Genomic DNA, 72,089 nt, shown 5'->3' with positions numbered 1-72,089 from the left:
TACCAGTACAGAGTCAATGTGGAGGCTATATACAGGGGTACCGGTACAGAGTCAATATGGAGGCTATATACAGGGGTACCGGTACAGAGTCAATGTGGAGGCTATATACAGGGGGTACCGGTACAGAGTCAATGTGGAGGCTATATACAGGGGTACCGGTACAGAGTCAATGTGGAGGCTATATACAGGGGTACCGGTACAGAGTCAATGTGGAGGCTATATACAGGGGGTACCGGTACAGAGTCAATGTGGAGGCTATATACAGGGGGTACCGGTACAGAGTCAATGTGGAAGCTATATACAGGGGTACCGGTACAGAGTCAATGTGGAGGCTATATACAGGCGGTACTGGTACAGAGTCAATGTGGAGGCTATATACAGGGGTACCCCCTTTTACTTTTCTCTTTGTTTGCTTCCTTCCATTCACTTAGTCTCCAGTGTGATATTCTACCAACTAAAGTGTTCCAAGTTTTAGTGGGAATATCATGATCTGATTTAACGTCTCATTCAACAAGCCAAGGAGTCCCTCATGCGTCTATAGACTTTCTTTCCATAACTTATGCTTTATGCCTTCGCAGGCCAATTAGATCATTTATTTTAGATTGGAAATGTTAATTTTAATTTTGCATAATTGAATGTGTACACCATTTTATAGACTCATACAGTACTACAGTAGCTCTATCAGTATGTCTGGCATAGTGTGATTTGAGGAGTCATGAGTCAGACTTTGCAGTCATGGAATGACTGAGCTCTGTGACTCTGTGCTGTTCCTCTCGATGTCTCTGATTAAATCTATGCCTGTGGTTTGGACTGTCTATATTGGGGGAACTGAAATATGCTGCTAAGGGACTCGACATGAAGGGCTTGTCGAAATTACATGTTCAAAGGCAACAAATAAGACACAACCTCAAGATCAGGGGCCATGTTTCCACTCTAAAGAACATTATGTTGTAAATGAAAATGAAATCACTTAAATAAGAAAATAAATAATCTTTCAAGTTAGTCAGCTAAAGGGGGAGTAGGGGAAAAGCATGGGGAATCAACAGCTCTCTTCCCCCCCCAGGCAGCCGGTGGCATCTTAATTGAGGAGGAAGGGCTCATAATTATGGCTAGAATGGAATAAATGGTATTGAACACATCAAACACATGGCTTTCATGTGTTTGATACCATTCCATTCACTCAATTCCAGGCATTATTATGAGCCATCCTCCCCTCAGCAGCCTCTTGTGTCTCTCTCTTTCCATGCCCCCCCCCGCTCACAGTTAGTGAACAACCTAAAATAAACTGACACGTTTGACCTACATTATGAGCAAAGCAGGCAGTCTGCTACATACAATCAATCTTTAATACAGTGTCTTATAGACTGGGAAGTAAATATGTTGCTGCAAATGATTTTAATGCAATCAGAAGTCTCTTTTCCAAATTTCCGTGACTCACTCGCCTCCCTCCTGATGACGCCCCTCCTGCCATTACATCGTCTGTCACTCACTGGCAGCCAAATGGCCTCCAGTCCTTCCCCCCTCTACAATTAAACAATTATCACAGATTAACCTTCTCTCACTTAAAAAGACAGATTTGATGAAGAGGGCTTCTCTTCTTTTTTGTTTTCCCCTTTCTCTTTTTTTCAACTGCCTCAAGGTCTTATTTTGCTACGTGAGCCGCAGCAGCCAAAGCGTGGCCGAAACTAAACGTTACAATTTAACCGTTTCACTCCATTTCAATTGAAATGAATGGGAGACTTTGTGCCAAAGTTAGTGTCAGCACAGCAGGCAGCAGCACTGACTGTAGTACAGTGGCAGGGAGCTCCGAGCTCGACTCGTGATTGGAATATATTGCTCAGCCTGTGTGCCGGATGCTAGAGGTCTCATCAAGCCTGTGTCAATGTTTATCCAGCACACAGTTTCCATTTCAGCGGGCCACCCCTGCATCACCTTACCACTTAGTGGTTCACAGGTCCCCACTCTGTCAACGCAGTCATCCAACAGCTGGGTCGAACTGGACGTACTGCAGTGAGGGCCTATTTGTTGCCGGTGTGTTGGACGTTTAGGCTTGCGTAAGCCTGTCTCCACCAACTATTACCGTCTCCCAGCACATTACCTCATGAGGAATTAATGGCTGGGCTGCACCCCAAATGGTACCCTATTCCTTATGCAGTGCACTACTTTTGACCAGGGCTCATAGTAATGTACTATACGGGGAATAAGGTGCAATTTGGGACACAGCCTGGGTGTGCATGTATCAGACCCTCTGAAGATCATTAGCAAGGAAAAGATACTTGTACCTCTCACTGTTTATACAGAGATAATGTTAGCATCTAAATGGCTGTTGGTACAGAGCCATTGGTGAGGAGTAGAGGCCTTGTCACAGTAAGGGATTTGTAGTGTTGTGTTTACGGCTAGATGGATGCTGGCTTACCTAGTTACACATCCAATAAGTATTTACTTAACTCTGGGTTCAATACGTGATCATTTATTAAACCTGAATCTCCATTACTCTGTCAGTCAGAGACATGGGTAACTAAACTTGTCACTGCATGTACTTGATTAACATGACTTGCGTTTACAGTACAGGTGGTTATTTTGAGAACCAAACATGTGGAATCAGAGCTACACTATCTCTGGTAGCATCGGTCAGCCAATCATTTATAGATAAAGGCCAGTCTGGTATATCTGCTCTGTCTAGAGTCTTAGAAGAGTAAAGATGTGTGATCTCCGATCTCTTGGCCACAACAGATGAGTTTGGCCTAAATGACTCATCACTCGATGATTAGTGGTGACTGACTGGGCTGGTATTCATTCACTCCTTCCCCGTAAACCCCATTCAGCCATGCTGGATGGAGGCTATTTGGAGCTGAGTGGGCTAGCGCCTCTAACCATGCTAACCATGACCTTTAGATGTGGAGCAGAGATGCATGTTGTGTCTCTTAACAGTTTGAAAACGCTGCAAACCATATGGAGAAGAGAAGAGAGCATGAGACAAAAACCGAGAGAGAGAGAGAGTCTGTGAGTCATACTGTGAATTTATCGTGGCATGTAAAATCCACTAATCCACACTTGAGCACAGGTTATATTCCACCACTCTAGCCTTGGCTGGAGTTTTGCATGGTGTGCAACAGAGCAACCAGCACTGCCCACTAAGGAATGCCCATAAACCCTCCCACCCTGTGATGCCCTTCACTGCCCTTGGGGCTGTGGGGGGAAACCCTGCAGCAGCCTGTGTGGGCCCCACAATCAGTCAGGACCTCACTGGAAGCCCTCTGTCTCATACTAGACCTGGCTTCAAGTTGTATTCATTTTCTTTCAAATGCCTTAGCTGAGCTCGATAGAACCAATTCAATAGTGACAAAAATGTAAACCCTGCCCATCTGATACTGGAGGCCAAGCTGATCAAACGGTCAGTGTTTGAAAGATAACAAATGCTGTTTGAACCCAAGTCGGGTCTCATAATCCTTCTCCACAGGTGTCCATGTTTTAACTACCTCTTCCCTTAAAAATTTTAACTTAGGGATAGGCGTCCCGTTAACGGCACAGTTGTAAATCATGCAGCGCGTTATGTCAAGTTCGCAGATTTTAGAGAAACCAGAAATGTCGGTATATAAAAGTGTCTTGTATTGGTTGAAAGCTTAAATTCTTGTTAATATAACTGCACTGTCCAATTTACAGTAGCTATTACTGCGAAAAAAATGCCATGCTATTGTTTGAGGAGAGCTCCCAACAACAAAACACTTTTTTCAACGCGATAGGTTTGATAAATTCACCTCTGAAGGTGAAATGTGCACTTACATTCTGAAATCTTGCTCTGATTTATCATCCAAAGGGTCCCAGAGATAACATGAAGTGTTGTTTTGTTAGATAAAATAATTTTTCATATCCTAAAAAGGTCCATATATCACACACAATCGATTTTGCATATCCACTTGTTCAATTTGCAAACAACGGAATCTGTGAAAATCTCACCCAAAACATTGTTTGAACGAGTCAAATCACGTTCGTCTCTATTCCTCAGAGATCTTAGAAGGTAACAAGACTTCACTATTTCATTTGGGTTGTAGTATATCCTATAGAACACCATATTTGGTCAGAGTGCGGCGCCTTCATGGCACGCAGATGACGCGTGAGGCCATCACTTGAAGGACTGTATCTTTGTCAAATAAGCACCAATCGGTGTAAACAAAGCTAGCTAGATAGCCAATGAGCTGGGCTTTAGGGGAGTATCTGGAAACCCTGTCTCGGTCGCAAAATGTAGGCGCTAACCTTTTGCGACAGCATGCCTTTCCTTTTGGACACAACGTATAAGAATATTCTGAGTTATGAAGTTATGAAAACTGGTTGTTTTGCAAATATTGAACTTATAATATGGCTACTAATATTTGGAAAGCTAAATCAAAGTCCAAGTATACAGATTTGACGATATTCTTGCAGAAAAATGGAATATGAACGCGAATGTCCCCATCACGTTTTGCCCAAATGTACTTGGGGACTTCTCACTAAAAGTATTCTTGTTCACTCATTTTTCAAGTTATCCATCTGAAACTTTGCACATACACTGATGCCATCTTGTGTACACTATCGGAATTACAACCAGAGGGATGGCTTTAACAGTGACCTTTCTCTTGCATTTCAAAGATGGTGGTAAAAAAAAACACTGTTTGTTTTTCTTTTTGTATTTTCTTCGACCAGATCTATTGAGTTATATTCTCCTACATTCAATTCACATTTCCACAAACTTCAGTGTTTCGTTTCAAATAGTATCAAGAATATGCATATCCTTGCTTCATGGCCTGAGCTACAGGCAGTTGGATTTGGGTATGTCATTTAGGCGAAAATTGAGAAAAAGTGGGCTATCCCTAATTAAACCATTACCACACAGTGGTGGAGATGGGCTGCTGAGAAGCCAGTCTCATTGCTTGTGTTTAATTAATGGTATTTTCTAGACTTATTTATGCTTCATAAATGGCTAGGGGGTCCAATATTAGATCCATGTTGTTTATTAAATGTCTGGGTTTTATTGCATACTGTTAGATGGGAAGTCTTTTGCTACTGTGAAGATGGAAAAATGTGTCTGGGAAAAGGGTTAGGGGTGTAAGGGTTAGGCATGGCGCTGGGACAGTGATAAAAGGTCTACATACCTGTGGTTCTGCTAGACTGGTGTTAAGGGGAAAGCTGACACACACACACACACACACACACACACACACACACACACACACACACACACACACACACACACACACACACACACACACACACACACACACTTACTGTAAGATAGGACCACCAAAGCTAGTGCTCTACGAAAGAAGGAATGGCAAGAAATGTCCCATCCACAGACATGGTGAAATACAAAACACAAAAAGTCACAATTGCACAACCAATATCATAACACCATATTGTTATCCTTGAAACCATACAATAAAAACAGATGTGATAGAAAGCAGGAAAGATACAGAGAGAGAGTAGAGACACAGACACACAGAGATACAGAGAGAAAAAGAAAGAGAAAAGAGAGGGAAAAGGATGATCATTAGTTCAGTGACCATGTAATGGTACAATCAAATGCATGGTGCCACAGTAACTGGAGCCTATATGAGTCCTATAATGAGTGTAGTCCATGAGTTACTGTACCTACCTCTCTCTCTCTCCCATCGTCTGGAAGATTTTTCTCCATCCTTCCTCCCTTCTTCCCCCCCTTCCATCCTGGTATTATGTATTTAAACTGTCAGATCAAACACAATCCCTTGTAAAAACCAGGATAGGTCTCCTAATCAACCAAATTGCGGAACGACATGCCTGAGGGGAAGACTTCCCTTTTTCCTCCTCCTCTTCTCTTCTCTTTGCTGGAAGACATTACCTAATGGCGTCAAACCAACCGTTACGCTCTTCAGCATCGGTGTCTCATTGATGCAAACGGATGTCTCTGTTTCTTTTTTATTGGGGAAAAAATGGACAGTTCATTATTTTCCACTTTATGGTACGGCGCGATTTTGTGTGGTTCTATATTTCCAGTCTGTAGGCTAAGTATTCGTGTGTGTGGAGAATGCTGCTGCTACAAGGCACTAAAGTGCCTGTGCTCTTGAAAAGAAGCGAGATATGGATTAAGTCTTTTTAATATCTATTGATACTTGAGCCTGTTGAATCTTGATGATAATGTGCTGTTGTTGACCTCCAACAGTGACCAGTTGACCTCCAACCAGAATCCCACCGTGGTTCCTCATATAACTCAGGGGCAGTCTCATCACATGGTTTTGTTTTGTATTTGTCCGAATTGCAACTAGCTCTCACAGTCTCAAGTCAGAATTAGACGTTCATCCATGTTTCTGAAATGAACAATTTCGAAGTATTGAAGATACATTTTTAAGGTAAGGGTTAAGTTTAGGCAATACATCCGAAATCTTAAAGTTAGCCATTAACTCCGAATGGTTAAGGGTTAAGGTTTGGGATAGGCTTAAAACAAAAATCTCAAAACAACATTCCATCTCTGGATTCGAACTTGAAATCCCTGCCCACAACGCCCTAGCGGCAAATCTGACCATGACTCCATTTTGTTGCTCCCAGCCTATAGACAGAAGCTAAAACAGGAAACGCCCGTGCTCAGGTCTATCCAACGCTGGTCTGACCAATCGGATTCCACGCTTCAAGATTGCTTCAATATGATGGCATGGGATATGTTCCGGATAGCCTCAGACAATAACATTGATGTATACGCTGACTCGGTGAGCAAGTTTATTAGTGCATCGGAGATGTCGTACCCACTGTGACTATTAAAACCTTTCCTAACCAGAAACTGTGGATTGATGGGAGCATTCGCGCAAAACTGAAAGCATGAACCACCGCTTTTAATCATGGCAAGTGTCACGCCCTGACCTGAGAGAGCCTTTCTTATGTCTCTATTTAGGTTTGGTCAGGGTGTGATTTGGGTGGGCATTCTATGTCCTTTTTTCTATGCTTTGTATTTCTTTGTTTTGGCCTGGTATGCCTCTCAATCAGGGACAGCTGTACATCGTTGTCGCTGATTGGGAGTCATACTTAGGCAGCCTGTTTTCCTTTGGGGTTTGTGGGTAGTTAATTTCTGTTTAGTTATACCTGACAGAACTGTTTGGCTGTCATTTTCTTGTTTTGTTCAAAGTGTCTCGATTAAAATTAAATATGAGCACTCAACACGCTGCACCTTGGTCTACTTCTTCAGACAGCCGTTACAGCAAGGCGACTGGAAACATGACCGAATACAAACAGTGCAGCTATTCCCTCCGCAAGGCAATCAAACAAGCAAAGCGTCAGTATAGAGACAAAGTAGAGTCGTAATTCAACGGCTCAAACACGAGACGTATGTGGCAGGGTCTACAGTCAATCACAGATTACAAAAAGAAAACCAGCCCTATCGCGAACATCGACGTCTTGCTCCCAGACAAATTAAACAACTTCTTTGCTCGCTTTGAGGACAATACAGTGCCACTGACACGGCCCGCTACCAAAGCCTGTGGGCTCTCCTTCTCCGTGGACAATGTGAGTAAAACATTTAAACGTGTTAACCCTTGTAAGGCTGCCGGCCCAGATGGCATCCCTAGCCGCATCCTCAGAGCATGCGCAGACCAGCTGGCTGGTGTGTTTACGGACATATTCAATCAATCCCTATCCCAGTCTGCTGTCCCCACATGCTTCAAGACGGCCACCATTGTTCCTGTTCCCAAAAACGGTAAGGTAACTGAACAAAATGACTATCTCCCCATTGCACTCACTTCTGTCATCATGAAGTGCTTTGAGAGACTAGTCAAGGATCATATCACCTCCACCCTACCTGATACCCTAGACCCACTCCAATTTGCTTATCGCCCCAATAGGTCCACTGACGATGCAATCGCCATCACACTGCCCTATCCCATCTGGACAAGAGGAATACCTATGTAAGAATGCTGTTCATTGACTACAGCTCAGCATTTAATGCCATAGTACCCTCCAAACTCGTCATTAAGCTCGAGACCCTGGGTCTCGACCCCGCCCTGTGCAACTGGGTCCTGGACTTTCTGACGGGCCGCCCCCAGGTGGTGAAGGTAGGAAACAACATTTCCACCCCGCTGATCCTCAACACTGGTGCCCCACAAGGGTGCATTCTCAGCCCTCTCCTGTACTTCCTGTTCACCCATGACTGCATGGCCATGCACGCTTCCAACTCAATCATCAAGTTTGCAGACGACACTACAGTGGTAGACTTGCTTACCAACGAGGACAAGACGGCCTTCAGGGAAGAGGTAAGGGCCCTCGGAGTGTGGTGTCAGGAAAATAACCTCTCACTCAACGTCAACAAAACAAAGGAGATGAGCGTGGACCTCAGGAAACAGCAGAGGGGGCACCCCCATCTACATCAACAGGAGAGTAGTGGAAAATGTGGAACGTTTTTTAAGTTCCTCAGCATACACATCACAGACAAACTGAAATGGTCCACCCACACAGTGGTGAAGGCACATCAGCACCTCTTCAACCTCAGGAGGCTGAAGAAATGTGGCTTGTCACCTAAGACACTCGATTGTGCATTTTACAGATGCACAATCGATAGCATCCTGCCGGGCTGTATCACCGCCTGGTACGACAACTGCACCGCCCTCAACCACAAGGCTCTCCAAAGGGTACTGCGGTCTGCTCAACGCATCACCGGGGGCAAACTACCTGGCCTCCAGGACACCTACAGCACCCGATGTTACAGGAAGGCCAAAAAGATGGACAACATCCATCTGAGCCACTGCCTGTTCAGCCTGCTATCATCCAGAAGGCGAGGTCAGTACAGGTGCATCAAAGCTGGGACCGAGAGACTGAAAACAGCTTCTATCTCAAGGCCATCAGACTGTTAAACAGCCATCACTAACATAGAGAGGCCGCTGCCAACATACACTTAAATCTCTGGCCACTTTAATAAATGGACTTACAGTGCCTTGCGAAAGTATTCACCCCCCCCTGGTATTTTTCCTATTTTGTTCCGGAATTAAAATTGATTTTTGGGGGTGTTGTATCATTTGATTTACACAACATGCCTACCACTTTGAAGATGTTTATTGTGAAACAAACAAGAAATAAGACAAAAAAACAGAAAACTTTAGCGTGCATAACTATTCACCACCCCCATCTAGCCACTGGGATTTTTGCCCATTCTTCAAGGCAAAACTGCTTCAGCTCCTTCAAGTGGGATGGGTTCCGCTGGTGTACAGCAGCCTTTAAGTCATACCACAGATTCTCAATTGGATTGATGTCTGGGCTTTGACTAGGCCATTCCAAGACATTTAAATGTTTCCCCTTAAACCACTCGAGTGTTGCTTTAGCAGTATGCTTAGGGTCATTGTCCTGCTTGAAGGTGAACCTCCGTCCCATTCTCAAATCTCTGGAAGACTGAAACAGGTTTCCCTCAAGAATTTCCCTGTATTTAGCGCCATCCATCAATCCTTCAATTCTGACAAGTTTCTCAGTCCCTGCCAATGAAATACATCTCCACAGCATGATGCTGCCACCACCATGCTTCACTGTGGGGTTAGTGTTCTTGGGGTGATGAGAGGTGTTGGGTTTGCTCCAGACATAGCGTTTTCCTTGATGTCCAAAAAGCTCTATTTTAGTCTCATCTGACCAGAGTACCTCCTTCCATATGTTTGGGGAGTCTCCCACATGCCTTTTGGCAAACACCAAATGTGTTTGCTTATTTTCTTTTCTGGCTACTCTTCTGTAAAGCCCAGCTCTGTGGAGTGCACGGCTTAAAGTGGTCCTATGGACAGATACTCCAATCTCCGCTGTGGAGCTTTGCAGCTCCTTCAGGGTTATCTTTGGTCTCTTTGTTGCCTCTCTGATTAATGCCCTCCTTGCCTGGTCCGTGAGTTTTGGTGGGCGGCCCTCTCTTGGCAGGTTTGTTGTGGTGCCATTTTCTTTCAATTTTTTTTATAATGGAATTAATGGTTCTCTGTGGGATGTTCAAAGTTTCAGATATTTTTTTATAACCCAACCCTGATCTGTACTTTTCCACAACTTTATCCCTGACCTGTTTGGAGAGCTCCTTGGTCTTCATCGTGCCGCTTTCTTGGTGGTTCCCCTCGCTTAGTGGTGTTGCAGACTCTGGGGCCTTTCAGAACAGGTGTGTATATATATATACTGAGATGATGTGACAGATAATGTGACACTTAGATTGCACACAGGGGGACTTTATTTAACTAATTATGTGACTTCTGAAGGTAATTGGTTGCACCAGAACTAATTTAAGGGCTTCATAGCAAAGGCGTTGAATACATATGCACGCACCACTTTTTTAAATTTTTTAAACAAGTTATTTTATTCATTTCACCAATTTGGACTCTTTTGTGTATGTCAATTTCATGAAATCCAAAGAAAAAATCATATAAATTACAGTTTGTAATGCGACAAAATAGGAAAAACGCCAAGGGGGGTGAAAACTTATGCAAGGCACTGTAATAACGGTATCACTAGTCACTTTAAATAACGGCACTTTAATAATGTTTACATATTATATTACTCATCTCATATGTATATAATGTATTCTATACCATCTACTGCATCTCGCCTATGCCGCATGGACATCGCTCATCCATATATTTATGTACATATTCTTATTCATCCCTTTACGTGTGTATATAAGGTAGTTGTTGTGAATTTGTTAGATGACTTGTTATATATTATTTTATATATTATTGTATTGTCGGAACTAAAACCTAAACCTACTTGAAGGTAGCAGCGCTCAATGTTGCCCCTAGTGGCCGGTTTCCACATCATATCCTGAAGTCCTCAGACATGGATGGACGTTGAATACTGACTTGTATCACGGGTGACCTGGCTGCCCTAATTGGACCCTATTCCCCATAAAGTGCACTATGTTTGACCAGAGTCCTATGGGCCCTGGTCAAATGTAATGCAATGCATAGGCAATAGGGTTCCATTTGTGACAGATACTACATCCCTGGACCACAACTGCTCTTGCCTCTAAACCCATGGTCCACCACACACTAGACCAATACAACCTATCTTGACAGAGGTGAGATGAATTCCACCAGAGGTGAGCTTAAGACATTAATCAACCCACTGCTTAGTTTCCTTGGAAGTAACCACATCCTTCTCCTCCTCTTCCTCCTCCCACTCCCCCTGTCCTTATTTCAGAGTTGAAATGAAATCTCAGAGAACAATAGGGAATGAAAAAGGGTAAAAATAGAATCTATTCTAAGAGGCGACTGACCAGTAATGTCTTCAATATTTGTACGTAAAGACTCTTTGTGAAAAAAAGAAGTCTATTTTACTCAAAGAGCAAAATTGTCTCAGCTTTTTATTTGATTGCTTTCATTCTTGTTCAATCCATTCCTCTCTCTGGGGCTGGTTAGGAGGACTTTGGTTACAAAAGCTCTTCTTTTGGGTCATTGTATGGACAGAGTGTTCCAGACCTTAACAACATGGTCTACAAAAGTAGTGCACTATATACGTAGGGAATAAGGTGCAATTTGGGACACAGTAAAGGTCATTGTACTAGCGTAGCTAGCTCAGGAAGCTGGTTAGTAGTGTAGAGGCAGTTAGCAGTGCTGGGTCAAGGACCCATTAGTCTGTTATTTTCAGGGAGGGTAGCGTCCTCAGGTTTATCACCTCAGCTACTCACATCCTCATATCCATTTACTCAATGCTTATTCACTACTTCCCAGCTCACTGTTTTGGCTCAGGATGGCTTTTGGACACAAGGGGAAAATTAATCTTGACCAGTTCTGTCCAGATTCGGACATCTTTCAGCCAACATCACTATTCTGTTTGTTATCAGTTCCTCAATGATCGCAGAGCTTCTTCTGTGTTTTTCAATGTTGCATTTCAAAAGCATTGTTGTTGGTGGTGTTCTTAGAATTGTTTCTGGATACAATTTGGAAAGGTAAACCAAAAAGCCCCCTTTAAGAGTGTAAAGCCAGAGAACACTGCCATGCGTTTATACCGACTGCAGATCATTTGGTTTTACACCAAGCAGAAAGATATGCTTGACATATGTTTATTTTATCTCATAGTAAAATAAACAACAGATAACTTCCCTGTTTACACTAGTTTATCTGGTCCTGTGAAGATAATCATAATTCAGTGGAAAATTGTCTAATTAGTTACTGCCGTCTCTTCCAAGTCCAACGTTCAGAGCAAAGCCCTTCTCTTTCCCTAATAAACCGACTGGGGCAGGGTGAAGAGTTTGTGTTATTATTAGCCTACACTAGCTGGCAGTCAGTCTGTGTAACTTGGGTTAGCCAAAGAAAGAAAGAAGAAGAGGAGCAGAACTGGTCAAGGTCTTGGACGTAGAAGCAATTAGAGGAGGGAAAACCATGGGAGAAAGAGCAGAGAAAAGCTATTGTAAATCTTGACCAGCGCCAAGTTTATGACAGTGGAGGATAACACGTGTCTAGAAAGAGGGTGAGAGGATTAAACGTAGTTCCAGGCAGCTCCTCCAAACAGCACTGTCTTGGGTTTCTCTCTGCTCCTGATTGCAGCTGGATGCGAAGGAAGTAACCTCTGGATGGGTGACTCATCGCTTGGAGTCAGGACTCACTGATCGCTTTTTGAGCCTCAAAGAGAATGGACCATCTTCATAGTACTCGACAGGTTCTTTATGTGTTTCTTCCAAGAGCCATACTCATCACTAGCCTATGTGTCAAGCTTTTGACAGTTATTTTAATGTTTTCAATAAATAATGATGACTTATCATGTTGATTACTGATGCGTACTAAAAAGGCCTTATAGTTCTTGTCTATGTCCCAAATGGCACCATATTCCCTGTAAAGTGCACTACTTTTAACCATATCAGCCTCAGTCAAAGTAGTGCACTGCATATTTGTTATTTAACCAGGCAACTCAGTTAAGAACAAATTCTTATTTACAACGACAGCCTAGGAACAGTGGGTTAACATGCATGTTCAGGGGCAGAACTACAGATCTTTTACCTTGTCAGCTCAGGGATTCGATGTAGCAACTTTTCGGTTACTGGCCCAATGCTCTAACCACTAGGCTACCTGCCGCCCCTATATGGAATGGGGTACAATTGTCTTTCTAAAGTCTACCTTCTTATGCCTCAGTGCACTGGCTTCAGTGTTTGTAGTATACGCCTCCAAGCCATTCACCGTTATTTTGAGCCAAGATGCAGGTGGTGATGACTTTTTTCCTTCACTTCCCTGCACCTACCCCCACCATCTCCACTGGTCTCAATCCTCACGTGTGACCTGTCCAGGGTCACCTCTAAATATGAGCCTCACCCCCCCCGTCCTCACTCCCTACTTCGCCCCAGGGGTTAACGACACCCCCTTAAAGTGCTCCCCCCACTTCTCCGTTGGATTCCAATCTAACCGCTTGCATCCTCTCCCATCCCCCTGGGCCTGGGCTCCCCATCTTGATCGGACTGGAAGGGGGACTGTTTCCATAGCAACACACGGTGTGTTTGTGTACACACAGTGGGTTCGGGAGCCGGGGGGGAGGTTCACAGGAAGAGGAAATTACTCACCATGGAGAAATACAGGTCACTGTGACTGGGGGCTCAGGGGAGTAGCAGCCACCCATACTGGGGGAACCACAGAATCCCCCCCAACAAGACCCCCCCTGTTCCCCCACTCTCCACTCAGACTTTCACCGCCACCTATCCACCTCGGTTCCCCTCTAGTTATGATTAGAAACCATAACATCATGCTTCACTGTCAAAATGTGTCCACATTCATTCAGCCTCTACAGCTTAACAACCTGTTTGTGTGACTAGACTAGGGGCCCCTGTTACCCCTCCAAAGGACTAGGGGTTTTAGAGGTGTAATCATCCACATGGACTGATCACTAAGGCCCCTATCTTCCTCTGACATCAGGAAGGTAAGGGGTGTGTGTGTGTGTGTGTGTGTGTGTGTGTGTGTGTGTGTGTGTGTGTGTGTGTGTGTGTGTGTGTGGGGTTCTGGGACTTTGATGATTCGCCTCATGTTGCCTCAGGCCTGTTCAGTGCCCCCAAGATAGCTGCTTTGATCCAACAAGAAACGGCTACTATACCAATTACTACTCACGATTATCGTGTCAAAGTCATTACTGGTATTACAGGACGTTAATTAATTAATACACTTAGGAAATAAGGGCTACCTAGAAACCAAAAGAGTTCAGCTACAGAGACAGCTAAAGAACCCTATATGATTATAGGTAGCCTCTTTTCTTCTAAAAATGTACATACCGTCTTAGGTAGATAAAACCAGCCCAAACTCTAGTGGATTATGTGCTGTCAAGCCATATTAAAATGTTGAAATTATTTACTTTTTTTTTTCATGGCAATTTCCAACCCGCCGCTAGGGGCAAGGCGAATGCCTGTTACAATCTCGTAGATTTGTGACGAACTAGGCACTAGTTTTGTATTATTGTTATGTTTCTGTTTTACCCTATCCCAAACCTAAACTTAACCACTCAGAATTAATGACCAAACTTAATTTCAACCCTATCCCAACCTTATCCCAAACCTTAACCAGTCTGAAATATTGACAGCAAAGATATGGCAAAATAAGCCATAATTAAAAGGGCAAGAACTTGCCATATATCTGTTGCCTGCAGTTATGTCAAATGTGTCAATTTTCTTTGGAGGTTGCGTTGAATATCTAATTTCTTGAGGTTTCGCTTTTTTGTTGTTGATGTTTTCTCAGTGCAGAGTCATTTCGTACTAAGGAAAGTTGGTCTCAGACTAAGACTCATTCTTCTGAAGTTTGTCTGGGTATTTTTACTCCCCTGAGGGGCATTGCCATAACTTTCTAGACAAATTGTGCTTTATCTTGCAGTTTGGCATTTCCTTAACTCGGTCATTGATTTCGGTGGTACCGTTGTTACTGTTTGAAAAATGAGGGCAGGATCTGAAGATTTTTTGATTAATTCCCAACCCCACTCTATGCCTAAATGTTTGACTCTGAGGCTGCAGTGCTTTAGATCAGTGCTCTGTTCCAATGGGACTCTCATATATAAGGCCATTATAGCCAATCAAAGGGAAATATAAAAAGGTGGATTTTGGTTGGGTAAAATAATGGGCAGGAAAGCTTTCATTAACGACTTGAATGAATCTTCAGTATAGGCGACTTTCTTGCAGGCCAAGCATTCCCTGGACGGCGTTAAATCAATCTGAATATCCATGGGTGTCATCACACAGCCAGCCTAATGGTTATGAAAGAGCCCTGTGAGAGAGAAAAGGGGGAACTTTTTTTTCTCTCTCTCTCTCTCTCTCTCTCTCTCTCTCTCTCTCTCTCTCGCTCTCTCTGCTCTCTGTGCTCTCTATAGGTATGAGGGCTTTGATAGTAAACAATAGACAGACATGGTATTGAAAAGCCGTAACATTTGCCATCTGTAGTTTGTCACTGTCAAATGTTTGAACTATGTTAGTTTTTCAGTGTCTCTTTATTCTGGAGCCGCTTTCTAAAGGACCAGAGGGTCAAATGTGAGCTTTTACCTACACTCTGCGTACTCTCCATGGTGATATTCAGTAGGCAAAAACGACACAACAAATATATTTCCATTTTTGTAACCCCATGGCTACTCCACCGAGCGTTGCCACGTTATTGAATCAACACCCAGTATCATGGTGTCAAGCTAAGGTACAGGTTGGTTCTCCTCTGATCATAACATAGGCTGTGGTCTATAATTGACTTGGTTTTTTGGTTCACAGTCCACTCTACAGCAGGCTATGGATCCATGATATTCAGAGCCTCGCAGAGCCAGGCCACAGTCACACACAAACATGGCATGGAGGCTAAGGGCTTGAGGCTAAACAACATAGTCTTGATGATCAGAGGGTGGACATAGTGACTTAAAAGCACAGTCATCTAAGTGGAGCTTCTTCAAACAAACTCACTTTCTTCCTCCTCTGCCTCAACCAGATCTAGATGCAAATCTTCTGAAGGGGAACATTAACAGATTGAAATGAGTGAGAACAGGAATTGAAAGAGAGCATCTCTGACATTGACAGATAGAACTGAATTGATGCCTTATTATTGTACATTACTTCCTCATTGGTAGGACATTTTTAAAGCTCCCAGTCATCATCAGATCCTAATATCAGTACAGAGCAGACAGCAGAGACAACACACACCTGAACAAGGAGACAGCCTTTCTGTCCTTAATCTCTCTCTCTCTCTTATATATATATACTGCTCAAAAAAATAAAGGGAACACTTAAACAACACAATGTAACTCCAAGTCAATCACACTTCTGTGAAATCAAACTGTCCACTTAGGAAGCAACACTGATTGACAATAAATTTCACATGCTGTTGGGCAAATGGAATAGACAACAGGTGGAAATTATAGGAACAAAGGCGGAGGTAGCGGTCCTGCTGCTGGGTTGTTGCCCTCCTACGGCCTCCTCCACGTCTCCTGATGTACTGGCCTGTCTCCTGGTAGCGCCTCCATGCTCTGGACACTACGCTGACAGACACAGCAAACCTTCTTGCCACAGCTCGCATTGATGTGACATCCTGGATGAGCTGCACTACCTGAGCCACTTGTGTGGGTTGTAGACTCCGTCTCATGCTACCACTAGAGTGAAAGCACTGCCAGCATTCAAAAGTGACCAAAACATCAGCCAGGAAGCATAGGAACTGAGAAGTGGTCTGTGGTCACCACCTGCAGAACCACTCCTTTATTGGGGGTGTCTTGCTAATTGCCTATAATTTCCACCATAATTTCTGAGGCTGGTAACTCTAATGAACTTATCCTTTGCAGCAGAGATAATTCTGGGTCTTCCATTCCTGTGGGGGTCCTCATGAGAGACAGTTTCATCATAGCGCTTGATGGTTTTTGCAACTGCACTTGAAGAAACTTTCAAAGTTCTTGAAATGTTCCGTATTGACTGACCTTCATGTCTTTAAGTAATGTTGGCCTGTCATTTCTCTTTGCTTATTTGATCTATTCTTGTCATAATATAGACTTGATCTTTTACCAAATAGGTGTAAGAACCGACGCTGGAGATGAGAAGCTGAAACAGGGAGTGAACATTTAATGAACGGACAAGTGACAGAACAGGAACAGCGTCAGAACAGGTCGAACAAAATGGCATGACGACAATAATACTGAAGCGGGGAACAACCAAGCGAACAGACAAATATAGGGGAGGTAATCAAAGCAGGTGATTGAGTCCAGGTGAGTCCAATGAATCGCTGATGCGCGTGACGAGGGAAACAGGTGTGCGCAATGATGGTGGCAGGAGTGTGTAGTGCTGGGAAGCCTGGCGCCAGGGAGGGAGAGCGGGAGCAGGCGTGACAATAGGGCTATCTTCTTTATACCCCCCTACCTTGTCAAAACACAACTGATAGGCTCAAACACATTAAGGAAAGAAATTCCACAAATTAACTTTTAAGAAGGCACACCTGTTAATTGAAATGCATTCCAGGTGACTACCACATGAAGCTGGTTGAGAGAATGCCAAGAGTGTGCAAAGCTGTCATCAAGGCAAAAGGTGACTATTTGAAGAATCTCAAATATAAAATATATTTTGATTGAACACTTTATTGGTTACCACATAATTCCATATGTGTTTTTACATAGTTTTGATGACTTCACTATTATTCTCCAATGTAGAAAATAGTAAAAATAAAGAAAACCCTTGAATGAGTAGGTGTGCTAAAACTTGTGTGTGTGTGTCTCTCTCTCTCTCTCTCTCTCTCTCTCTCTCTCTCTCTCAATTCTATTCAATTCAATTGACTTTATTGACATGGCAAGTTCATTATTACTTACATTGTCAAAGTACACATATCAACAACAAAAAAATAGATATAAAATATATATATATATTTATATATAAATAAATGGTGGGACCAACAGCAATAATAATAGTAGTAGTGGACATGGGATTACCATTAACAACAACTACAACAACAATATTAATGAGAACAACAATACATTAAAGCAATGGTAGTAGACCAGTGTCAACATGACTGAGAAGACACATGACATGGTATGAAAGACAAAACAAAATGGGAAATATTATTGACATTACTTTGCACTTTTCACTGACTGTCCCTCAGGTTGTGGCAGGAGAACACATATTTGGCTGCCAAAACTGCACATTTTGGATTTTCACCCAATAAATATTTGATTTTTTCTTCATCTTTTATAGTTTGAAATTCTTTGTATTGAATTATAATTTTGGGAAAGAAGTATTCTCTTAGGTCTGAGTATTTGTCACAGTGTAATAGGAAATGCAGCTCTGTCTCTACCTCTCCCCTGGAGCAGAGTGAGCACAGCCTGTCCTCTCTGGGCAGCCAGGTTTGTCTGTGATGACCTGTCTCTATAGCCAGACTGTGTTCACTGAGTCTGTACCTAGTCAGTGTTTTCCTCAGTTTTCTATCAGTCACAGTGGTCAGATAGTCTGCCACCATGTACTGTCTGTTTAGAGACAAATAGCATTGAAGTTTACTTAGATTTTTTTGTGGTGTCTTTCCAATAGGTGATATATTTTTCTTTTTGTTTTGTGATGATTTGGTTGGGCCAGATTTTCTGAGTGCTGTCCTGAGGCTCTATGGGGTTGGTTTGGGTTGGTGAACTGAGCCTCAGAACCAGCTGGCTGAGGGGACTCTTCTCTTGTTTTATCTCTTGACATTGTAGAGCTGTGTAATGGAATGTTTTGGGGTCACTTGTTTTTAGATGGTTGTAAAATTTGATGGCTCCTTTTTCTATTTGAATGAGGAGGGGTTATTGGCCCAATTCTGCTCTACATGCGTTATTTGGAGTTTTTCTTTGCACTTGCAATGCAGTCTTGCAAAACTCTGCATGCAGTATTTCGATTGGATGTTTGTCCCATTTGGTAAATTCGTTTTTAGAGATTGGACCCCATACTTCACTGCCATATAGAGTAATTGGTTCTATAACTGATTGGAAATTTTTGAGCCAGATTCTAATTGGAATTTCGATTTTGATGTTCCTTTTAATGGCATAGAATGCTCTTCTTTCTTTGTCTCTCAGCTCATTCACAGCCATGTGAAAGCTACCTGTGTTGCTGATATTTAGTCCAAGATATGGGTCGTTTTTGGTGTGTTCTAATAGAACTGTGTCCAAATATAATTTATATTTGTCATCCTTATTTCCAGACCTTTTTTGGAATATCATTATATTCGTTTTTTTTTAGGTTAACGGTCAGAGCCCAGGTCTGACAGAACCTGTGAAGATGATCTAGGTGCTGCTGTAACCCCTCTTTAGTGGGAGACAGCAGCACCAGGTCATCTGCGTACAGCAGACACTTGATTTCAGTGTTGTGTAGGGTGATAGCAGGTGCTGCCGATTCTTCTAATGTTTTTGCCAATTCATTAATGTAGATGTTAAATAGTGTTGGACTTATCGGGCAGCCCTGTTTCACTCCCCGTCCCTGAGAGAAGAAGTCTGCTTGCTTGTTGCCAATTTTAACCGCACATTTGTTTTTAGTGTACATTGATTTAATAACATCATATGTTTTCCCTCCAATACCACTTTCTATTAGTTTATAAAAAATACCTTCATGCCAAATTGAATCAAATGCTTTCTTGAAATCTACAAAACACGAGTAGATTTTGCCTTTGTTTTGGTTTACTTGTGGTGTGGAGGGTGTAAATGTGGTCTGTTGTACGGTCATTCCAATCTGGCTTCTGCTCAGGACGTTGTGTTCATCAAGGAAATGATGTAGTCTGCTATTTATAATACTGCTGAGAATTTTCCCCAAGTTGCTGTTAACGCAAATTCCTCTGTAATTATTTGGGTCAAATTTGTCTCCATTTTTATAGATTGGTGTGATCAATCCCTGGTTCCAAATATCGGGGAAAATACCTGCAGTGAGGATAATGTTGAAGAGTTTGAGTATAGCCAATTGAATTTGTGGTCTGTATTTTGATCATTTAATTTAAAATACCATCAGCACCACAGGCCTTTTTGGGTTGAAGAGTGCATCGTTTTTCCAAAAATCTTCTTCTGTAATTGGGGTATCCACAGGATTCTGATAGTCTTTGACTGCTGATTCAAGGATTTGTAATTTTTCTTGTATATCTTTTTGTTCTGGGCTCTTTGTTATATTGCTGTAGAGGTTTGCAAAGGGATTTCTCTACATATCCCCATTTTGGATAGCCAATTCCTCATGATGAGGTTTGTTTAATTTATTCCAATTCTCCCAGAAGTGGTTTGATTCTATGGATTCCTCAATTCCATCCAGCTGATTTCTAATGTGCTGTTCTTTTTTTGTTCTTAGGGTGTGTTTGTATTGCTTCAGTGTTTCCCCATATTGAAGGCATATATTTTTGTTGTCTGGTTCTCTGTGTTTTTGATTAGATATATTTCTCAATGACTTTCTTAGATTTTTGCAATCATTATCAAACCATCTTTCATTATCTGTTATTTCTGGTTTGCTCTTATGCTTCTTTAAATTAGCCAAGGAGGCTAATTTGTCAAATATAAAGTTTATGTTCCAAACGGCCAAATTTACACCTTCATTGCTGAAGGAGAATGTTAAGGCTAAAAAGTTGTCCAGGAGAGATTGTATTTTTTGGCTACTAATTGCTTTCTGGTAGATGTCTGTAATGTTTGCACTCCATCTATAGGCCTGTTTAGTACCATGTAATTTATTGGGCCATGATGCTTCATGGTTGGGTTCCGCTCTTCTCAGATACACTGTGATTTTACTGTGGTCTGAGAGAGGTGTTAGTGGGGTCTGAGACTCTGGGTTTAGGTCGGTGAGGAAGTAGTCTACAGTGCTGCTGCCAAGGGATGAGCTGTAGGTCTACCTACCAAAAGAGTCCCCTCTCAGCCTACCATTGACTATGTACAGACCCAGTGTTCGACAGAGCTTCACGAGCTGTAGTCCATTTTTGTTTTTCACTTTGTCATCATTGTTTATGTGGGGGTATGTGGGGAGGGAAAGGTTTCTGCTTCCTGGTAGGTGTTTATCCCCATGACTGTTAATAGTGTCTTGTTCTTCTGCTGTTCAGGTCTCCACAGACCAGTACATTGCCTTGGGCCTGAAAGTGACTAATTTCCCCCTCTAGAATGGAGAAACTCTCTTCAGTGAAGTAGGGTGACTCTGAGGGGGTATGTGGCACAGAGGAAGACGTTTTTATCTGTAAAGTTAGCCTCCTTGTTGATTTTTAACCAAATAAAGAATTCTCCTGTTTTGATCAATTCGATTGAATTAATTAGTTCAGATTTATACCATATTAGCATTCCCCCTGAGTCTCTGCCACTTGGGTCTCCTGAGTCTCTGCCATTCCCCCTTTGTGTCATGCCACTTGGGTGGATGTAGTGTGAGGATGGTGGAGTTCTTGTGCTCATCTTACCATGACCTTCGGCCTATCACATGTGAGAATAGTAGACTCAGCGTTTGTTTAATGTCACTTATTTCGTTGGTGGGGGCTGGGCCAGTTTCTCCTCTCACAGCCTGTGCGTAGCTCTGCCTGCTGGGCTGTCGATCCTCCAAGTGTGGGTCTGCGGTGGGGGGCAGGGGGGTGGGAGGCCCCGTCTGGGTGGCTCTGAAGCTGGGCTGGGGTGGTCTGTGCTGCGTTGGGCATTGGGGACTGCCTCCCTGTCTCCCTGTCTCTCTCTCTCCCTGTCTCTCTCTCTCTGTCTGTCTGTCTGTCTGTCTGTCTGTCTGTCTGTCTGTCTGTCTGTCTGTCTGTCTGTCTGTCTGTCTGTCTGTCTGTCTGTCTGTCTGTCTGTCTGTCTGTCTGTCTGTCTGTCTGTCTGTCTGTCTGTCTGTCTGTCTGTCTGTCTGTCTGTCTGTCTGTCTGTCTGTCTGTCTGTCTGTCTGTCTGTCTGTCTGTCTGTCTGTCTCTTTTCTTCTATCTGCCATGCGTGTCGATGCTCTCAGAGGGCCGGGGAAAGAAGAAAGGACATGGAGCGGAGCTTGAAAAGGCTCAGGCAGGGAGACATGGGAGGAGAGAGGAAGAGCAGGCGACCGCTAACTCTCTCTGAACATCTTATACTCCTGAATGGGTCTTTCAAGTGTTCCTCCTCTGATATCTACCAACCAACCAACCAACTAACCAACCAACCAATCCTTTGCCAATCCCACTGGTCCTGCCAGGCTTCACTGAACGGTGAAAACAATTATCCCTCTCTCTCCCTCTCCATCTTCTGCTTTCTTTTTCATTCCTCCTTTGCTTTGTACATTTCCTTTAGTCTCCTTGCTGGAACACAAGCAAGCTATTATACAAGCAACAGCTCCTCTAATTCCCCCAATAAGAGAGCAGCGTGTTTGTATATCTGAATGTTTCTTCTTTTTTTCTCCTGCTCCTCCATTTTCCCTTTTTTCAGTTGAATTGATATTCAGGAAATCAGACTTAGAAGGGATTCATTTTGTTTGCCAGGAGTTAGGCATGGATGTGTATGTATGCGGGTACGTGTGTGTGTGTTCGTTCCTGCATGCAGATATGTGGTTGCATAAACTCAAACAGAGGGATCTACCAAGGTATTTCTCTAATTTCTCTTCTTGAGCCACCAGTAAATCAGTCTATTCTTGGCTCTTTCCATTCTCTGGATCTCAACAGGATCTTGTAAACAAATTCACAAACACAGTCTAACTGTAATACAATCTGTTTAAATCTCACTAATAAATATCCAAAATGCCTTGCTTTCAGCCTCTGCTAGGGCTAGCTAAGGCTTCTGTGAACATCACTATGGCTCCAGTTTAATATGGGGTTTTCTGTCTGCAAGGTGGGAGGAAGGGGGTATGTAGTGTTTTGTCCCAAATCCCATTGAGTCTACTCTTTTTCACCTCAGGGGAATGGTAGAGACCCCCAGTGAGATCACCAGTGAGGTTCCCCAACACCTACTTTCTGAGATACCCCTCTGACCCAAGGTTGATAATGATGGGGGAAGGGGGGGTTGAGCTTAATTTACTGTGAACTGAACACTATAGGGAGGATGGCTGGAGGATGGGTAATGTTGGCTGACTGACTGGCCCGGCCTGGAGGAGAGAGGATCTGATCATGCCATGGAGAAATAGATACACAATGATGCAAAAAGAATCCACCAGATCTGTCTGTGAAAATATTTCACAACAAAGATTCACCATTGAGTCACAGTGAGAAGAGAACATGGCAGAGGGTCAGAGAGCCCTGGCCTGGCCGTCTAGAAATACTCCCCCTTGTTTCATGGCCTTCTTCCTGATGGGGCTCAGGTCAGAGGTCAAGTGCTGTGGGAACGTCACTGTCCCCACTGGGAGTGTAGGGTAATGGAATGGGAGATCCAGGTCAAATAGGAACACAGACATGCACGCACACGCACACACACACACACACACGCACGCACGCACGCACGCACGCACACACACACACACACACACACACACACACACACACACACACAGAGAATGGGAGACCAAGGTCAAATGGGAACAATTTGGAGAGCAACCTCCGCCATGGGGACAGGTTCAAGTGAGAGTGAAGGTTTGATGCTTGATTTGGGACTGGGAGGGAGAGCGGGAGCAGGAGCGTGGCTGCAATAATGGCCATTAAAATCCCATTGAGTGACAAAAGAAGTCGTAAATCCCATCAGATATCGGGTCTTTGTCTCTCCACATATGTTGGCTGTAATTTAATTTCACTGAATTGTGATGTCCCTCCTCAATTTCTTATACTCACTAAGATAATGTCTCTTGATTTTCTCTTTTCAGGACAAATCCATTTCAAATCACAACAAAATGGATTGCGTCTCAAGAGGGTTGTGCCGTTAAATACAGGAAATGGCATAATCTATATTTGCACAGTCTAGTATGACAACTGTCTTCAAACATCAAATGCCTCTCTTTGTCTGTGTCTCGACATTGTTATGCCAATGACATAGAGTTACAAAGCAATAATGGAGAGTATGTTTTAAGCAGGTTTTAATGCCAGCAGGCTAGGTTGATGGTTTCACTAGGTGACATGATGCGGGGGAGGAATGAGGAAGGCCTATAAGGTCTGTTCCAGGAGCATTGTGTCTTTCTGTTACCGTCTGGGTCTCTTCACCTGTCACTGTGTCACCCTGTGTGACAGGGTTTACCCATGACTGCGTCAAAGCCTGGCAGTTGACAAAGCTTGAGTGACAGGGCTGTGATCCCTCCCCATACACACAGAGCATGGGGTGCCTCTCGACACTCTCACTCACACACAGATCAGGAGGTGGCTCTCGATTCGTGTGTTACCGCGTCCATCTGTCTCCCTGAGTAACAGAGTGAACTAGTAGATCCAGGAGGCTGCTGGGAGCCCCTGCCATGATGCTGTGTCATAGTAGAATCACACTAAAATAGTAGGCCTTCGTAGCTAATGAGATCTGGGCCTCTGTCTGTAGCAGACACTGATACTCCACACGCAGGGATCCTATTGGCTCAATAATAACACACTTACTCAACTTCAAATCAAGCCACAAACAGTAAACACACATGAACTAACAAGCCAACGAGTAAGCCACTAAGATTGCGATTTATTTTATCAGCACTATAAAACTACGAACCCACTGAGCATATGATGCTGTTATAAATTTGATTTCAAGCAGATGCTTTTCTCTTGCTTGGTTTGGGATCAATCAAGCAAAAGAAAAGACCCGCCACAACAGAGGACAAAGCAATGGGCCACCCTCAGTCCCTCTCTAGCTACTGAATTAGATCCTCAACAAGTTCTACAGCTGCATCATTGAGAGCATCTGGCTGCAACACCGCTTGGTAGGGCAACTGCTTGGCATTCAACCCGCAATGCGATACAGAGGGCTGTGCATACGGCCCAGTACATCACTGGGGCCGAGCTCCCTGCCATCCAGGACCTCTATACCAGGCGGTGTCAGAGGAAGGCCCTAAAAATTGTCAACGGCTCCAGCCACCCAAGTCATAGGCTGTTCTCTCTGCTACCGCACGGAAAGCGGTACCGATGCACCAAGTCTGGAACTAACAGGACCCTGAACAGCTTCTACCCCCAAGCCATAAGACTGCTAAATAGTTAGTTAAATAGTTAACCAAATAGCTACCCGGATTATCTGCATTGCATTCACTTTTCTGACTCATCACGTACTGTACGCTGCTGCTACTGTTTATTATCTGTCACTTTATTCCAAGTTATATGTACATATCTACTTCAATTACCTCATACCCTTGCACATCGACCTTGTACTGTATATAGCCAAGTTATCATTACTCATTGTGTATCTATTATTACTTGTATTATTACGTGTTTTACTTTTCTATTATTTTTCTATTTTCTTTCTCTCTGTATTGTTGGGAAGTCCACACCTGTTGTTTACGAAGCATGTGACGAATAACATTTTATTTGATTACATTGCCTATTCAGTGTGTCACCTATCCACCACCTCCCTCCTTTCTCTCCACCGTCATCCTCCTGCGGTATTTCTGACCCTAAATGAAATGGAGACAGACATTGCTACAGTGCCTCCCAGGCCAAAGCAATAAAGCCTCTACGACCAGGTTTTGGATGCTCTACATTGATATATCTCCTCTATCTGCTCCCGGCCCCAGGCACTACTAAACCTAATCAGGCCTGCGATGAGGAGTGTCTCCCCTGTATGAGCTATGGCCCCCTGGAGACCACCCTCTTTCATCTTCTCAGGATCCAGGTAAAGGGGGGTCTGGAGGGGGTTCTCCATGGGGTCTACCTGCCCCTCTGGAGGGGGTCATATGAACCAGAAGCCATTAGACCGCTTATCCAATATCAGCATCAATATTTATTCTACTGACATCAAGAGGAAGCCATTATCACTCCCATCCTCAAATTGTCATTAGTTCAGCCTTAGTTTTTTCTCTCTCTGTCTCTGAGGTAATATCTAATAATAATACAACATTATTTGCTTTGGCAATTGAAACCACAGTAGTAGTCCATCACATGTTCTGGGATTTTTCCGATGGCATTGAGGAGTACACCACATCAGTCACTGGCTTTATCAATAAGTGCATCGAGGACGTCGTCCCCACAGTGACTGTACGTACATACCCCAACCAGAAGCCATGGATTACAGGCAACATTCGCACTGAGCTAAAGGGTAGAGCTGCCGCTTTCAAGGTGAGGGACTCTAACCCGGAAGCTTATAAGAAATCCTGCTATGCCCTTCGACGAGCCATCAAACAGGCAAAGCGTCAATACAGGGCTAAGATTGAATCGTAATACACCGGCTCCGACGCTTGTTTTATGTGGCAGGGCTGTTAGACTACAAAGGGAAGCACAGCTGCGAGCTGCCCAGTGACACGAGCCTACCAGACGAGCTAAATCACTTCTATGCTCGCTTCGAGGCAAGCAACACTGAGGCATGCATGAGAGCACCAACTGTTCCGGACGACTGTATGATCACGCTCTCCGTAGCCGACGTGAGTAAGACCTTTAAACAGTCAACATTCACAAGGCTGCAGGGCCAGACGGATTACCAGGACGTGTGCTCCGGGCATGTGCTGACCAACTGGCAGGTGTCTTCACTGACATTTTCAACATGTCCCTGATTGAGTCTGTAATACCAACATGTTTCAAGCAGGCCACCATAGTCCCTGGGCCCAAGAACACTAAAGCAACTTGCCTAAATGACTACAGACCCATAGCACTCACGTCCATAGCCATGAAGTGCTTTGAAAGGCTGGTAATGGCTCATGTCAACACCATTATCCCAGAAACCCTAGACCCACTCCAATTTGCATACCGCCCAAACAGATCCACAGATGATGCAATCTCTATTGCACTCCACACTGCCCTTTCCCACCTGGACAAAAGGAACACCTATGTGAGAATGCTATTCATTGACTACAGCTCAGCGTTCAACACCATAGTACCCTCAAAGCTCATCACTAAGCTAAGGAACCTGGGACTAAACCCCTCCCTCTGCACCTCCCTCTCCAAATGGCTACCAATTTGATTACAACTATTTGCATTGTGTGCCCCCCAACCCCTCTTTTACCCTCTGCTACTCTCTGTTTATCATATATGCATAGTCACTTTAACTACACATTCATGTATATACTACCTCAATTAGCCCGACCAACCGGTGCCCCCGCACATTGGCTACCTGGTCAATGGATATGGATGGAAATGGATAATGGAAATGGATAATAAAAGTGTCTTTAAACTGATTTTAATCAAGTTTCCATTAATAGTGAATTATAATAGTTGGATTTAAAGGTCAAACGATAAGAAGATAACCTGACCAGGGCATGAAAGAGGTGTGGGGTGGGTATTGGATAGGGAATTCATAGTGTGTAATGTCTGCATCCCAAATAGTGCACTACTTTTGATGAGGATCCACTCAGTGGTCAATTAATTAGGTACACCACACCGTTCACGAAAATGGATCGCTCCTACAGACAGTGAGTCACGTTGCCATGTCTTGCTATATAAAGCAGGCAGGCAGGCATTGAGGCACTCAGTTACTGTTCGAACGTGTGACCCAAGCAACTTTGAGCATGGGATGATGGGCTTTTCATGGATGACAGTCTCTAGGGTTTACCGAGAATGGTGCGACAAACAAAAAATATCCAGTCAGTGGCAGTCCTGTGTGCGAAAACAGCATGGAACCAACATTACTGCGGAACGTTTCCGACTCCTTGTAGAATCCATTCATTGAAGAATTCAGGCTGTTCTGGAGGCAAAGGGGGTTCCTACCCGGTACTAGACTGGCCACCTGGTATAAGACTGGCCACTGAGTGTATATGTCACCCTGATCTGTTTCACCTGTCTTTGTGCTTGTCTCCACCCCCTCCAGGTGTTGACCTTCTTCCTCACTTTCCCCAGTGTATTTATACATGTATTCTCTGTTTGTCTCTTGCCATTCCACTTTGTTTCCTCAAGCCTACCAGCTGTCTTTCTCTAGTTCCTGTTTTCTAGTTTTCCCGGTTTTGACCATTCTGCCTGCCCTGACCCTGAGCCTGCCTGCCGTTCTGTACCTTTCTGACTCTGCTCTGGATTATTGACCTCTGCCTGTCCTTGACCTGTCGTTTGCCTGCCCCCCTGTTTTTGTAATAAACTTTTGTTACTTAGAAACTGTCTGCATCTTGGTCTTCTCCTGAGCCTTGACAGTACCAACTGGCCATGATGGACCCAGCAGACTTGGACCAGATCCGCAACGCCGTCTTCTCCCAAAGAGCCACCATTGGAAGGCACGAGGAGTTGCATCATTATCTTATGGAGGGGTTCTAGACCTTGGCCGAATGCAAATCCCATTGCCTGAAGTCAGCGCAGCCTGCCCCTGGACAACTTCCTATGGGCTCGTAAGTTGCCCCGGACCTGTCCGCCATTCCCACGGAGTACCAGGACCTCCCGGAGGATTTCAGTAAAGCCCGGCCACTTTACTTCCTCCGCACCGACCCTATGACTGTGGGATTGACCTTCTCCCAGACACCATACCGCCCCGGGGACGACTGTACTCTCTGTCGGGTCCGGAGACCAAGGCTATGGAGACCTACATCGAGGACTCCCTAGCTGCAGCGTGTAGCCATCCTTATGCCTCCCCCGCCAGTGCAGGGTCTTCTTTGTGGAGAAGAAGGAAAAAACCCTGCGCCCGTGCATCGACTACCGGGGCCTTAATGACATCATGGTGGAGAACCGCTACCCGCTACCACTCATCGCCTCTGCCTTCAAGCTGCTCCAGGGGGCCACCATTTTCTCCAAGTTGGACCTGCGGAACGCCTACCACCTGGTGCGGATACGGGAAGGGGATGAGTGGAAGACTGCTTTCAACACGGCCAGCGGTCACTACGAATATCTGGCCATGCCATTTGGCCTTACCAATGCCCCAGTTGTGTTCCAGGCCCTGGTTAATTATGTTCTCTGCGACATGTTGAACCAGTTCGTCTACCTCAACGAATCCTTGTTTTCTCCCACTCAGCCCAAGAACACGTGCTCCACGTCCAACAGGTCCTCCAGCACCTCCTGGAGAACCAGCTTTTTGTGAGAGTGGAAAAATGTCGGACTCTGCTCTGGATTACTGACCTCTGCCTGCCCTTGACCTGTCATTCGTCTGCCTCCCTGTTTTTGTAATAAACTTTTGCTACTTCGAAACTGCCTGCATCTGGGTCTTCAGTCTTGACAGTGTAGGGAATAAGGTGCCATGTGGGACACACACAATGCTAGAGGGTTTAGGTGTGCATGTCAATCTGTAATACCAAAGACAGTGAGGAATCTGATGGGGCCTGACAGGCGAGCCCTTCTCTAATACATTTCTCTGAGGAAATGTATTTAGGAGTGGGAGGAAACAGACAGAGAGACAGACAGGCTGATAAGCCTCTCAACCTGATCCAGATAATTAGTGTCTGTTTACTTCAGGAAGCTGGCAGTGATAGATCAGATAGGTCTCTCTGTCTGTCTGTGAGCCTCCTGTGGATCTATGACCTTAGGTGAACTCTGACCCTCATCCTTCTAGTCTGAACCTCATCCCTCTAGTCTGACCCTCATCCCTCTACTCTGACCCTCATCCCTCAGTAGGCCCTGAGCTCTCCCTGCTTCATCTAACGTCCAGTTCTAAGTCCAGTCTCAGATCTATGCCCCCCCCATTAGTCCTCTGTAGTCTGTGCTGTCTGGGCACTGGAGCAGTGTGTGTCATGTGTGTTTGGGATTCTGGGATTGCACTTGTGTGTGTGTGTGTGTGTGTGTCTGGGGCTCAGACAGGCTACATAAAGGGGGTCTCAGCGGCTCGCTGTTATCAGTGTAAAAAGACCCGAGCAGGAGGGGACAGCAGCAGATAACCACACCCTGGGCCATGTGACGACAGGTTCTGGGTCTGTCTAGGGGGCTGTGGGGAGGGGAAGGGGAGGGGGGCAGCTTATCTCATGCCTGCATGGTCCCAGAGGTCTGTGTAAACCAACCTTCCCCTTCATTCCTCAGAACCCCCCATCCCCAGAGCAGTTTTACATAAGCGCCTCTCTTCCTTAGATTCCCCCCTCCCCACTCTCCCTCCAGCAGACGATTTGCGACGTGGCTGCCATGCTTGGATGCTGGCTATGCTGTCTCTGCTGGCTCCTTGAGGCTGCTTCACACACAGACCCCAAGATGGCTATGGGGCTTCCAGCTTCCAGCAGGTTATGGTGGGCAGTGTCTGTTTGGGAGAGAGGGAGGAAGCTATAGCTAGGCTATAAAACTGGAGCCAGAAATGTCTTTGCAGAGTCTGTGTATCCACCTACCTCAATTTTTCTCCCCTTCTCTTCTCCTCTTGTGCTTCTCTTCATCTCCTCCTCTCCTCCTGTCCTCTCTTCCTCCCCACCTAACATGACTCCCAAAATCTCATGAAAGGTAGTGCAGCTGAAATGCCAAGTACTGTCTGTGTGACTGCCAGAAAACACTCCCTATGCTCATCACACACCAGTCATCACCGCTGTACCGGAACGGCTTGAGACCTCATACACACACACACACACACACACACACACACACACACACACACACACACACACACACACACACACACACACACACACACACACACACACACACACACACACACACACACGTTAGAGTCTTCGGTGCACACACACACATCTCTTCTGTGGCTCCACACACAAGTCTGTTCCAAATGTTACTCTGTGTTCCACGTTACCCTGTGTTCCACATGTTCTCTCTGTCCCTGCATGGTACCCAGGATCAACAGAAGGAGACAAATACGAGAGAAAAATTTCAGCTTAGAATAAAATCTAGGTCAGCTCTCTGTACAATTGCATCGGTAAGTAAGTTATTTCTGCACATGGATGAATCATTTATAATAATGAGAGCTGGGTGCTAAAGGTAAAAGTAGGTTTAGAGAGTAGGACTAGAGTCATGAAGGTGCACTGATGAAAATGGAAACTATAAAAGTGGGTCTGCCTCTTAAAAACACATTTCACTTCATTCTCTAGCTGCCGAATGTGGTGAAGTGATTATACGCCCACTGTCCATATTCAGAAGTAGGCCGTCAAATCAAAATGAAAAGAATGGATTATTTTTTCTATATTCAAAAGTAGGCCGTCAAATCAAAATGAAAAGAATGGATTCTTTTGTCCATATTCAAAAGTAGGCCGTCAAATCAAAATGAAAAGAATGGATTCTTTTGAAATGAAATATCTTCTTATGTCATTTCAGGGGCTCTACATCATTGGGGTGCTGGGAGGTGGAAGAGATTGGCCAGGTGAATGTCATTGTCTGAATGATGAATTTGCCCCACCGCTTGGCTTGGCTGTGGAATTGGCCATTGGTATGAAAAAATTGATAAGGTGCTGGATTGATTGTGGCTGTTGGATGTTACAAGTTGAGTGGCTATGCAGAGCTTTTTCTTATTATTGAGATATTAGTATTTTATCAGTCAGAGGACCAAGATTCTTCTAACCTTGAATTTGGCTGTATCTTAACCTACTCTGACATGGTTCATCCATAGCTGGAGCTGACCTTTCAACTAGGGTGACCACATTTAAAATACCCAAATGCAGGACAACAGGATGATATACTATTTAACATCACCAGTAGGCTTAGCGACAACATCCTTACGAGTTACAAGCAGTTGGCAGTTTGTTAGGTACACCACACAATCACGAAAATTATTCACTCCTACAGACAGTGAGTCACGTGGCCGTGGCTTGCTATATAAAGCATGCAGACAGGCATTGAGACATTCAGTTACTGTTCTATTGAACATTAGAATGGGCAAAATGAGTGACCTAAGCAACTTTGAGCATGGTATAATCGTCAGTCACCTGCCAGTTCCAGTATCTCAGAAACGGCTGGCATCCTGAGCTTTTCACGCATGACAGTGTCTAGGGTTTACTGAGAATGGCACGATAAACAAAAAACATCCAGCCAGCAGCAGTCCTGGGGGCGAAACAGCTCGTTGATGAGAGGTCGAAGGAGAATGGCAAGAATCGTGCAAGCAGGCGGGCCACAAACAGGCAAATAACAGCGCAGTACAACACGTGTGCAAAACGGCATCTGGGAAACCACAACTCGTCAGTCCTTGTAGCGGATGGGCTATTGCAGCAGACGACCACACCGGGTTCCACTCCTATCAGCTAAAAACAAGAAGAAGTGGCTCCAGTGGCCACACGATCACCAACACTGGACAATTGAGGAGTGTAAAAACATTGCCTGGTCCGACGAATCCCGGTTCCTGTTGCGTCATGCTGATGGTAGAGACAGGATTTGGCGTAAGCAGCAGAAGTCCATGGACCTATTCTGCCTGGTGTCAATGGTACAGGCTGGTGGCAGTGGTGTAAGGGTGTGGGGAATGTTTTCCTGGCACACCTTAGGTCCCTTGATATCAATTGAACAATGTTTCCATGCCTCAAATAATTCAAGCTGTTCTGGAGGCAAAGGGGCAGGTACAAGATGAGTGTACCTAATACACACTCAGTGGCCACTTTATCTTTTCATAAGCACAATGCGACTGCAAGAGACAGGTTGGAATGTCTGACTGAAATACGGGACAAATCAACATTTCTTTCTAAATTAGTGGTGTTTGGATTTGTTGATAAAATGTGGGACATGATTGTTTGTTTGCAGGACGCGGGGCAAAGGACCAAAATGCAGATTTGTCACACACAATCCGGGACATGTGGTCACCCTACTTTCAACAGCACTGGTCAAGTTTGCTGCTGTATCAGGTACACTCAACATCAGTCCTGGGCATTTGGCCAAGCAGCACCCTCTCTAGTGTCAGGTCCAATTTCCTACCCAGTAGACCTAACCCCTGTCTCTGTGATCCATGGTCAGTCCCATGTGGTTGGACAGAGGTTGCCTTGCTCACATGCTGTCCAGCTGCCCCTTCCCAGGGTTAAAGACAAGTTAGCTGGGTGACCTTCAGGCCAGGGGTAGGGGAAGATTTGAGGCTGAGGCTGGAGATAGCACAGATAAGTATCTTGGGTTTGTATAGTCGAACCTGGCAACCTTGCCTCTTTGACCTCACCCTAACCTGGTAACCTAGTCTATGTGACCTGCACCTCAGTCAAAGGCAGCCAGATGTATGAAGCTGCTTCAAAGCCTCCAGAGCAGAGGGAACAGAGAGGTCAGCCCTAGGGTTTTGTGAAGGGGTGGCTGTGGCGATGAAACCTGATCCCTTCATTTATCGTTATCAGTAGCCACCCAGCTTCGGGCCGTCTTTCACACAGATAAAGAGGGGAAGAAACGCCACACAGATGCATACCCACATAAACACACAATCAAAGAGTTGCACACACGCACACACACACACACACACACACACACACACACACACACTTAAACAAATACAAAACATGACGATGAGGAATGTGTCCCTGTCCGCTAGCTGACCACAGATCAGCCATCAGCCCCTGCCAGCGTCCATGGGAGCCCCCAGCCATCAGCCATGCAGTCAGTAAGTTAATCATGTGCTAAATGTCAGGCCGCACAGGCAGGGCTGTGCACAGACCTTTGAGGGGGCAGGTGCTCAAATGGAAAAAAGCATAGCGTAACAAATCCCTCTGTAGCGATAATTGTATTTTTTTAGGCCTATTTCTGCAACAAACGGTAAGTAAGATAGTTACAAGGCCTCCTAACCACATGCCTGACATCGAGAAAAGAGTCGGCTATCAGCTGATCATTGATGTTGATGATTGATGTAAATCTGCTAGTTAGCTAGCTCCATTTATTTTACTGATTGTGATTTAACTGTCTTTCTGTCTCTCTCTGCTGCATGTATCAGCCAACCAGTCCGAATATTGCACAGGTAGAGCCCTAGCTGTGCACGTACCTGCGCACAAGCCACCACCGGCCCCCACAAGCCCCCTGTTGAGAAGGCATTACCTGATGAGGAGTGGCAGTAATCAGGCCTTTATGTATATCCGACTCTATCCAGTCATTCCTGATCAATTAGCCTCAGTATTGCCTGGCTTAGCTGACCCAGGCCACAGGCTCGCTTACAAACACAGCCATTGAGAAACGTGCACCACCACGGGTGGATCATATGATACCAGGGCCAGCCAGCCCTCATGTCACCCTGCCTCGGGAGCTCTACAGTGGGGCAGAGGAAGGGCAGCCAAGGGGAAGTCCTTCAGAAGCTGTAACTACCTGAGAAAGAAGGAGAAAATGGTACTATAGTACATCCTGGTTTGAACTATTCCTCTAGTTTACACATGGAGTTGTATGTGTGTTGATGGAATAGGGCTGTAGTATACAGGGTGGTAAGTCATTTGGCCTTGTTTTTTTTAACCCCCTAGAGTCAATGTCCGCACTCCCACGGAAATAATTAGTATGATAATGATTTTTGCATTGGATGCATCTTAATCTATCGTATCCGCCGATGTCGCACATCCGCATCTGCTAGAGCGATGTTTGTCAGACCATGAAACATCCCGAAAATCTGTAGCGTCCGAACGGAAATATGAGACTCTCACGAACAGGTACATGTCGGTTGTTTTGTGCTAGGATGCCCACATGCCTCCCAAGACTCGTCTGAAGGTCCCTATGTACCAGTTGAAAAAATGAATGGAAGTATATATGGAGACTGTTCAGAGACTGTTTCCTGATCTTTCTTATACAGTATGTCTCAGATATAGGACAGACACTTGAGAACAAACTTCCTTTAGATTTTATTTTTTGGGGGGGGACTATCTGTTGTTCCTTTGTAGTGAATCTGTTATTCAATGCGTTTGTATAGGCTAATAGCAGTAAGGCCAAATAAATAAAATGCATCAAATTATTGCTATGATATATATATATATATATATATATATATATATGCTCACACAGGCAAAACAAGAAACAATCTCCCACAAACACTAAACCAAACACATACCCATATATAGGACTCCCAATCAGAGGCAACAAGAAAACACCTGCCTCCAATTGAGAGTCCAACCCCAATAAACCAGACATAGAAATACAAAAGACCAGAGACCACATAGAAATACAAACATAGAACATTACCCAAAAACCCGGAAATAATAAATCAAACGCCCTACTAAATAAACCACCACCCCGAACCACATAAAACAAATACCCTCTGCCACGTCCTGACCAAACTACAATAGCAAATAATCTTATTACTGGTCAGGACGTGACAGTTTAAATGTATTTGGCTAAGGTGTATGTAAACTTCCGACTTCAACTGTATATTATTACTATTATTTATGTATATATATATATATATATATATATACATAAATAATAGTAATGATATACATAAATAATAGTAATAATATACAGTTGAAGTTGGAAGTTTACATACACCTTACACCACGACTCTAAATAGCTCCTCTGTTGCTCCTTCCTCCGCTGCTTGGTCCTCTTATGGTGGGTGGTTCTGTCATAAACTTTGTCGTCTGAAGAGGAGAAATCATCGGACCAATATGCAGCGGGGATATTGCTCATCTTCATATTTATTGAAGGAAAAAAACAAAACACTTACACAAAACAAACGACGAAAACAGTCCCGTAAAGTGCTCAGACTATACTAGGAAACAACCACCCACAAACACAAGTGAAAACAAACACACTTAAATATGGCCCCCAATCAGAGATTACAACAAACAGCTGTCTCTGATTGGAGGTCATTGACAAAACTAACATTGACATAGAAAAACTAGAAAACCACATAGAATTCGAAAACATAGAACATAAACCAAAACCCCGAAACACACTAAACAAACACCCCCTGCCACGCCCTGACCAACTACAATAACAAATAACCCCTTATACTAGTCAGGATGTGACACAATTGTTGGAAAAATTACTTGTGTCATGCAGAAAGTAGATGTCTTAACCGACTTGACAAAACTATAGTTTGCTAACAAGAAATTTGTGGAGTGGATGAAAAATGAGTTTCAATGACTCCAACCTAACTGTATGTAAACTTCTGACTTCAACTGTATATACTTCAAGGGGTCTTAAAATTCAAAATCAGATGGGTCTTATACTGGTATGTGCTAAAGGGGATGTTCTCCCGTCTTGTCAATCGTGTGCCATACGTAGGCTCTCTTATACGTATCCCATACAAATGCTCAGGTGTGCACGTGCCTCCGTGTGCTCTGATCCTTTGCTTCTTTTGTCATTAGTATTTTCAGCCCGTCTTCATTTCCACCCCTCCCTCCCTCCCTCCCTACCTCCCTGCCTGAATGCCTCCCTCCCTCCCTGCCTGACTGCCTCCCTGTCTCCCTGCCTCCCTGCCTGCCTCACTCCCTGCCTGACTGCCTCCCTCCTTCCCTGCCTCCCTCCCTGCCTCCCTGCCTGCCTGCCTCACTCACTCACTCCCTGCCTGACTGCCTCCCTCCTTCCCTGCCTCCCTGCCTGCCTAACTCCCTAATTGCCTCCCTGCCTGCCTGCCTACCTGCCTCCCTGCCTGCTTGCCTTGTCAGTGACTTTAAAGATTTTGGGCTAATAAGTCTAATTTCACTTCATTAACTACTGGCTTGGGGGTCCCTTCTAGCTGAGATGATATATTACCCTTGTGACACGAACACACACACGCACACACACACACACACACAGTCACACATACACGCACAGTCACACACACACACACACACAGTCACGCATACACGCACAGTCACACATGCACGCACAGTCACGCATACACGCACAGTCACACACACACACACACACACACAGAGTCATGCATACACGCACAGTCACACATACACACACACAGTCACACACACACACACACACACACACACACACACACACACACACACACACACACACACACACACACACACACACACACACACACACACACACACAGAGTCACACATACACACACACACACACACACACACACACACACACACACACACACACACACACACACACACACACACACACACACACACACACACACACACACACACACACACACACACATTGCTCCGGCTCGCCTGAGGTGCAGTGGGAACCTTGCGGCGTTGAGAGAGGAGAGACACACAGGAAGAGAAAGAGAGAGGCTGCGTAATGTGCAGCAATGGTGATCATTGATACTGGTGTGTTGAGAGCTTTGTTCTGGTTCTGGCTATAATTTGCTGATTTTCTGCTTTCCTGTACTCAGACCTAAAGGCCCCACCAACACTGTTACTACTACATTAGTACCATAATGCTCTCAGCCTAACCTTCATATCATGTTCTCACATTTCCATCAAGTTCTCACATTTCCATCAAGTTCACCTCAAGCAATTTGCCTGATTTGCCTCAGAATTGGGCCGCCTAAAAAATCATTACCACAGGCGTAATCTGTTAGGATTTGGGAAGGTCGCCTAAAATGATCTAGGTGGTTTATACTATTAGCATAAATCCCGATAGGGCATGCTTAGTGCTTAGCTTTTCTTTGTGTTTGTTTGGCACCGGTTGTTAATGTTGCCTTTTTATCAGCTTTTTGACATGGAGCATTATTTCCCCAAAAGGAAGTCATTCAGAGCAGTTAATTTGTAATCAGTAAAATAGATCTATGATTAAACTAGCTTGTTTCCTCGCTGAATGGGTTGGGAAATTGAGCTGCACTTAAAGCATGTGTTGTTTTGCCTTCAAGGGAGAGATAGGGTTTATTTGTGTATCAAGTCTGTATATTTTCTGTAGGGGATAGGCTCTAAAGGGAGAAACATTGAGTTCAGATGAGCATTCATGATATATTCTTGTGAATCTGGACAACAAGTGCAACGAAATGGAATTTAGTATTACCTCTAGCCAATTAAGGGGAGAGAAGCTATCTTCAACAGAAATATTGTACATTCCTCGACATGGGAAGCTCCCTACACACCCATCACACATCGAACGGCAGAGGGATGGAGGGAAATAGTATGTGGTTCCGTAATTAAAGGATAAAAAAAATCAGGCCTCTGAAATGGGATCCAGAACCCTCAACGACCAAAATGAGAGGAGTTAGAGGCTGCATGGATTAGACTGTCAGATCCAGATCATCAATGCTATGAACATCATGGCAGTTCCGCCGCTCTGACTTTATTGAATTCACCCGACCATCACCATCCAACAGGCTCAGAACATTACTTTGGCATGTTCAGCAGCTCACATTCCTTCTTTGTCTTGAAACGTTCTTATTTTTGGTGTTTTATGTTTTATTGACTTGGGTCTAAGTTGATCAAGTTAAGCTAGGCCAGTTAGGACAGAAGTATGTGTTAGGGAGCTGTGTGTGTGAGAGAATGAGAGGTTGACGTCTACTGGGACTGAGCTAGCCCCTACAGGAAACCCCAGTGAGAGTCTGACCGGACTGGCACACACACGCATACACACAAAGACACACACACACAAAGACGCACACGAACACATACTGGGTTTTGGATGTAGTTTCTTGAGGGATATGTGGGCATGGCCAACATACTTTGGATGCTCTAGTTGCGTTTATACAATCCTGTGTGTGGAATATGGAATGCAAGATTTTTATACGAGACAGTTTTATGGTGACTTGGATGTAAAAATGCTTCAAAATATGAAAATGTTTTTTAGAGAATTGAACATTTTGATGAGTCTGTTGGTTCAATTGCATTTCTAAGGTTGGGCCTGTTCTTGTTTAAGCTAAATCAGATGTTCTCAAGCTGTAGTCCTGCCCTGATACCCAAAACGTGAAGAAATGCAGATTAAAAAGTGAAGAAGGCAGATTAAATACTATTTATTGTATTTATTAATTTAACCTTCATTTTCTTAATCAGTTCATCACTTATTACTGGTGTTTCTTTCTAGCCACATAAACACATTTTTGAAGCTCAGTGGTTAATCCACTTTCCATCAGGGCAACCTTAACAAGCATTTACTTTACTGTAGTAATTCAATTTATTTCACCCTTGTTGACAAATAAAATACCAGTTCCCCTTTTTAACAAGACTCAGAAGTGTAGTGTTGTAAGCTGATATTCTAGGTTTAGTTCTTTTACATGGTTATGCTCTGCTTGTAAATAAACAGCTCTTAATCCTGACAGTGTATTTTATTTTAGAGAAGGTGAAACGGCATCGGAGCTCTTGTCTGTAGCCTGCTGAGTTTTACAGTGCTTTGTAAATAATAAAGTGATCTTTTACGGGCTATATGGGTTTGCCAAAACCTCCCATCCCCCATGTTTTGAAGAGCCTGAATGTGTTGTGTTTGCAAAGCTCTCTCCCAGTCTTTCTCTTTCTTTCTCTTCTCTTTGTCTTTCAGACATCTTTAAACCGTTTCCTTGACTGAGGAGGGCAGAGCGTGCATGATCCGTTATTTACTGTGTCTGAAAAAGCTCCTAACACAGTCATTATCAACGTCAAATGTATTCATATCTGTGTGTGTGCGTGTGTGTGTGCGCTCTCTCGCCCGCCCAGAAAAAATCCTTTCAAGTGTGAGAGGAAAATCAGTTTTTACAGGGCAAGAGTGGTTGCTCTCCCTTTCCCTTTCCCTCCTTCTCCCCGTCACTCTATCCCATCCTCAATATGTTACATTGGAAGGTGGGTGTGAGCATTTGCATGCAAATATTTGTTTTGAATGTCTGCAAGTATATGTGTGCACGTCACAGGTGGTTGGTGGCACCTTCATTTGGGGAGTACGGGCTCATGGTAATAGCTGGAGCGGAGAAGGTGGAGTGGTATGAAATACATGACACATGCCATTTAATGCGTTCCATTTGCTCCGTTCCAGCCATTATTATGAGCTATCCTCCCCTCAGAAGCCTCCTGTGATGTGCGGGCCTGTCGTGTGTGTGTGTGTGTGTGTGTGTGTGTGTGTGTGTGTGTGTGTGTGTGTGTGTGTGTGTGTGTGTGTGTGTGTGTGTGTGTGTGTGTGTGTGTGTGTGTCTAGAAGGATGATCAGCCTGTGTGTTGATGCTGTTGCAAAAAAATGTTTGTAGGGTGCAGCTTTGTAGCCGAAGCGGCCAGCCAGCCAGGCCTAATGTGTATTAGCAACACAAAAAAGCCCAGGGAGAACCCGCTCCCAGGATGAGCTTTAATTTTGTCAAGATTTATCTGCACTCATAGGAAACTCAGAGGCCCGCGCTTCAACACTCCCATGCACCATTTTCCCCATTATTGGTTCACGTCTAAAGAGCCAGGTATTTTTGAGGAGGCAGTCGCTTAGAATTAACATGCAACACATCTTATCGTTTTCAGGCCGTAGGAGGGAGGTGTTCAGGACATCGAGGGAGGGGGGAGAGGTGTTTGACCAGTGGTAAAGGATTTGGAGGGGGTAGAGGTATTTGACCGGTGGTAAAGGGGTTGGAGGGGGTAGAGGTGTTTGACCAGTGGTAAAGGATTTGGAGGGGTTAGAGGTATTTGACCAGTGGTAAAGGGGTTGGGGGGGTAGAGGTATTTGACCGGTGGTAAAGGGGTTGGGGGGGGGGGGTAGAGGTGTTTGACCAGTGGTAAAGGGGTTGGAGGGGGTAGAGGTGTTTGACCAGTGGTAAAGGGGTTGGGGGGGTAGAGGTATTTGACCAGTGGTAAAGAGGTTGGAGGGGGTAGAGGTGTTTGACCAGTGGTAACGGGGTTGAAGGGGGTAGAGGTGTTTGACCAGTGGTAAAGGGGTTGGAGGGGGTAGAGGTGTTTGACCAGTGGTAAAGGGGTTGGAGGGGGTAGAGTTGTTTGACCAGTGGTAAAGGGGTTGGAGGGGGTAGAGGTGTTTGACCAGTGGTAAAGGGGTTGGAGGGGGTAGAGGTGTTTGACCAGTGGTAAAGGGGTTGGCGGGTGTAGAGGTGTTTGACCAGTGGTAAAGGGGTTGGCGGGGGTAGAGGTGTTTGACCAGTGGTAAAGGGGTTGGAGGGGGTAGAGGTGTTTGACCAGTGGTAAAGGGGTTGGAGGGGGTAGAGGTGTTTGACCAGTGGTAAAGGGGTTGGCGGGGTAGAGGTGTTTGACCAGTGGTAAAGGGGTTGGAGGGGGTAGAGGTGTTTGACCAGTGGTAAAGAGGTTGGAGGGGGTAGAGGTGTTTGACCAGTGGTAAAGGGGTTGGAGGGGGTAGAGGTGTTTGACCAGTGGTAAAGGGGTTGGCGGGGTAGAGGTGTTTGACCAGTGGTAAAGGGGTTGGCGGGGGGTAGAGGTGTTTGACCAGTGGTAAAGGGGTTGGAGGGGGTAGAGGTGTTTGACCAGTGGTAAAGGGGTTGGAGGGGGTAGAGGTGTTTGAGCAGTGGTAAAGGGGTTGGGGGGGTAGAGGTGTTTGACCAGTGGTAAAGGGGTTGGAGGGGATAGCGGTGTTTGACCAGTGGTAAAGGGGTTGGAGGGGGTAGAGGTGTTTGACCAGTGGTAAAGGGGTTGGAGGGGGTAGAGGTGTTTGACCAGTGGTAAAGGGGTTGGAGGGGGTAGAGGTGTTTGACCAGTGGTAAAGGATTTGGAGGGGGTAGAGGTGTTTGACCAGTGGTAAAGGGGTTGGAGGGGGTAGAGGTGTTTGACCAGTGGTAAAGGGGTTGGAGGGGGTAGAGGTGTTTGACCAGTGGTAAAGGGGTTGGAGGGGGTAGAGGTATTTGACCAGTGGTAAAGGGGTTGGAGGGGGTAGACGTGTTTGACCAGTGGTAAAGGATTTGGAGGGGGTAGAGGTATTTGACCGGTGGTAAAGGGGTTGGAGGGGGTAGAGGTATTTGACCAGTGGTAAAGGGGTTGGAGGGGGTAGAGGTATTTGACCAGTGGTAAAGGGGTTGGAGGGGGTAGAGGTATTTGACCGGTGGTAAAGGGGTTGGAGGGGGTAGAGGTATTTGACCAGTGGTAAAGGGGTTGGAGGGGGTAGAGGTATTTGACCAGTGGTAAAGGGGTTGGAGGGGGTAGAGGTATTTGACCAGTGGTAAAGGGGTTGGAGGGGGTAGAGGTATTTGACCAGTGGTAAAGGGGTTGGAGGGGGTAGAGGTATTTGACCAGTGGTAAAGGGGTTGGAGGGGGTAGAGGTATTTGACCGGTGGTAAAGGGGTTGGAGGGGGTAGAGGTATTTGACCAGTGGTAAAGGGGTTGGAGGGGGTAGAGGTATTTGACCGGTGGTAAAGGGGTTGGAGGGGGTAGAGGTATTTGACCGGTGGTAAAGGGGTTGGAGGGGGTAGAGGTATTTGACCAGTGGTAAAGGGGTTGGAGGGGGTAGAGGTATTTGACCAGTGGTAAAGGGGTTGGAGGGGGTAGAGGTATTTGACCAGTGGTAAAGGGGTTGGAGGGTCAGAGGTATGTCAACCATCGGTGGTGGAGGGTAATATGGAAGTGTAGAAATTCCATTCAGGCCCTATAGTTCTTCAGACTGCATTGGGAAAGGAAGGGAAGGGCCATGGTGAATGGGGATCTTAACTTGATCATGTATGCATTCTGGACTCAGGGTATTGTGTGGGGGTCCTCTTCATCAATGTTGGCCACTCTGATGGAAGGGGAAGAGGATTTTCCCTTCTGATTCACATGATGAAGATGTTTCCAACACGTGAACACAGGAGGCTTTTTGTTGCGGTTTGTTAGACAGCACCCTTCTGCTGCTTTTTTTTCTCGAAATTACAGAATGCAGGGCTTCCCTGGTTGGTTATGTCATGGTTCCACCTGTCACCAGAGGGCGGCAGAGACCATCCTAGAGACATTAACAACACCCAGGTGTGTCCTATTTAGTCATTATGATTTCCCTGTTAAAAGAGGTGTATTATGTTTTTATCCTTAACCACTGATTCCTCGTCTGGTCTCTTCTCTGCACCTGGGTCCAACCTCACCACATCACAGGTTAAGACAGGTATGAGGCTGGAGAGCCTAGTGATATTAGGAAAAATAATAAACATATAGACTGACTAATTCCACATTGACCCCGGAACAAGAGTCAATTGTATTTATTTTAGTGGGGGCCATAGTTTTGTACTGTACTATTCATTATTAACAATTATAAACTGCGTGGTTCGAGCCCGTCGTATACGTGTATTCGGAAAGTACTCAGACCCCTGGAATCTTTCCACATTTTGTTACATTACAGACTTGTTCTAAAATAGTTTTTTTCCCCTCATAAAATAGTTTTTCCCCCTCATACATCTACACACAATAACCCATAATAACAAAGCAAAAACATTTTTGGGGAAATTTTGCACATCTATAACCCCCCCTGGAAATATCACATTGACATAAGTATTCAGACCCTTTACTAAGTATTTTGTTGAAGCACCTTTGGCAGCGATTACAGCCTCGAATATTCTTGGGTATGACGCTACAAGCTTGGCACACCTGTATTTGGGGAGTTTTTCCCATCCTTCTCTGCAGATCCTCTCAAGCTCTGTCAGGTTGGATGGGGAGTGTTGTTGCACAGCTATTTTCAGGTCTCTCCAGAGATGTTTGATCGTGTTCAATTCCGGGCTCTGGCTGGGCCACTCAAGGACATTCAGAGACTTGACCCGAATCCACTCCTGCGTTGTCTTGGCTGTGTGCTCCCTGACCAAGGCTTTTCTACCCCGATTGTTCAGTTTGGCTGGGTGGGCAGCTCTAGGAAGAGTCTTGGTGGTTCCAAACTTCTTCCATTTAAGAATGATGGAGGCCACGGTGTCCTTCGGGACCTTCAATGCTGCAGAAATGTTTTGGTACCCTTCCCCAGATCTGTGCATCAACACAATCCTCTCGGAACACTACAGACAATTCCTTCAACCTCGTAGCTTAGTTTTTCCTCTGGCATGCACTGTCAACTGTGAGACCTTATATAGACAGGTGTGTGCCTTTCCAATTTATCTCATATCAATTGAATTTACCACAGGTGGACTCCAATCAAGTTGTTGAAACATCTCAAGGATGATCAATGGCGAAAGGATGCACCTGATCTCAATTTCGAGTCTCACAGCAAATGGTCGTAATACTTATGTAAATTAGGTATCCATGTTGTTTTTTCATAAATGTGCAAACATTTCTAAAAACCTGTTTTTGCTTTCTCCTTATGGGAGATTGATGCGGAAAATAATATTTGATCTATTTCAGAATAAGGCTGTAATGAAACAAAATGTGGGAAAAGGGAATGGGTCTGAATACTTCCCGAATGCACTGTATCAGACGGTATACCCCGGGTTTGACAAAACATATATTTTTACTGCTCTAATTACATTAGTAACCAGTTTATAATAGCAATAAGGCACCTCAGGGGTTTGTGGTATATTGCCAATATACCACAACTTATGGGTGTATCCAGGCACTCTGCATTGCGTCATGCATAAGAACAGCCCTTAGCCGTGGTATATTGGCCATATACCACACCCACTGAGGCTTTTTTTGGTAAAATATAGCATGGTAGGTTTACGCTAATTTGGGATCATAATAGTAAGAACTGCTCCCAGTCCATTTTCAGAAGTTTCTGGAGGTGCATTTGAAGATTGATGGCATATGGTAACATTTGGTGGACTTTGGATTACGGCTAGATTCCAGACCAACTCCTAGGGTTAGAATAACATGGCATCCTTAACCCTGACTCTACAGCCCACTGCATTCCACACACACACTTACCAACATTCTCAAAATCTACTGACCTTACTTATCCCCCACCTGCCATTCCACATGCAAACACACAAATCAAACTTGCACACACACAAATTCACCAACCTGCATCAACTTTTACCATTTTGACCCCACACCCACACCCTCTTCCATGCACCACCTCACCAACCTGCTGCACATTTTCTGCACTCTTGTCATAGCTGACCTCATGTGTACCCAGTGTGTGTGTGTGGCTGGTAAGGGCATGTTTTCCCCTTGTAGTAGACCCCTGGCCAACGAGATAACAGGCAACTGGGACACAGGTGCAGCTAGGTCTGGGCTCTGAATACAAACTGGGGACCAAAGGCGAAATTGCCATGGGGGGCAGGGGGACATGTCCTCCCCAATTTTCAAGACAGGTCGATTTGTCTCCCTAAATAATTTATATAAAATGACATAAAATAAAAAATCCCCCCCCCCAATTGATAATCCAGTTATTATCAATGGAAAAATTAGTAGAATTGCAGGAAATTACATTTAACGGTCGACTTTGGGCATGAAAATCGGTCCAACTCTTCCTCTTTCTCAATTTTCAAACAGGAATGGGGTGTGCCTTTGCTCGTTCATCGACGTGTCGTTCTGGTCATGCACGCCGTGACCGATGTAGCTAGTTCATTAGCTAATCTAGCCACTTGTAGCTAGACAGCAACTCCTCCAGTATGTGTTGATATCATTTCACAGGATTTGTTTTTGGATGGAAGCTGCAGAGATCAGTGTGAAATGGCACTTCTGTTGCCAAATATCTTATTCATCCATTATTTATTTTATTAATTAAATTACCTGGTAGGATGGTGCATTGATCTGTGTTTTTGCCCAAAATCAACCTTTAAAGTAACTGTTCAGTGTTTCCAGATTTCTGTGAAATATGACCTATAATAGACCTCAAATAGTTTTCCTTCCAAATGTTTTTAATTAACTAACTGTTGAAAAAAGCAGCAGGTACCCTAGTGCTTAGAGTGTTGGATTACTGACCGAAAGGTTGCAAGTTCAAATCCCTGAGCTGACAAGGTTGTTCTGGCCCTGAACAAAGCACTTAACCCACTGTTCCTAGGCTGTCATTGAAAATAAGAATTTGTTCTTAACTGTCTTGCCTGGTAAAATAACATTTCTGTGTTGTGAGTGTACCCCAACAACATAATTGTGTGGGCTTATTACTGACCAATAAACATATTCATGTGAGTTCACCAGCTCTTCCTCCTCAGGAGGATTACATCATCCTCTTTGAGGAAACAGCAATCATTTTGAAACTGTATGTTTGAGATACAAGTTTGAGGTGGGTTTTTTGAAGTGTTCCTTTTTCTCCAATTTATGCTTTGGCCAGAAATACATAGGATGAGTATAGGATGAGTCAACAACAATGTGAGAATTTTCACTGGACAGTTACTTTAAAACTGCAAACATTTCTCTGACTCATGACAAAATGTGTCCCTAAAAAATATATATATATATATGTATATATGTGTGTATTTGCATACCCCTCAAAATACCCCTCAAGAGAGGCATAATAAGTAATGTCAAACTGTGTAGAATTACAGGAAATGCATTTTAAAATGTCCCCCCCAAAAATTGGTGAGCCCCACGCACCCGCGTCTACTGTTCATCCCCCCCAAATTGTACATAACAATTTCACCCTTGCTGGGGAAAAACCACAGCTGGTCTGTATCCCAAATGGCACCATATTCCCTAATGTAGTTCACTACTTTTGACCAGGGCCCATAGGGAATAGGGTGCCATTTGGGGACCAGTCCTGTTATCTTCCTCTGTTTGCCATACAGGCTAACCTCAAAGTAGTCTGCTAATACAAACAACCCCAGAGATTAAATGCTTTTGAAACTACGACACAGTTTTTCAAAACACTTTGTAATAGATCAGTGTAAGGATTGTCTTCATAATATTATCAAGGTTTCTCTGGGGAGTGGGGACCCCTCGCGTTGGTTGATCAGGACTGAGCCTCTCATCTGAAGGAGTAAACAAACATGGTGGGAGTGGTGTGTGCAGTGTTCGTAATTGCAATTGTGGCAATCTGGCAGTACTATCATCAGTGTGGGTCAGTTTTTTTCTCTCCCTTGGTATATTGCACAGCTTTGTTCTGTGTCTGGTCTGAGTGAAGCATGTATGTCTCTTCAACATTGCTGAAAATATCTAAAAATACTTCAAAGGAAAAAGCAACCGGAAGCAAATTTTCTTTTAATTTTGTGTGTTTATGTTTGTGTACGGAAAAAACTAGAGGGTGGATGATGAGCAATGCCTCTTCTGAGAAATGTTGTCACTGTATACAAAAGAAACACGTTAAAAGCGTTTGTATTTTGTGAAACACTTAAGATTAGTTTCTGTTGTTTGCTTTACATCAGCAGTTTATACCTGTTTCGGAGAATGAGTATCCACCCCACAGTAGTATTTTTTTCATTGTTGAAGTTTTATATTGCCTCATCTACTGGAATCACATTTAATGAAGTGTCACGAATGTGATGAGAGACGGACCAAGGCGCAGCGTGATTAGAGTTCCACATCTTTTAATAAACAGTGAAACTTCTACAAAACAATAAACCAACAAGGAAACGTGAAAGTAGTGGTGCTACATGCACATACACAAAACAATATCCCACAAAGCAGGTGGGAACAGGGACTCCTTAAGTATGATCCCCAATTAGAGACAATGGACATCAGCTGCCTCTAATTGGGAACCATACCAAGAGCACCAACATAGAGATGAAAAGACTAGAACACACCCCAGTCACGCCCTGACCTACAACACCATAGAGAACCAAGGGCTCTCTATGGTCAGGGCGTGACAGTACCCCCCCCCCCCCATAGGTGCGGACCCCGGCCGCAAAACCTGAAACCAAATGGGGAGGGTAGGGGGGGTGACTAGTGTCGATGGCGGCTCCAGTGCAGGTCGCCAACCCCCGCCCAGACCCCGGATCTGGCCATGGCACCGGGCTGAACGCCGTGCCTGAACTGGGCATCGGCGTAGAGGAAGGCTCCGGCCTTGGAGCGGGACTGGACTCCGTGCCTGGACTGGGCACCATTGCAGAGGAAGGCTCTGGCCTTGGAGCGGGACTGGACGCCGTGCCTGGACTGGGCACCGGCGCAGAGGAAGGCTCAGGCCTTGAAGTGGTACTGGATGCCGTGCCTGGACTGGGCACCGGCACAAAAGAGGGCTCCGGCCATGGAGCTGGTTTGGCCGCCGTGCCTGGACTGGGCATCGGCGCAGAGGAAGGCTCCGGCCTTGGAGCGGTACTGGATGCTGTGCCTGGACTGGGCAGCGGCGCAGAGGAGGGCTCCGGCCATGGAGCTGGTTTGGCCGCCGTGCCTGGACTGGGCACCGGCGCAGAGGAAGGCTCCGGCCTTGGAGCGGGACTGGACTCCGTGCCTGGACTGGGCACCGGTGCAGAGGAAGGCTCCGGCCTTGGAGCGGGACTGGACGCCGTGCCTCGACTGGGCACCGGCGCAGAGGAAGGCTCCTGCCATGGAGCGGGACTGGACGCTGTGCCTGGACTGGGCACCGGCGCAGAGGAAGGCTCCGGCCTTGAAGTGGTACTGGATGCCGTGCCTGGACTGGGCACCGGCTCAGAAGAGGGCTCCGGCAATGGAGCTGGTTTGGCCGCCATGCCTGGACTGGGCATCGGCGCAGAGGAAGGCTCCGGCCTTGGAGCGGTACTGGATGCCGTGCCTGGACTGGGCACCGGCGCAGAGGAGGGCTCCGGCCATGGAGCTGGTTTGGCCGCCATGCCTGGACTGGGCACCGGTGCAGAGGAAGGCTCCTGCCATGGAGCGGGACTGGACGCCATGCCTGGACTGGGCACCGGCGCGGAGGAAGGCTCCTGCCATGGAGCGGGACTGGACGCCATGCCTAGACTGGGCATCGGCACAGGTTGCACCGGACTGATGACACGCTCCTCAGGTCGAGTGCGTGGAGCCGGCACAGGACGCTCCGGGCTGGAGAGGCGCACTGGAGGCCTAGTGCGTGGAGTCAGTACAGGTGGCACCGGACTGTTGACACGCACTTCAGGGTGAGTGCGGGGAGCTGGCACAGGACGTACCGGACTGGGGAGGCGCACTGGAGGCCTGGTGCGTGGAGCCGGCACAGGTGGTACCGGACTGGTGACATGCACCTCAGGGTGAGTGCTGGCACAGGACGTACCATCATTCTTAAATGGAAGAAATTTGGAACCACCAAAACTCTTCCTAGAGCTGGCCGCCTGGCCAAATTGAACAATCCGGGTAGAAGGGCCTTGGTCAGGGAGGTGACCAAGAATGCTCCAGAGTTCCTCTGTGGAGATGGGAGAGCCTTCCAGAAGTACAACCGTCTCTGCAGCATTCCACCAATCAGGCCTTTATGGCAGAGTGGCCAGACGGAAGCCACTCTTCTGTAAACGGCACATGACAGCCCACTTGCGGTTTGACAAAAGGTACCTAAAGGACTCAGACCATGACAAACAAGATTCTCTGGTCTGATGAAACCAAGATTTAACACTTTGGCCTGAATGCCAAGCGTCATGTCTTGAGGAAACCTGGCAGCACCATCACTACAGTGAAACGTTGTGGTGGCAGTACCATGCTGTGGGAATGTTTATCAGCAGCAGGGACTGGGAGACTCGTCAGGATTGAGGAAAAGATGAACGGAGCAAATTACAGAGATCCTTGATGAAAACTTGCTCCAGAGCGCTCAGGACCTCAGACTGGGGCGAAAGTTCACCTTCCAACAGGACAAAGACCCTAAGTACACAGCCAAGACAACGAAGGAGTGGCTTTGGGACAAGTCTCTGAATGTCCTTGAGTGGCCCAGCCAGAGTCTGGACTTGAACCTGATCGAACATACAGGTGTGCTAAGCTTGTAGCATCAAACCAAAGAATCGCTGCCAAAGGTGCTTTAACAAAGTACTGAGTAAAGGGTCTGAATACTAAAGTAAATATGATCTTTCAGTTTGTTTGTTTTTTATAAATTTGCTAACATTTTTAAAAACCTATTATTGCTTTGTAATCATGGGGTATTGTGTGTAGATTGACAAGGGGGGGAAACAATAATGATAAATTATAAAATAAGGCTGTAACTTAACAAAATATGGAAAAAGTCAAGGGGTCTGAACACTTTCCGAATGCACTGTATATACAGTTGAAGTCGGAACTTTACATACACCTGAGCCAAATACATTTAAACTCAGTTTTTCACAATCCTGACATTTAATCCTAATAAAAAAAATCCCTGTTTTAGGTCAGTTAGGATCACCACTTTATTTTAAGAATGTGAAATGTCAGAATAATAGTAGAGAGAATGATTTCTTTCAGCTTTTATTTCTTTCGTCACATTCCCAGTGAGTCAGAAGTTTACATACACTCAATTAGTATTTGGTAGCATTGCCTTTAAATTGTTTAAATAGCTGTAAAATAGTCATATGTTTGAGAAATTGAAGTAATAGCATTTCTAAGGTATTTGAAAATCGCGCCACTGGATTAGACTGGCTGTTGCGTAGGTGGGACGAATTTGTCCCGCCTGCCCTAGAGAGGTTAAGGCTTACTTAGTGTTAACCTGTCTGGGAACCTGGGATGCTTGCGTCCCGCCCTAGTCAACAGCCAGTGGAATCGCGTCGCGCGAAATACAAATACCTCATAAATGCTATAACTTCAATTTCTCAAACATATGACTATTTTACACCATTTTATAGATACACCTCTCCTGAATCGAACCACGTTGTCCGATTTCAAAAAGGCTTTACAGCAAAAGCAAAACATTAGATTATGTTAGGAGAGTACCCAGCCCAAAATAATCACACTGCCATTTTCAAAGCAACTAGCATGCATCACAAATACCCAAAACACAGCTAAATGCAGCACTAACCTTTGACAGTCTTCATCAGATGACACTCCTAGGACATCATGTTACACAATACATGCATTTTTTGTTCGATAAAGTTCAGATTTATATATAAAAACAGCATTTTACATCGGCGCGTGACGTTCAGAAAATATTTTTCCCTCAAATGCTTCCGGTGAAGCAGCGCTACAATTTACAAAATTACTATTCGAAAACATTGTTAAAATGTAATATTGTCATTCAAAGAATTATAGATTAACATCTCGTGAATGCAACCGCATTGCCAGATTTAAAAATAACTTTACTGGGAAATCACACTTTGCAATAAACGAGGTGCTATGCTCAGAAAATAGGCTAGGCGATACAGGTTAGCGCCATCTTGGAACCATCTAAAATCAAATATACTATTGTAAATATTTCCTTACCTTTGATTATCTTCCTCAGAAGACACTTCCAGGAATCCCAGGTCCACAACAAATGTAGTTTTGTTCGAAAAAGTTAATAATTTATTTCTAAATGAATCCTAACTCACGGTGTGTTTCATAGGCAAAGTGTTGAAGGTGATTCGACAAATCAGATTTCCACTTCCTGCATGTAATCTTCTCAGGTTTTGGCCTGCCATATGAGTTCTATTATACTCACAGACACCATTCAAACAGTTTTAGAAACTGTAGAGTGTTTTCTATCGTAATCTACTAATTATATGCATATTCTAGTTACTGGGCAGGAGTAGTAACCAGATTAAATCGGGTACGTTTTTTATCCGGCCGTGCAAATACTGCCCCCTAGCCCCAACAGGTTAACCTCTTACATCTAGACGTTCCGCTAGCGCAACACCTGCTCCAATATCCAGTGATGGGCGTGGCGCGAAATACAAATTCCTCTAAAATCCGAAAACGTCCATTTTTCAAACATATGACTATTTCACAGCATTTTAAAGACAAGACTCTCGTTAATGGTAAATGTCATTTAAGAACCCTTGCTTGTGGAAGTGTTTAATGTTTCTCTCAGTGATATGGCGTGGTATAGTTTTAGGAAACTTTGTGTTTCTGGAGGCGGTAGAAACACACACCTGCATAGGCCTGGTGCTGGCTAGCGGAGTACAACACTTGAAAAATAAAAGGAGAGCCACACTACAATTTAATAACAATGTTTTAATGACTAAATTAATGCTTTTTTCTATGTTATAATTATATCTATAACTCGACCAATGAAATCAAGCCACAGCCGGCCATGATTACAGACACAACACACACAGTCATGATTACAGAATCTGTGTGTCCTTTCAAACTCTATATAAACTATTATAAACTGGGTGGCTCGAGCCCTGAATTCTGATTGGCTGAAAGCCGTGGTATACCACGGGTATGACAAAACATTTATTTTTACTGTTCTAATTACGTTGGTAATCAGTTTATAATAGCAATAAGGCACCTCTTGGTTTGTGATATATGGACAATATACCAAGCACTCTGCGTTGCGTCGTGCGGAGAAAAGCCCTTGGCCGGGGTATATTGGCAATATACCACACCCCTTCGGTGTCACGGCTGTTCAAAGGATCGGACCAAAATGCAGCGTGTTCGTAGTTCCACATATTTATTTATCCGTGAAACATAATGCAATACACAAATACTTGAAACACAAAAAACAACAAACCGTGACGCAGAGAGGAAAACACACTACTCAAAAGATAATCACCCACAAAAACAGGTGGGACAAACATCAACTTCAATATGACCTCCAATTAGAGACAATGACTACCAGCTGCCTCTAATTGGAGATCACACCAAACAGCACCAACATAGAAATACAAAACTAGAACTGAACATAGAAATACAAAACATAGACAAACACCCCCTGTCACGCCCTGACCTACTCTACCACAGAAAATAACAACTTACTATGGTCAGGACGTGACAGTACCCCCCCCCCCCCAAAGGTGCAGACCCCGACTGCACACAAACAAAACCCAACAAAACAACCACAAAACACTAAGGGAGGGTAGGGAGGGTGACAAAAGTCTAGTGCTCTAGTGCTACACCCAGAACCCTCCTCTCCCTCCGATCCTCCAGCAACGGAGGTGGCTCCGGCTCAGGGCGTAACCCCCGTTCCGCCCACAGATCCCTCTGCTTCTGTAACACCGGCCTGTGGATCATTATCAGAGGAATCGGACTGTAGATCATTACCGGAAGCTCTGTGCTGCAGACCACCGCTGGAGGTTCTGGCCTACAGGCCGCCGCTGGAGGATCTGGGCTGCAGGCCGCCGCTGGAAGATCTGGGCTCCAGGCCGCCGCTGGAGGATCTGGGCTGCAGGCCGCCGCTGGAGGTTCTGGGCTGCAGGCCGCCGCTGGAGACTCCGGGCTGCAGGCCGCCGCTGGAGACTCCGGGCTGCAGGCCGCCGCTGGAGACTCCGGGCTGCAGGCCGCCGCTGGAGACTCCGGGCTGCAGGCCGTCGGTGAAGACTCCGGACTGAGGAGCGTCGCTGGAGGCTCTGGACTGGTGAGCTTCGCTGGAGGCTCCGTACGGGTGAGTGTCGTTGGAGGTTCCGTACTGGTGAGTGTCGCTGGAGGCTCCGGACTGAGGAGCGTCGCTGAGGCTCCGGACTGAGGAGCGTCGCTGGAGGCTCCGTACTGGTGAGCGTCGCTGGAGGCTCCGGACTGAGGAGCGTCGCTGGAGGCTCCAGACTGAGGAGCGTCGCTGGAGGCTCCGGACTGAGGAGCGTCGCTGGAGGCTCCGGACTGGGGATGCGCACTGGAGGCCTGATGCGTGGGGCTGGCATAGGAGCCACCAGACTAGTAACACGCACCTCAGGGCGAGTGCGGGGAGCAACTACAATATGACCTCCAATTAGAGACATCGACTACCAGCTGCCTGTAATTGGAGATCACGCCAAACAACACCAACATAGAAATACAAAACTAGAACTGAACATAGAAATACAAAACATAGACAAACACCCCCTGTCACGCCGTGACCTACTCTACCACAGAAAATAACAACTTGCTATGGTCAGGACGTGACATTCGGGCCATTTTGCTTATGTGAACCACAGTTTTGTCATTATACCCTAATGAAGACAGCTTGGCTGTTGGTGTTAAATTATTGCATCTGAGCTCCTAGTGTGCGGCTCTCCTTTTCTTTTTCAACTTTGCGTTTCTGACAGACTATGAGACAGTGATCATTAAGGTCCATAGCAAAGGGAGATGGAGGGGGTGAGGGAGAGAGGGAGGGGAGGGTTATTTGAGGATTATTTGTCAGTATGAGACCAATCAGAGTTGATTTAGCATGATTCTTTACATTCAAACGAGTGGGCTCAGAAATCTGTTGGACTAAATTACAGTTGTGTAAAGTATTACATAAGTAGTTTTTTGGGGTATCTGTACTTTACTTTACTATTTATATTTTTGAAAGCTTTTACTTTTACTTCACTACATTCCTAAAGAAAATTATGTACTTTTTACTCCATACATTTTCCCTGACACCCAAGAGTACTCGTTATATTTTGAATGCTTAGCAGGACTAGAAAATGGTCTAATTCACACACTTATCAAGAGAACATCCCTGGTCATCCCTACTGCCTCTGATCTGGCGGACTCACTAACCGCATGCTTCGTTTGTAAATTATGTCTGGGTGTTGAAGCCAGCCCCTAGCTATCCGTAAAAAAAATGCTGCCGTCTAGTTTGCTTAATATAAGGAATTTGAAATTATTTATACTTTTACTTTTAGCTTTGATAGTTAAGTATATTTTAGCAATAACATTTACTTTTGATACATAAGTATATTTGAAACCACATATCTTTAGACTTTTATTCAAGTAGGATTTTACTTGATGACTTTCACTTTTACTTGAGTCATTTTCTATTAAGGTATCTGTACTTTTACTCAAGTACGACAATTGGGTACTTTTTCCACCACTAAATTAAAATCAATACATACTGATTTAGGACAATCAGATGAGGGAGTAAGCAAATTGAGATGGCGAAGCAAACTGTACTAATGGGGGAATGTAGCTCAACAGGATTTAGATTGAAGCAATAAGGCCCAAGTGGGTGTGATATATGGAAATGTACCAGGGCTGACCCTGGCACGACGCAATGCAGAGTGCCTGGATGCAGACCATAGCCATATACCACAAATCCCAGAGGTGCCTTATTGCTATTATAAACTGGTTACCATCGTAATTCGAGAAGGAAAAATAAATGTTTTTTCATACCTGTGGTATACGGTCTGATATACCACGCCTGTCAGCTAATCAGCATTCAGGGCTCGCACCACCCAGTTTCTAATACTGATTTTAGCACTCCTGGAACTGAGATAATTTCTAGCAGATGAACAGTACGACAGGGTAAAACAAGGTGTAGTGGCCTGGTCGGGGTGAATGACGAAGGAGCTGGAAACCATTCAGACAATAATTTTGTCTCCAGACGGTGACATCACAGGAACGTTGGATAAACACACAGGTCTTTCCAAGAACTCGACATCGCCCTGGCCCCGCCGTTGTTACTGCTGCAGGATAAACAGGTAATCTGTCTCAGGGTTCACTAATTGGCACCCCCCTTGCTCAGACACACACACAAACTCCTCGCCCAGCAGGGTCTAGATGGTGATGGTCAGAGGGGAGCAGCAAACGACAGGATTGTGTAATGACCAAATCAATGACCTCATGTTGCCGACGGTAGGAAAATGGCTGCCAGAGCCAGAAGCCAGGTGGAACTGTGGCAGTGCCAGCTGACGTGTGTGTGTAGGCTCACATTTACTTTAATGTACACAGCTACACCCACTCATGTGCAAACACAAACACATATGCACACACGCACACACTCACGCGTACACTCACGTAAGTAAAGGCTGTGTGGTGAACAAAGGCTGCTTTGCCCCCCCTCTCGCCCGCCCGGCGAGCCATCGTGATTATTTCATAGCAGTTTACGAGATGTAAGATCCAGGGAGCAGACAGCACCTCGGCTGCACCTCAGAATCCCGAGCGGACCAGAGGGTCCCACCGGCGACCTGAGCTGCGACTCAGAGCAGAGTTAGAGTGCCTCATTTTCCATGCACACTCACAGACACAGACACACACACACACACACACACACACACACACACACACATCGCTCTTCCTCCCTTGCTCTCTCTCTATTCACAGAACATGGAAAAAAGCCCAGGTGAAGGTAATGTTTTGGCTCTCCTTCCTTTTAACTTTCTCTAACTGCACAATCCATAAATTCTCCTTCTCCTCTCTGATCATAACGTCTGTATTACCTGTATTACCTATGTATTACCTACGTATTACCTATGTATTACCCTCATCTGTATTACCTACGTCTGTATTACCTATGTATTACCTATGGCATCAATCTCCCCACATCAAGTCATGCAGCACCAGCAGGCTGGCTTCTTACATCATTACCTTTGGACAAAAACACAATCCTATTTGGAGCATGACATCTCTTTATTTTCAGACGTTCAGGGACGGCTGCGGTGTGTGAGTGCGTGGTGGAGGGAGTTTCAGCTGTAGACATAGATGCCCCTACAAAGCTTCTATAGACTGAATGTACAGTATACAGTAGCACATATGCATAAGCATATAAAATGGTACAGACGGTCAGACTGTCACAACCCCCCACAGTATGAACACCCCAACTAAACGCAAATGCCCTCAGGAAACCTACATGTGTGGAGCGATACACATTTACAGTAAATGTCAAACTGTATGTGGACAATACCCGGCATACGTTTCCTTTCAACATCAAGCTCTGTCCATGTCAGATCAGATAGCATGGCGATTTACTTTGCCGACAGCACAATAATATTGGCCAAAGAAAAAGGGTTTTGCTTTGAAAGGGGACAATGCTTACTGGTATTTAAAACACAAATATGGTTTGTTAGTGCTGAACACCTGTATGACACGTAAATGCATGTGAATGAGTGTGTGTGTGTGTCTTAGTGTGTGTGTGTGTGTGTGTGTGTGTGTGTCTCTATTCGTATCTATGTGTGAAAAACACATTGGTAGCCATAGAGAACGGCTTCCATCTAACAATAGGTGGCTGGCTAAAAGGCATCCATCCCCCTAGCTTGTGATGGTGAGAGTGAGTGATAAAATACAAAGATATATATACCGTGGCTGGCAGGCTGTGTGTTTGGGGCCTTAATCCGAGGCAGGCGGAACAGCCAAGTCCCTCATAAGGGTTCTTTTCATGCCACTCTGGGGCCTGGTGCTTTCTGGGGGCCCGAGAGGAGGGGAGGCTAGGCCGGGGGGGACAAGGTACCCCTCAATCCTCCCCCACACTAATCATCCCCCTGGCACCCCTTTGTGAGGCTTTTCCACTTTGATTTCATGTTTGCCCATCTCATGTCTCTGAGAAGGGGAGAGCAGGGACATTCCACGAAGCTCAAAGCCCCCACACGCATGCAGACACACACAAGCATACCTGAACAAACACATGCACGCACGCACACGCACGCACGCACGCACGCACGCACACACACACACACACACACACACACACACACACACACACACACACACACACACACACACACACACACACACACACACACACACACCTCATTACGCCCCAGCTCGATAAAGGAAAAGAGAAGCTTGTTCCAGTTCTCCTTGAACAAAGGCCTTATTCTGTGGTGGTTTGTGTTCTGGGGATGTTCAGGGGCTTTTCTGGGGGTCTCAGGAACTGTTACAATCTGAGGGGGTTGTTGGCTGACCTGCCGCTGTAGCCACTTGTTCAGGGAAGGAAAGAGTGGATGAAGGGGATGGGTGGATGGCAGTGGGAAGGTTACAGAGGGTGCTACATGTAACAGTAGCTCTTCTGAGTCCTCTCCCAAGCCAATGACACCCAGCGAGCCAGACATCCATCTGTCCACCTAGAGGGACTCTCCATTTCTGGTGTCCCCCCAGCCCTGAGCCTGTTCTCTGGCTGGGTGTCCCTTTGGGTCCCCCCAAGGAGCTCCTGAGCTCCGGGTGTTGGTGTAGCCACTGAGGTTTATAGACTCCCTACTGAGAGCATCTCCTTAATGCAGACAATGGGGTGCATTTATCCCAAGGCTGACCGTGCTGACCCCCTAAACTCACTCCCCTGCTAGGGAACCAGACTGGCGGCTCTTTTCACAGAGCCTTTCAGCGGGCCGCACAAAGCAGCCTGGTCCACAGGCAAGCAGGCCTCACTCACACATTTATATACTCACCTCACTCACTTATTCACATATGTATTTATACTCTCACACACTAACTCAAAAAACCTCAACAATAGGCTACTTGCAAGAACGTGCACATCAAAACACACATTTGCACATACATTTTCAAGTTTCAACAAGCTATCTCCTCGCAATCTTAAAAACACACAGGGCTATACTTTTACACATAGCCTACAAAACAGGCCCAGATGCACGGACCAGAAACATGGATGAGGTAGGTTTATAGCATTATATAGATATGCAGAAATTCATTAAATTCATGCCCAAATAAAAGGTGTGTTCACATTTCACAGACATCCACAATATCACCCTCAGCCATACACACACAGTCTGTTTATTATCAAAACACATTCTTTGTCCTCTTTTTACATCCTTCATGCTCTTCCCATTCCCTATCCTTGTTCTCTCTCTTTTCAAATACTACTCCCTCTTTCATTGTCACTTCCTTTCCCCAGTTTGTATTGTTTTTTATTTCCCTCATTCCTCTTTTCTTTAATTCGCTGGGTTTTCATTCCAACCCCCAACCTCAGTGTACAGGAGCTATTTCCATTGGTGTATGTGTGTGTGCGCGTAGAGCATGAGCTATTTCTACTGGCGTGAGTGTGTGTGCGCTCGTGGTGCATGCGTGCGTTTGTGAGTGCATGTGTGTGTTTGTGTATACTGTATATGTGAGCTCATGCATTTGTGTGCGTCTGTATATGTGCTTGTGTGTGTGTGTTTGCGTTCGTCCGTGCATGTATGTGTGTGTGCATGTGTGCGCCTGTTTGTGTGTGTGTCTGAGCAAGTGAAGGGGGGCTTCCCCTTTCTACTTTAGTTTATGTGCGTATCCTTTCGAGGACCCCTGCCGCGAGGAAGAACCTTCTTTTCATCCCTTTTTGCATTCGAATGCATCCTATACACTCTCTAAAACCCCGTTAAATGTGAAGAAAAAGGAGAGAATGAAATGAGTGAGTGATAGACGTCTTTGTTCTCCAGCCTTAGCACTCTTCTCAGGACTTCTATTTATTTGCGTCTTTTTTCCACTGAAAAGAAACAGTATCTTTATTTCTGAGAATGTGGCATGTCGAAGAAGGGGGTGGGGATAAGCCAAACCCTTAAGGTCTGTTGCGGACTCAATCAGTCAGCTGGAGATTAAAAAAAATGATTTTCCTGTTTTTATATACATACATATATATATATATATATATATATATACATACATACATACAGTTGAAGTCGGAAGTTTACATACACTTAGGTTGGAGTCATTGAAACTCATTTTTCAACCACTCCACAAATTTCTTGTTAACAAACTATAGTTTTGGCAAGTCGGAGAGGACATCTACTTTGTCCATGACACAAGTAATTTTTCCAACAATTGTTTACAGACAGATTATTTCACTTATAATGCACTGTATCACAATTCCAGTGGGTCAGAAGTTTATATACACTAAGTTGACTGTGCCTTTAAACAGCTTGGAAAATTCCAGACAATGATGTCATGGCTTTAGAAGCTTCTGATAGGCTAATTGACATTTTCAGTCAATTGGATGTGTACCTGTGGATGTATTTCAAGGCCTACCTTCAAACTCAGTGCCTCTTTGCTTGACATCATGGAAAAATCTAAAGAAATCAGCCAAGACCTCAGAAAGAAAATTGTAGACCTCCACAAATCTCATTCATCCTTGTGAGCAATTTCCAAATGCCTGAAGGTACCACGTTCATCTGTACAAACAATAGTATGCAAGTATAACCACCATGGGACCACGCAACCGTCATACCGCTCAGGAAGGAGACACGTTCTGTCTCCTAAAGATGAATGTACTTTGGTGCGAAAAGTGCAAATCAATCCCAGAACAGCAGCAACAGACCTTGTGAAGATGCTGGAGGAAACAGGTGCAAAAGTATTTATATTCACAGTAAAACCGTTCTATATTGACTTAACCTGAAAGGCTGCTCAGCATGGAAAAAGCCACTGCTCCAAAGCCACCATAAAAAAGCCAGACTACGGTTTGCAACTGCACATGGGGACAAAGATTGTACTTTTTGGAGAAATGTCCTCTGGTCTGATGAAACAAAAATAGAACTGTTTGGCCATAATAACCATCATTATGTTTGGAGGTGAAAGGGGTGATGCTTGCAAGCCGAAGAACACCATCCCAACCGTGAAGCACGGGGGTGGCAGCATCATGTTTTGGGGGTGCTTTGCTGCAGGAGGGACTGGTGCACTTCACAAAATAAATGTCATCATGAGGGAGGACAATTATGTGGATATATTGAAGCAACATCTCAAGACATCAGTCAGGAAGTTAAAGCTTGTTTGCAAATGGGTCTTCCGAGTGGACAATGACAAGCATACTTCCAAAGTTGTGGCAAAATGGCTTCAGGACAACATAGTCAAGGTATTGGAGTGGCCATCACTAAACCCTGACCTCAAACCTATAGAAAATTTGTGGGCAGAACTGAAAAAGTGTGTGCGAGCAAGGAGGCCGACAAACCTGACTCAGTTACTCCAGCTCTGTCAGGAGGAATGGGCCAAAATTCACCCAACTTATTGTGGGAAGCTTGTGGAAGGCTACCCGAAACATTTGACCCAAATTAATGACACTCCGGAAGCGGAACTTGTCCTTGAACAGTTCTTTAGTACGTTCATCTCTGTATCTGATAAACATGCTCCTATGAAGAGATTAAGAATTAAAGATAGAGCCAACCCATGGTTCAGGCCTGAACTTGCTGAGTTAATTCAGCTAAGGAACAAAGCTTGGACTGAAGCCAGACACTCTGGTAGTTCTGCTAACTGGCTCACCTTCAGACAACTTAGAAACACATTTACTGCTTCCATAAAAGGGCTAAATCAAATTTCATGAATTCCATTTCTGACCCTCTTGGCTCTCCAGCTAAGTTATGGAAGGGTATTAAATCCCCAAAAAGAAGCAGCCACACAGTCGGGTTCACAACTTACTGTTGAGAGTGAGAACAATAGCATACACAAGGTGCAATTTTGAAATTTGTTTGTTCATCAGCAGGCACTCAATTAGCCCGTCAGCTATTTGTTTTTAAATTGGTAAGTTAGTCTAGCTGCCAGCTATCTAAACTTATAGTAAGCATGGTCGAATTACAGACCGGGTTGGGGCCCATTGTTCAGCAGTAATAATACAAAACATGCAAACATTTGCCTCCACCCCATGGCAAAATTACCTGTAAAATGGATGTGGGTACGCAATCCATGAGCCACTAAGGCCCCTCATGATAAGTTCAGTTTTTTGTGGCCCTCACCCTCATCAAAGTTGGCCATTCCTGACCTAGACCAAGCGGCCTGTGTCTGGTTAAAATATTACCTGCACAACAGAAGTCAATGTATATCTGTTGATATAGTTCAGTCTAATTTTCTTGACATAACCAAAGGAGTGCCACAAGGCATAAAACGAGGCCCGTTGCTGTTCACTATTTACATATTTATAACTGGCGTTTACATCTCTATGCGGATGACACAGTTATTTATTCCTGTGTCCCCTCAGTGCAGCAGGCCATTCATAACCTTCAGCTTGGCTTTGACTCAATTCAATAATCGCTCACCAATCTTAAATTAGTGCTAAATGTTGATAAAACCAATTGTATGTTTTTCTCCAGGTCAATTGGCATGCTGACTGCAGGAATGTCCACCAGAGCTGTTGCTAGAGAATGTAGTGTTAATTCCTCTACCAACGTCGTTTTCGAGAATTTGGAGGTATGTCCAACCGGCCTCACAACCACAGACCACGTGTAACCACGCCAACCCAGGACCTCCACATCCAGCTTCTTCACCTGCAGGATCGTCTGAGACCAGCCACCCGGACAGCTGATGAATCTGTGGGTTTTCACAACCGAAGAATTTCTGTGCAAACTGTCAGAAACTGTCTCAGGAAAGCTCATCTGCGTGCTCATCATCCTCACCAGGGTCTTGACCTGACTGCAGTTTGGCATCGTAACAGACTTCGGTGGGCAAATGCCCACCTTCTATGGCTACTGGCATGCTGGAGAAGTGTGCTCGTCATGGATGAATCCTGGTTTCAAATGTACTGGGCAGATGCCAGTCAGCGTGTATGGCGTTGTGTCGGCGAGCAGTTTGCTGATGTCAACATTATGAACAGAGTGCCCCATAGTGGCGGTGGGGTTATGGTATATGGGCAGGCATAATCTACGGACACCGAACACAATTTCCATTTTATCGATGGCAATTTGAATGCAGAGATACCGTGACGAGATCCTGAGGCACGTTGTCATACCATTCATCTGCCACCATCACCTCATGCTTCAGCATGAGGCCTCATGTCGCAGGCCTCATGTCGCAAGGATCTGTACACAATTCCTGGAAGCTGAAAACGTCCCAGTTCTTCCATGGTCTGTACACTCACCAGACATGTCACCCACTGAGCTGTTTGGGATGCTCTAGATCGACATGTACTACAGCGTGTTCCAGTACCAGTCAATATTCAGCAACTTCGCACAGCCATTGAAGAGGTTTGGGACAACATTCCACAGGCCACAATCAACAGCCTGATCAACTCTATGCGAAGGAGATGTGTCGCGCTGCATGAGGCAAATGATGGTCACACCAGATGCTGACTGGTTTTCTGATCCACGCCTATACCTTTTTTTAAAAGGTGTCTTTGACCAACAGATGCATATCTGTATTCACAGTCATGTGAAATCCATAGATTAGGGCCTAATGTATTTATATGAACTGTAACTCAGTAAAATCTTTTAAATTGTTGCATGTTGCATTTATATTTTTGTTCAGTGTATATAAAGCACTTCTCCAGAAACTTCCATACTAGCTCATCTCACTTCTAATGTGGAAATCTAGTAACTATTATACGCCCTCTCAAGGCTGGTTAGTATTAGAGGTTTCACAGGTCTCATCTGAGTTGGGGAAGACTGCTTTCAATTATTATGCCCCTCAGACCTGGAATGACCTACAGGTCACTCTAAAACGTGATTCTTTGTTCCCAAAAGGTGAATTTAGGGCTCTGATAATTTTTTATTTCACTTTATTTAACCAGGTAGGCCAGTTGAGAACAAATTCTCATTTACAACTGCGACCTGGCCAAGATAAAGCAAAGCAGTGAGACAAAAACAACAACACAGAGTTACACATGGGATAAACAAACGTACAGTCAATAACACAATAATAATACCAATAATACCAATAATAACACTTACCAATGAAAACTGCACTTGTTTTGATTGATTGTATATATTTGTTTCTACTGCACTTTTAAATGTAATGTAATTGATTTATTTGAAATGTTGTAACTGTAATTTGTAGTGATCATGCATGAATAGTTATTCAAATTGCTTGAACTGTTGTTCTCAGGGCACCATTGGAAATGGACCCTGGTCTCAATCGGTTCCCCTGGTTAAATAAAGGTTAATACGTGTGGGTGTGTTGACGTGTTAGTGACTTGGTATTAATGAACTCTCCAGCTATAGACCTCACTCACTTCTTTGGCACAGGAGACAACCTTCTCTCTCTCTCACACGCTCTCTCGCTCTCTCTCGCTCTCTCTCTCTCTCTCTCTCTTGCTCTCTTTTTTTGCACTCTTTCCTTTCTCTCTCTTTCTCTTTCCTCTAAGATTAATCCATGGCCTACTCTAGAGAGAGGTTCATTTTGAAGATTGCTGAAGGATTTCCAAGGCTCTTAAAAGTTGAGAGGGTGAGATAGTCATGCTTAGGCCTCATTATAGTGGCTGGGGAGAGAGAGAAAAGACAGGAAATAGTTTTGTTCTGCTAAGAGAGCAGTAGCAGTCGGGCTAAGTGAACATGCTGTCAAAGAGAGAAAGTGAGAGAGACATTTGTTCTGTGATTAGCACAGTGAGTGCTCTCAGCTCCTCCACTGTTCTCTACTTAATTAGCAATTATTATCTAGAGGAGTGGAGGCCTTAGATGAGCAGACAGGCTTTAATCTTGTTCTTCCTCTGGCTGGATCCAACATGTACAGTACCTTATGTGCTACTCTGGGGATCTTGATTTGTAGAGAAATAAGTTTACCACAATTGACCGTGTTTAACATCACTCTCAGTGGCTGTTGGACTTTTTCAGCCAAATGGACATGGAATTGATTTAGCAATTGCTCTCTCTCTCTCTCTCTCTCTCTCTCTCTCTCTCTCTCTCTCTCTCTCTCTCTCTCTCTCTCTCTCTCTCTCTCTCTCTCTCTCTCTCTCTCTCTCTCTCTCTCTCTCTCTCTCTCTCTCTCTCTCTCTCTCTCTCATATATATATAGTAGTGTATATATATATATATATATATATACACACTACCGTTCAAAAGTTTGGGGTCACTTAGAAATGTCCATGTTTTTGAAAGAAAAGCTTATTTTTTGTCCATTAAAACATCAGTTCCCCAATTCTACAGAAATACAGTGTAGACATTGTTCATGTTGTAAATGACTATTGTGGCTGGAAACGGCTGATTTTCAATGGAATATCTACATAGGCGTACAGAGGCCCATTATCAGCAACCATCACTCAATTAGCCTTTTAAAATTATAAACTTGGATTAGCTAACACAACGTGACATTGGAACACGGGAGTGATGGTTGCCGGTAATGGGCCTCTGTATGCTTATATATATACATATATTTTCCTCTCTCCTATCCATTGCCTGCCATAATATCGAGAGAGCTTTCTGATTGTGTCTTCTCGCTGCTCTAAGACATCTCAGCCATTCCAAATCTCTTAGAAGCGCGAGGCGAAAGGGGAAGAATTCGGCTTAGTCCTGGAATGGCTTGGATAGCGGGCCCCTTCTGAGTTTCCTTCAACTTTTCATTTTGCGGAGTGCCGTGGTAGATTTACTGTAATCTGGCAGATCAAAGGCAATGAGTTCAGTCCTATTCCCATAATCCAGTTTGATGGTGACTGTTGTGAAAGTAATAACAATGAAAAAAGATAATTCAGTTTAAGCTGGTGGGGTGTTTTTTCCCCCCTCTCATTACATACTGTATGTTGACGCATTAATAACAGATTCATCATTTTCTATTTTGGTTCTGTTTGCATGGTTTCTAATTTGTCTCACTTTAGTAATTTAGCAGACGTGCTTATCCAGAGCGACTTACAATAGTGAGTGCATACATTTTCATAATGGTCCTCCTCAAATCAAACCCACAACCCTGGCATTGCAAGCACCATGCTCTACCAACTGAGCCACACAGGACCACAGTTCACAGAGAGGATGTTGTTGATGCTGTTGATGAATTCTTATCAGCTCCGATTTTAGTTGATGATAATGAACTAAATCATAATTTCCAATCATGGATCTGCTTGGGTTCTATCCAAACTACAGTATAATACTTCTTACATTGTTAATCAAGTGTGTTTTTCATGGCAGTCTGAGAGAGCGAGAGAGAGAGGAGGGAGGGGGGAGAGAGCAAGAGAAACAGTTATCGATCCATCTCCCTGATCTAAACCATGGGTTAATGGATTAGCTTCCCCTTTTTGCATCAACACATCTGAAAAGGCCTGAACTGTAGCTCAGTGCTATACTAACCCAACAGAAAGGAAATCAAATTTTTACCCAGTGACAGGCTCTCTCGCTGAGGGCTCAGTCATCTAGTAAGCATTCCAGGAGTGACAATTATGAGATTGCATCTGACAGCCAAATAATATTCCAACTGAGGGCCCTCGCCGCCGCCAGGATGGCCGCTTTGATTCACTTAAATGGGAAACAATTAGTGACAGTGAATGTCCCTCCTGGACTTGGTGGAACCCCTGTACACTCCCCCCCCCCCCCCGGAAAGCCTGCCTCCTACTCCATACGGTGCCCTCTAGATCGAAGTCTGTCTCCCTAACTGATGCAGGGTGACCCCCTCCCGTACATTGCCCCCAGAAAGTAATTCCTCCAGCCCAATATGTGCCCCCCCTCCCCATACAGTGCCCCCGAAAGGCCTACCCCCTCCCTGCGTAATGCGTACCTCCCTGCTCTACCCTTGCGCTCCACTTAGGGGCATGATACTAATGGCAGATGTTGTCTCTAAGTGGAGGGCAGCCATCAGAGCTCTGGAGACAGTTCCCTCTTTTAACCTTACTTTACCTTCATCTCACTCCAAATCACAATGAACAAGACCATCTCTGTCTATTTTTCTCTCTTCTTTAAACCCAACCGGCAACTGCAGTATATGACCCTCGGGGCTCACACTGACAGGAGACTGCTTTGCTGGGCAAACCAATTATTAAAAACCCAAAGCGTCTGTTCACTGTGTTTCTGCTGCCCGTGTCAGCTCAGTATCCCAGGAATTTGAACACAAACCAGGGGAATAAAGGAGGGGAGTGTGGCGATGTTGACGGTCTCTGTGCTCAAAGTACTGTATTGCAGATGTACTGTTTCCTGAAAGGAGGAGATTTCCCCCTTCTCTCTCTCTCGTTCTCTCTCTCTCTCTCAGACATCAGACGAGCAAATCAAATGGAATAGATTCCCTCTGCCTTTCTTATTTGTTTGTTTACTTCTGCTTGCTTCACACAGACACAGCTCTGCATCTTTCATGTGGATAGTATTTCTCTTTCTCCTGTACTCACTCTCTCTTTTCTGAGATCACTCTCTCCTTCTCGCCTTCTCTCCTTCTCTCCTTCTGACTTCCTCTTTATCTCATTGTTCTCTCCCCCTCTCTTTCCCTCTCTCTCTTTCCCCTCTTCACATGTATCTCTCCCCTTACCCCCCTTTCTTATTCTGAGCTCCCTCCCTCCCTTGCTCACAAAGACAATGTGTGACATTGATCTGGAGATCATGGAGGATGTGGCCTCATCTCCAGAAAGGCACAGTGCCATGCCTCTGTGTGATGATAAACTCTTGATAGTGCAACAACAAAAAAATCTGCAAAGAACAACCCTGTAACTTCAAATGTTGGGGACAGCCTCCTGCGTCTGCAATGTTTGTTTACATAGATCTCTCCAACTGACGCATATCTCAAAAACAACACAATGCAAAGAAACTTCTAGAATCATACTAGAAGAGAAGCTGTAAAATGTATCTTACCTACGCAATCTCTACAGTAGGCTATCACCTTTGTTTTTAGTCAGTTCAGTTACATAAAACAGCTACATGTATGGTAGCCTACATTTTGTTAATTGTGTCTTGTCTTTTCGGATGACAATTTTGTACAGTAATCATCTTCTTCTCTATAAGAATAGAAAAAAAGAAGACAAGCCCTCTTCTCACACATAATGAGAACCAGCCCAATGGCACATGTCTGATTAATGTGGGGAACTGTGGTTGCTCTGCCTTGACTTTAAGATGTTTTTCTCTCTCTCTCTCTCTCTCTCTCTCTCTCTCTCTCTCTCTCTCTCTCTCTCTCTCTCTCTCTCTCTCTCTCTCTCTCTCTCTCTCGTCACCCTGTCAAGACCTGAGTGATCTATCATTAGAATACCGTAGGAATAATACACTCATTCTAATACGGTTCATGATTTAATCCTTTCTATTTGGGCTCTGGTTAGAATGCCCTGACTGTTCATATTGTGAAGGAAGAGATCTTATTGGTGCAAGAGAAGGAACCTGTGGAGTAGAGACCCCCTAGTGGTAGCTTTGGAAACAGCAGTACCCTCCAGGATTATACAGCTCATACAGCCCCATTGTTTTCTTTTAATTTGTCCTCTGGGTATCTCACCTTTGAAAAATGGCACCATTTAATTTCCATGGAAATAGGTCTTTGAGTTGTTCACGAATACAGTGTTTTCTATAGTGGTGACAGTGTTGAGACTGAGTACAAGAGGGGGGATTTAGTGAGGCTGAGCAAGATCATAGTCTGGAATCAGGCTGGAATGAGTAGATGTTCACCACATAATGTAGCCAGCTATAATCATCCCGTTGTCTCTGCAGGGCTGTGAGGGGGCTATAGGGCTGAGCTGGTTTGGGCTGCGGCTGGGGTGGGCTGACCTAGCCCTGTGCCTATCTAGGAACACATGCTGCTTCAGTAGCCTTGGTCGGCTCCATAGAATCCAGAGCCCCCACAGTATGTGTTATCTGGGCTTTATCTAATAATAATAATACATGTAATTTGTATAGCTGGAATCTAAAATACGCTTTTAAAACAACCAAAAATAACATTTCAGTTACCCTGAAATTGACAGTTCTGGGTGGAAGATATTCCACGGTCATCCACAGAGGCAGCTGCAAGTTCAACATGTCACATCCTGTGTCCGATCCACTTTCATGCGCACCTTCCTCACCTGCGCCGTCCACGTCTCTTCTGACTGAGGCCCAGATGAAGGGTTGTGCAGAGGGGAAACAAGTCAGAAGTCAGGTCACCTCTTACCAGTTGTAGACTCATTGGTAAACTACGAAAAACATGTAGCACCCACCTGGATGAAGCCATAGATGCAGTAAAGAGGTCAATGGAACACAGACTGTGGGGGATAGAAGAAAGAAGCGGATTGGCACACATTTAACAAATCCGGATGTGGATATTCATCAAATCAATCATGATTTATATATTATAACAGGCCCACAATGTGGTTACTAAAATCCGATTGGATATATTTGGCAATTTTCGCTGCATAACATTTACAAGTAGCCCCTTTTCAGGTTTAGAATAAGTAACTACTAAATGTTAACTCCCATTCGTATAAGCTGGTAGCATAGCAAGCATAGAGAAATCAGTGGCGGTAGTCAGTCTTTTTTAAACCTTTAATTCAGTTGATTGTTGATGATGACATGAATATACTCCAATTTTTTACCTCAACATAGTGTGAAATGCACGAGGAGTTTCGGGATCTTTCCCCCACGCATTTCCATGGCATTTCCATTGTTTGGGTCGAGTTCCATTGAGCTCTTTACCGCATCTATGCTTCTACCAAGCTTAGGGTGCATGAATCTCACTACAGTCAACAGGGATAGTCCAACTTGAAATAAACCATTGTGGAAAAACTTTAGTGATCCTATACCCTCTTCAACAGTCTCTAAGCCTCAGACATGTCTTTTTGTTTCAAATAAAAACTGTTAAATAGCTAGCTTCTCAGTTCAGTTAGTAAAATAGTTGATTTGCCAGTCTTGCACTGCCATGGATCTATATATATATATATATATATATATACAGTGAGGGAAAAAAGTATTTGATCCCCTGCTGATTTTTTACGTTTGCCCACTGACAAAGAAATGATCAGTCTATAATTTTAATGGTAGGTCTATTTGAACAGTGAGAGACAGAATAACAACAAAAAAATACAGGAAAACGCGAGTGAAAAATGTTATAAATTGATTTGCATTTTAATGAGGGAAATAAGTATTTGACCCCTCTGCAGAACATGACTTAGTACTTGGTGGCAAAAGCCTTGTTGGCAATCACAGAGGTCAAATGTTTCTTGTAGTTGGACACCAGGTTTGCACACATCTCAGGTGGGATTTTGTCCCACTCCTCTTTGCAGATCTTCTCCAAGTCATTAAGGTTTCGAGGCTGACGTTTGGCAACTCGAACCTTCAGCTCCCTCCACAGATTGTCTAAGGGATTAAGGTCTGGAGACTGGCTAGGCCACTCCAGGACCTTCATGTGCTTCTTCTTGAGCCACTCCTTTGTTGCCTTGGCTGTGTGTTTTGGGTAATTGTCATGCTGGAATACCCATCCACGACCCATTTTCAATGCCCTGGCTGAGGGAAGGAGGTTCTCACCCAAGATTTGACGGTACATGGCCCGTCCATCGTCCCTTTGATGCTGTGAAGTTGTCCTGTCCCCTTAGCAGAAAAACACCCCCAAAGCATAATGTTTCCACCTCCATGTTTGACGGTGGAGATGGTGTTCTTGGGGTCATAGGCAGCATTCCTCCTCCTCCAAACACGGCGAGTTGAGTAGATTCCAAAGAGCTCCATTTTGGTCTCATCTGACCACAACACTTTCACCCAGTTGTCCTCTGAATCATTCAGATGTTCATTGGCAAACTTCAGATGGGTATGTATATGTGCTTTCTTGAGCAGGGTGACCTTGTGGGCGCTGCAGGATTTCAGTCCTTCACGGCATAGTGTGTTACCAATTGTTTTCTTGGTGACTATGGTCCCAGCTGCCTTGAGATCATTGACAAGATCCTCCTGTGTAGTTCTGGGCTGTTTCCTCACCGTTGTCATGATCATTGCAACTCCACGAGGTGAGATCTTGCATGGAGCCCCAGGCTGAGGGCGATTGACAGTTCTTTTGTGTTTCTTCCATTTGTGAATAATCGCACCAACTGTTGTCACCTTCTCACCAAGCTGCTTGGCGATGGTCTTGTAGCCCATTCCAGCCTTGTGTAGGTCTACAATCTTGTCCCTGACATCCTTGGAGAGCTCTTTGGTCTTGGCCATGGTGGAGAGTTTGGAATCTGATTGATTGCTTCTGTGGACAGGTGTCTTTTATAGAGGTAACAAACTGAGATTAGGAGCACTCCCTTTAAGAGTGTGCTCCTAATCTCAGCTCGTTACCTGTATAAAAGACACCTGGGAGCCAGAAATCTTTCTGATTGAGAGGGGGTCAAATATTTATTTCCCTCATTAAAATGCAAATCAATTTATAACATTTTTGACATGCGTTTTTCTGGATATTTTTGTCGTTATTCTGTCTCTCACTGTTCAAATAAACCTACCATTAAAATTATAGACTGATCATTTATTTGTCAGTGGGCAAACGTACAAAATCAGCAGGGGATCAAATACTTTTTTCCCTCACTGTATATATATACACTGCTCAAAAAAATAAAGGGAACACTAAAATAACACATCCTAGATCTGAATGAATGAAATAATCTTATTAAATACTTTTTTCTTTACATAGTTGAATGTGCGGACAACAAAATCACACAAAAATTATAAAAATAACAGGCGGGCCAGTCCATAGCATCAATGCCTTTCTCTTGCAGGAACTGCTGACACACTCCAGCCACATGAGGTCTATCATTGTCTTGCATTAGGAGGAACCCAGGCCAACCGCACCAGCATATGGTCTCACAGGGGGTCTGAGGATCTCATCTCGGTACCTAATGGCAGTCAGGCTACCTCTGGCGAGCACATGGAGGGCTGTGCGGCCCCCCAAAGAAATGCCACCCCACACCATGACTGACCCACCGCCAAACCGGTCATGCTGGAGAATGTTGCAGGCAGCAGAACGTTCTCCATGGCGTCTCCAGACTGTCACTTTTGTCACGTGCTCAGTGTGAACCTGCTTTCATCTGTGAAGAGCACAGAGCACCAGTGGCGAATTTGCCAATCTTGGTGTTCTCTGGCAAATGCCAAACGTCCTGCACGGTGTTGGGCTGTAAGCACAACCCCCACCTGTGGACGTCGGGCCCTCATACAACCCTCATTGAGTCTGTTTCTGACCGTTTGAGCAGACACATGCACATTTGTGGCCTGCTGGAGGTCATTTTGCAGGGCTCTGGCAGTGCTCCTCCTGCTCCTCCTTGCACAAAGATGGAGGTAGCGGTCCTGCTGCTGGGTTGTTGCCCTCCTACAGCCTCCTCCACGTCTCCTGATGTACTGGCCTGTCTCCTGGTAGCACCTCCATGCTCTGGACACTACGCTGACAGACACAGCAAAGCTTCTTGCCACAGCTCGCATTGATGTGCCATCCTGGATGAGCTGCACTACCTGAGCCACTTGTGTGGGTTGTAGACTCCGTCTCATGCTACCACTAGACTGAAAGCACCGCCAGCATTCAAAAGTGACCAAAACATCAGCCAGGAAGCATAGGAACTGAGAAGTGGTCTGTGGTTACAACCTGCAGAACCACTCCTTTATTGGGGGTGTCTTGCTAATTGCCTATAATTTCCACCTGTTGTCTATTCCATTTGCACAACAGCATGTGAAATTTATTGTCAATCAGTGTTGCTTCCTAAGTGGACAGTTTGATTTCACAGAAGTGTGATTGACTTGCAGTTACATTGTGATGTTTAAGTGTTCCCTTTATTTTTTTGAGCAGTGTATACATATACAATCAAAACTTCACAGCGCCATGGCAACCTCGGATGACCTAGCTGGGCCTGCGGGTCTCATCACTACAAATGTGCTGGGATAGAGATGTACAGGATCAGAGAGAGAGAGAGAGAGAGATAAAAGAGGGATGGAGGTGGGAGAGAGAGAGAGTGAGTCCCTGTCAATGCTGAAAGCTATCATCTCCTCAAGTAGTGTTTTATAAAGAGAAGTGAGGAGGAGAGCCTATCTTTACTTACAAACACAGCCTATCGTCTGTGAGTGAGTGGCATGCCTGCTGTCCTCACATAACCTCTCATAACGCAGAGCAGTCCGTTTTTTGGGGGGCGGGGTAGATCAGCTTTAATATTGCAGATAAAGTTGAAGTCAGAAGTTTACATACACTTAGGTTGGAGTCATTAAAACTCGTTTTTCAACCACTCCACAAATGTTTTGTTAACAAACTATAGCTTTGGCAAGTTGGTTAGGACATCTACTTTGTGCATGACACAAGTAATTTTTCCAACTATTGTTTACAGACAGATTATTTCACTTATACTTCACTGTATCACAATTCCAGCGGGTCAGAAGTTTACATACACTAAGTTGACTGTGCCTTTAAACAGTTTGGAAAATTCCATGAAATGATGTCATGAATTTAGAAGCTTCTGATAGGCTAATTGACATCATTTGAGTCAATTGGATGTGTACCTGTGGATGTACACTGCTCAAAAAATAAAGGGAACACTTAAACAACACAATGTAACTCCAAGTCAATCACACTTCTGTGAAATCAAACTGTCCACTTAGGAAGCAACACTGATTGACAATAAATTTCACATGCTGTTGTGCAAATGGAATAGACAACAGGTGGAAATTATAGGCAATTAGCAAGACACCCCCAATAAAGGAGTT

Source organism: Salmo salar, chromosome ssa28, assembly GCF_905237065.1.
Source record: "Salmo salar chromosome ssa28, Ssal_v3.1, whole genome shotgun sequence".
In the NCBI taxonomy this organism is placed as follows: domain Eukaryota; kingdom Metazoa; phylum Chordata; class Actinopteri; order Salmoniformes; family Salmonidae; genus Salmo; species Salmo salar.
This window is presented reverse-complemented; position numbering follows the sequence as displayed.